General features: G+C 39.6%; 2 protein-coding genes and 1 pseudogene across 5 annotated transcripts in view; 1 reads left to right on the top strand and 2 right to left on the bottom strand.

The window, feature by feature from the left end:
- Positions 1-21870, top strand: part of LOC143882143 (ABC transporter E family member 2-like) — a 22348-nt pseudogene extending 478 nt beyond the window's left edge. The window contains exons 2-12 of the transcript XR_013252120.1: positions 792-900; positions 5536-5621; positions 5723-5820; positions 5901-6009; positions 6091-6180; positions 9984-10288; positions 10401-10582; positions 10656-10841; positions 11294-11563; positions 19549-19794; positions 21178-21870. The product of XR_013252120.1 is annotated as an ABC transporter E family member 2-like (transcript). The remainder of the gene's footprint in view (positions 1-791; positions 901-5535; positions 5622-5722; positions 5821-5900; positions 6010-6090; positions 6181-9983; positions 10289-10400; positions 10583-10655; positions 10842-11293; positions 11564-19548; positions 19795-21177) is intronic.
- Positions 21871-46205: 24335 nt separating this feature from the next.
- On the bottom strand, positions 46206-47598 carry LOC143881096 (protein FANTASTIC FOUR 3-like). Its single transcript, XM_077384092.1, has one exon. The coding sequence runs from the start codon at positions 47300-47302 to the stop codon at positions 46466-46468; it is 837 nt and encodes a 278-aa protein (XP_077240207.1). The 5' UTR covers positions 47303-47598; the 3' UTR covers positions 46206-46465.
- Positions 47599-59033: 11435 nt separating this feature from the next.
- Positions 59034-71658, bottom strand: LOC143881095 (mitogen-activated protein kinase kinase kinase NPK1-like). 3 transcript variants are annotated; one of them, XM_077384088.1, is made up of 18 exons: positions 71307-71658; positions 71164-71205; positions 70363-70428; positions 70148-70258; positions 69987-70067; positions 69819-69896; positions 69585-69667; positions 63002-63083; positions 62645-62745; positions 62252-62291; positions 62027-62086; positions 61888-61934; positions 61422-61521; positions 61099-61332; positions 59965-60257; positions 59770-59837; positions 59282-59378; positions 59034-59175 (listed from the first exon to the last, which is right to left on the bottom strand). In XM_077384088.1, exons 1-18 carry the CDS (start codon positions 71598-71600, stop codon positions 59109-59111), a joined length of 1944 nt encoding a protein of 647 aa, XP_077240203.1. In that variant the 5' UTR covers positions 71601-71658; the 3' UTR covers positions 59034-59108. The 3 variants fall into 3 exon arrangements, with proteins under 3 accessions (XP_077240203.1, XP_077240204.1, XP_077240206.1); XM_077384089.1 differs by having other exon boundaries at positions 61464-61521; XM_077384091.1 differs by having other exon boundaries at positions 59034-59378.
- Positions 71659-72089: the final 431 nt, after the last annotated feature.

Here is a 72089-nt window from a genome sequence, read left to right as displayed (position 1 = left end):
TTAACATCACCGTTAAAAGGGGTGGATGGGGAATTTCTGGACGGTTACAACTAAATAGTACCTGGTCTTTTGATAAACAATGGCAAACAATAGGTGCTTTTTTTTTAAAAATCTTAAAAGGAGTAAGTGCTTTTGAGAATGTGCTAAACTATAGTTGGTCGTTTGGTAAAAACCCCTTTGATATTAAACGACCAACATACCCCTTTAGAAGTCCATATGCACTTCTTAAAAACTCATTATATATAAGAGGGTCGTTATATCGAATGAAACCACCCCGATTAGGAAACCACCCCGATTAGGAAACCTCTCGCTCTCTCTGTTTAACATCTAGAAAATTCAGACGAGAAGAACAAAACCTCAAAACCTTCGAGGTACTTTCGTCTACGTTATCTGGGCTTTTTATCCCTTGCAAAAAGTTCTTGAATTGTTATAAAATTATTCTCTTCTTTCTTTTATGCCTACTATTATTCGAGGGTTCTTTCGTTTATTGATTATTGATTATTTGGCGTAAGTCGGATTTTTTTTCATTGGATTTCGGTGATATCTGTTGAAACGTTTTGTGGGTTGGATTTGCTTTTAGTTTTCGTTCCATTCGTTGCAGTTTTTGGGCTTTTGTGGGTGATTTTATAAGACAAATATTGCACCATTTAAAATCAGCATAACTACTCTCTCTCTCTCTCTCTCTCTCTCCCCCAATTTAGACATTCGATTTCTCACCATTCAAAAAAGAAAAAGAAAAAGATAATTGATTACTCAATCTGCTTTTGTCTAATAAATAATCTCTGACGCAGCACGGAATGGCTGATCGTTTGACTCGGATTGCCATTATCAACTCTGATCGATGCAAGCCGAAAAAGTGTCTCCATGAATGCAAGAAGAATTGCCCTGTCGTGAAAACAGGTGTTGTAAATTTCAAATTTCTGATTGTCTCTCTTTCAATCTGATTACCTGCTTCTTCATGTTTCTTGTTTGAAAAATTGATAGACACTGTTGATGAGTTTGGAAATTTATTGTCCATTTGAAATGATTTGATTTTGGAAGGAATTTACGGTCTTTTTATTGGGTTGCTGCCCATGACGTGAACTTTTCTGTATTTGATTCTTAAATAAGCGGTTTCTGCAGTTAAATAAGTATTTTTTAATGATTGGAAAATCAGTTTGACTGATTTAGGCCCAGTTCATTTAAGATTATGACAAGTTATTGTGAGTGCCAAACAGATTATTGGACTCAAAATACGTTTAAATTTGAGTCCAATCGTCGGTTTGGCTCTCATAATCGGTTGTCATAATCTTAAACGAACATGGCCTTAGAAGTAAGTTAGATGGAATAAATCGTCCCTGGTTGGAGCTGTATATCTCAAAAATCATTCACTTTCTTCTCACAACGACCAACTCATTAGAATCTACTTGAAATTGATTCTAGTGTTTCCATCGGAAATGGGTCGCTTCACTTCGTACGATTGAAGTTAACATACAGTGATATTAAAAACAAGCATATCTGCACGCTAGTTATCATCTATATTTCTTGTAAATTTTGCCTAACTTCGCTCAGCTAAGATGCTGACACTTTTGCTGGATTCTTTGATGCATATTGCCCACTAGTCGTAGAATTGATTTGTTTCCCACGTACCGATCTGCCTTGAATGTCTGAACTCTGAACAGGGTGATCTTTGCTACAAAGCATTATCAAAACTCCCAAACTCATAAAGAAATGTTTGTTACTTAGGACGTGATGGATACCATCCCTATAGTCTATTTTTAAGCATCCTTTAGGTGTCTTTTAAGTTTCTTAAGCGTCCTTTAGTTTCTTTCAATAGTAGTTGTTTTAAATGGGCCAACATGTTTATTAGGAAAATCGTAAGTGATTGGGCAATTTAAGTTAATTGTAATTAATCATTTAGGCCCTGTTCGTTTTAGACTGTGAGTATTGATTGAGAGCCCCAAACCGATTATTGGACTCCAAATTACGTTTAAATTCGTGTTCAATAATTGGTTTGGCACTCTCAATTGGTTATCATAATCTTAAACGAACAGTGTCTTAAGTTGTTAAATGACTACAAGGGTCCACATTGCAATATAAAGGGATGCTTTGTATATGTGAGACTTGAAGTTGATTAATTTCCATGACAAGTTACGAGTCCTGCCCTAAATGGGTTGGGGATACCCTATATCATAAAAAAAAAAGAGTTAGGAGTCCTAGTGGGTTTGAAGAGTCCTAGTGTACTTGTAGTAGGGAGAGTCCATGTAGTAGTGTTATAATTATGAAAAGCCTATTAGCCCTGAGAATAATTGAATATAAATCAAAATTGATGCATTCTTATGTTGTTTGGGTGTGATGCCTTTTCTGAAGTGTGATGCTTCATATCCTAATGTGTGATGCCTCATATCCTAATGTGTGATGCATAGGAGAATGCTAGTGTGACTTCATGTTAGCTTTCTATCATCATTTCCCCTTCTTTTCTTCCCTCTCTGATCCAATATAGGTGAGCGATAGAGAAAACAATTACTCTTCAGTAACGCAATTGGATGCCGATTAGAAGAAAACCCTTCCCAACTATTCAGAATGTCTAGTGATTGTAACCTCTCCTCCCCTTCCTACAAATTAGAGGTTGAGAGATTTTCTCACTCACCTCTCTTCCTATGAAATAGGGAGGGGAGAAATCTTCTCCACTAGTGAAACGATAGTACAAGAATGGTGTGGTGCTCACACAGCAATTTCATGGCTTCAAACCCTTGCCTACTTTTACTTATCTGTCTTTAGAGTTTGGAAATGAGAACAATAAAATAAAAGAGATGAGATCCTAATCAGAGTAGTGTCTTCTCCTCCTTGAAATGATGAGGTGGTGCCCTTGGATTTAATGCTATTTTCAAGGGTTTGCTCCAAAGTTTTCTTTGCATGGATTCCTCTCTCTCCCCTTCTACAAAATAGGTGCATGAGATCCCATCTCCTATAAATTAAGGGCTTAGAGATTTTCTTTAACTCTCCTCCAGGTCCAAGGTGCTCCTTCATGTGGTGCCCTACCATGTAAGGAAGGATCCTACAAAATAGGTTCCTCCCCCCCTCAATTCCTACAAAATTAGGGGTGGAGAGATTTTCTCACTCACCTCCCTTCCTACGAAATAGGGCGGGGATGCGTCTTCTCCACAAGTGAAATGAAAATGGGAGAGGTTCTCTCCCTTTCCACTTGAGATGTATGCTACATGGCCTCTTCATTTCAGTTCTAGAACACTTGCCATCTTGCATCTTTCCACAAGCAATCTCCACACAATTGCCACATCATTTTCCCAAGATGCCAAAACCTGCCACATCATTAATTGGCCAAAAAGACACATGGGACAAATGGGTTGTCTGCCACTTGTGGCACCTTTAATTAGGCCCACTCTTAGTCATTATCCACCTCTCTCTCTCTCTCTCTCTCTCTCTCTCTCTCTCTCTCTCTCTCTCTCTCTGTGTGTGTGTGTGTGTGTGTGTGTGTCTCCCTCTCTTGCCGTCACCTCTCCTCCCAATTCCTTTTGCCTATCGGCCCCTCTTCTCTCACTTCCGACTGTTATTGCAGCCACCCCTCACTTGCATAGCGTTCACAAGGTCAAATGACCAAATAACAGACATGCTTACAAAACCCCTAAGCAGAGCTAGATTGAGTGATTTATGTAACAAGCTGGGAATGTATGATATACATACTCCAGCTTGAGGGGAGTGTTGATATTGGTCATATTATACACCTCCTATATGGAGGGGTATTTCTGTCTTTCTATGTCTTTCACCACACACACACACACACACATATTGTCGTGCGTGAGAGTTGAAACTCTCTCTCTCTCTCTCTCTCTCACGCATCTCCCATATTCTCTCGTCTCTCTTTCTTCTCGCCTTCACATCTCCATTATCTAATGTAACACATATTAGTGCCTTGATCAAGGCTTGGGTCCACAATCAACAAGATTCTCTGGAATGTAGCTTTGACTTGTTCTTTTGTTGGTGTGAAAGGTGAGGAAGATAAGGGTCTTCATAGGGGCATCGAGGCAAGTGCATGCATTTCATCAGGTGATTTTCTCTACCATAGTGAGGTGGACGGGCCGCGGGGGCGGAGTAAGAGTTTATAGTGTTAAGGAGATTGACCTTCAATCCGCTTTTGATGTGATTCGTGCATCATGAGGGATCATCCCGCCCCTTGTCTCCACCTCCCCCCAGGTTCCCTTAAGCTTAAATTCCTCAATTCTAGCTTAGGGAATCTAGGGATTGGGGGAATCCTTAAAGGCCATGTCAACATGGTGAGGTGGGCATTCTCGGGGCCGATTGGTGTGACAGATTCCAATAAGGCAGAAGTCCTTGCGTTTAAGATGAGCATTCTCATTGAACGTGATGCTCTTGGTTTTCTGGTAGTTGAGGGTGATTCACTTAATGTGGGGTGAGAGAGGGAAAGGCTTTCCTTGGAGATTTGCTATTGTGATGGAGGATATTTTGTTGGATCATACATACGAAAGGTAACTAGCTTTCAGAACACCTATCGATCGAAAAATGGGGAAACAGATGTGTTAGCCCTTGGAGGGGCTAGAAAGATCCCTCATTGTTTACGACAACTTCCTGTTTGCGGATCATGCTTGAATTTGTTCGCTGTTGTTTTCCTTTTGTTTTCTCTTGGCCAGCTAGGTCGCATGTTGTCTTCTTTTCATTTCTCTCAATAAATCTTTTGATAACCATTCATAAAAGGGTTTAGATTTCCTAGTGTTTGTGCTGTAGTTTGGCGGTTGGCATGTCAAATTGTCAGACATTTGTGTTATAGTTTGGAGGTTGACAATGTATCATTTATCTGTGTTATATCATTTATCTTTGTTATATTTGATAACTGTACCTTCACTTGGGTGAAAGGATTTTTTATTTATGTTGAAAATTAGCACCGAGGCTGCTGCCACTGGCCTTGGTGTTTTTTGAGCCCTCATGACAGTTGAAGCGTTAGATATAACTTTATTTAGTGTAGCCATGCAGTCCACAAGTTCTGGGAGCAATTTCTACTGCAACACTGAGAAAATGTTTCTAGAATATGCTACTCGTATTTGGTACTTATGGTTGGTTACTTGGTTCAGCTGCACCAAAAGCTGTTAGAAGATAACGTATCACTTCTGATAGAACTCAAACCCATGAAGTTTTCTTCTTTAGGGTATCAACAAAGTGCTTCCCCCACTCAACAATTGAGGGAATTAAATTATTTCTTTTGGTTTTTACTCTAATGCCATTGGACTGGTTCTCTCTGCTTTGGCATCAATAAGTCTTTTGACAAGGTTTTTCCATATTTTGGATGAAGTGGAAGCCTTCATCTCTCATTTATCTGGAAAACCTAACTCAATTGCCTATGGATCTGCATGTTTTAGAGTTTAGGAGGGAATTTATTTGTTCTTGTTTAAAGTTCAGTTTCCTAACAACATGTCTTCTTTTCACTATCAAAATGGGAAGAAAAGTAGTTACTGATAGCTTATTTATGTGCTTCTAATGATGTGTTGTTCATTTTTGCTGCTCCTGTCTGGTGTGTTTCTGCAGGAAGACTGTGTATTGAGGTCGGTCCCACCTCTAAGATTGCTTACTTATCTGAAGAGTTATGCATTGGATGTGGTATATGTGTGAAGGTTTGTACAATATTCCTTCTGCCTTTTAATCTTGAGTTTCTAGATTCAGTGGCTGGGCATAATGAGCGACGTGAATTGTTTATTCCGTGTTTTTGACACAGAAATGCCTATTTGAGGCCATTCAGATCATCAATCTTCCAAAAGATTTGGATAAAGATACAACCCATCGTTGTGGCCCAAATACCTTCAAATTGCACAGGTTAGTACATTGCTTACACCTTTTTCAGAACATAGAAGAGGACTTGTTGCTTTTAGTGACAGCTGAAAGTTCAATTACAGGTTGCCAGTTCCTAGACCTGGGCAAGTTCTGGGAACAAATGGTATTGGGAAGTCGACTGCGCTCAAAGTGTTGTCTGGAAAATTGAAACCTAACTTGGGTCGGTTCAATGTAATGTCTTCTCCCGGAAACCATCTTGCTTAGCATTTCTCCTCATGCATTCATCAGATGCTATTTCTGTTGTATTTGCAGAATCCTCCGGATTGGCAGGAAATATTGACATATTTTCGAGGATCTGAGCTTCAGAACTATTTTACTCGTATCCTAGAAGATAATATAAAGGTCCTCTCCTTTTCAACACAGCTTTTACAAATTACAATGGATTTAATCTAACATTATTGTGTATGAAAATGATTAAGTTAGAAGTTTTTCCTGCATTGTTATATTCTGTAAATTCTTTTTTTTTTTTTTTGAAATGGAATGTCATAGTCTTATGATTAAGTTGATAGGAATCAAAGACCGTCAAATACCTATCAAATGAGGTCTAGGGGTCCCAGTCCACTATGGTCAGACTCTAAGCTCCCAGTCCTAATATGGCATGAGGATGACGGTGGAGGAGCTTCTTTGTGGGAACTTCTTTAAATTGGTGCCCCATATCAAATTAAACTGTTGTCATAATGTGCCTTGGGTGCCATTATCAATGTTGATTTATTAATTTTAGGCCCTATAACATATGTATGGCATGGGTGACATCATGTCACTTAAAGCACAACGGCACGCCCTTTTTTTGTGGGACTTTAATAGGGGTCCTAGTTAGAGTCATGTAAGAGTCTTAATAGTACTCTTATTACTGGGTGCAACTCGGGTCGGGCGGGTCGAGTTTTGAAGAACCCTACGCTACCCGAGAAATATCTCGGGTCGGGTCGGGTTTTTTTTCGGAAAACCCACGATTATCAAACCCGGCCTTACCCATGATAATTCTCGGGTCGAGTCGGGTCGGGTCAGGTTTTTTCACATTGACGCGTTGTAGAATAAAAAACAAATCTTCACACCAAAAATCTCTAAATTTATGTAATCAAGTGTATAAATTTAAGAAGGAAACTATATTTCCACATCACAAACATGATCACCTCAATGAAAACAATTATATCAATATATTGAAAAATAATTTGCTATGTTATTCAAGAGATAATTTAAAATGTCATAGTACACCTACATAAGTCAGGTCGGGTTTCGGGTTTTTTTTTCTTTAAACCTGACCCTACCCAAGATTGAGCCGGTTTTTAAACTAAAACCCGATCCTACCCAAGACCCATGATTTCTAAACCCGACCCATGCCATTTTCAGGTCGGGTCGATGCGGGTCGGGTAAAACCCAACCCAAGTTGCACCCCTACTTATTAGGAGTTAGTTTCCTTCAGGAGTCTTAGTTGCTATTAAGAGTTAATAGGAGTTAGTTTATTTTCAGCAACTGGTGTTAGGTATCCCAATTATAGTCTAGTTTCCTTTTATTGCATTAAATTTCCTATTATCTTTAAGTATGATTGAATATGCAAATTGAGTTTATGCTCATACCTGTGTGACATCCAAGTCAAAGGAGAAGATCCAACTTTGGATACTTTGCTTTCTTCTTGTCCCCTTCTTCTCCTATTCCCTTGCTAACCACCGATCTGCAACACTATTCCAATTCTCTGTATCTTAAACATTAAGCCCTACACCTATGTGCCTGCCTAGAACCCTTCAACCATAACCTTTTCTAACCAGCAGCCAAACTAGACATGTTTCCCCTCCTAAAACCCCATGATCAGATCATCTTGAACAAAAACCTTTTTAGTTTTAACCTTACTGCCTTCTCCCACCTAATCCCAGCTTGCAGCAACCTTAAAATCCTTTCCCTAAAAACTTACGGCAGCCTGAAGTTCACTTGTGTCTCATCGTGAACCTCTACAGGTTCAAGAGGCAACTTGGAACCACTTTTATTGCCTGCTGCTCACCTGAACACACCCGGCACTTCATCTTCTCATCACAACTCTCAACCAAGTAATTATTTACCCCTCCATCAACCCACCAATACCGCTACAATCCATCCCAGCCACATCAATCACCTCTGCAACCTCACAGCAGCTCTGCAAATTTATCTTTGTGAACTGTGAAGACTATAAAACCTGCAACCAGTTCTCCTGTAACCTGTTAATACTTTACAGACCTTCGATGATCCCTTAAAACTCTCTCCCTTTGAGCCACTAACCTTCCTATTAACCTACAAACCTTTGCAGTTCATATTCTTTGATTGTAAATCATTCTAGACACTATCCTTACCCTTAAACAGCCCCTCCACGTACCATTTTTCTCCTAGAAATCTCTTCATATAACAACCAATTATCCACTTATCGTAAATGAGTCTTGAAAAAAAAAAATTCAGTCTTGAAAACCCCTTTACAGAATTTTTCCAAAGACCAGTAGTGTCCCGGATCCCATCAGTCCCTTCGATACCTATATCCAGTCCCTGAAAATCATCTACTGTCCATTTAACCCTATTTCCTTGACTGTTCCCACCAAATATTTGATTTATATGTTAAATAGACTAGTTCTAGTTGGCTGTCCTACATCAGTAGTCCATGAGGACTATGTGCTAATCAGCATCTGAATGAATGTAAAAAATTCCATAGCAACTTCCATGAGACTCACAAGGCTGCCAGTTCCATTTGGATGGATGTTTTTTTTTCCTTCTTGAATGGAAAGTTTCTGTGTTTTGCCTACTTCATTGTTCTGTTTCAGAAAAGATGCGACTAAATTTGTAAGGAGGAAGTTAAAAGAAATTTTGTAGAGAAAAAATAGACCAAGACCGGAACACTAGAAATTGAAAGTACCAGGATGCTATTAATATTTTGTTACATGAATCTGAAATCAACAGATTGTAAGTGCCCTCCCCTCTCCCCACTCACAGATACACCATTTGATTGTGAAAGATTTTCAATCAAATAGTCAAATTAAGGCCATCTAATTTTTCAAGGGGAAGGGGTAAAATATAAAATAAGAAAAGAAAAAACAGAAGATTATGCCTTGATCAGATACATAAGGTGTATGCATCACATACAGTTCATCATGACATGACGTCTGACTTGCATTGAACATCAATCATTTCATTTGCTTTAAGGCCCATTTTTTTAGACCTCATGTTGAGGTGTATGCCTCCTGCCTCACCCCTTTTCCAACACCGTTTTTAATCACAATTTGAAAATGATACACATATAGGCCCAATTTGTTCATTTCAAGCCAAACCTTATATTTTTTCGTAAGCATCAGTGGGGCCATTCCTTTCACTACCTTTTTCTAGTTCAATTTTAACAATCATTATTTCTATTACTTTCAGAGCCAATGACCTTGTTATCTACTAATCTACCCTGATGCTATCATGATTAAGCTAGCCAGTGAAAAACAAAAGAGAACAATCAATTTGGTTATGCAGGATTCTGAGATGGTAAGACAAAGTGCTGGATATCCAAGGTGGTCTTTGATACAGGGCTCTAGTTATTCAGAGAGAAGTTATAGGCCTCTACAAATTTCTGACAGTAACAAATTAGTCTGTAAAATTTACAAACTTCCCTTTGGAGCGTGTCCCAAAATTTTCTTGAGAAAAACCCATCAGGCCTATGGTTTTATCACTGTTGATGTTGAAACAACAACCTTCACCTCTTAGAAAAGGACCCTCAGCAAGTGGTCCAATCCTATGTTAAACGGAGAAACTTTCCTGCAATTCAAGGATGGTGACCCTAATTAGAGCTTAGAAGTACAAAGATTCTTGAAATAATTAGTGACAAATTCATCCATTTTCTCCCTATTTGTGGACCCAATTCCATCCACAAGAATTTGCTGGATATGGCCAAATGGAAACGGCGTACACCACCTAAATTGCACCTCAAATAGGGTGCCGAGGCAAATCCAATTGCCTTGCCCTGACAAATGCTATACAAGTCGAAGCATATTCAAATTATGCCCACATATGATTTTTTGAGCACTCTTTCCTTATCCATTAATATTTATGCCTTCTATGATTTTGGTTACTAAACCAAGGATTTAGTTGTGGCAACGATCTTCGATTACATGCCTCTTTCATCACTAATGATTTAATTTAGTGTTAAACAGGCTATCATCAAGCCCCAATACATTGATCATATTCCAAAAGCAGTACAAGTGAATGTTGGGGAGGTGCTTGACCAAAAAAATGAGTGAGACATGAAGGCTGAACTCTGTCACGATCTTGAGTTGAATCAGGTTATTGATCGGAACGTGTGGGATTTATCAGGTGGGGAACTGCAGAGATTTGCCATCGCCGTGGTTGCAGTACAGAATGCGGAGATATATATGTTTGATGAGCCATCAAGTTTTCTTGATGTAAAACAGAGGCTTAAAGCTGCTCAAGTTATTCGATCATTGCTCAGGCCTGACAGGTCCGTGTGGCTTTCTTTGATTTTTTCTAAGCTTTTAATCCTTATTTGTTTCATACTTATATCTAGGATTATGATGTAGAACTTTTAACTTACTCTTATATTTCTTTTCCAGCTATGTGATTGTTGTGGAGCATGACCTCAGTGTCAGATTTCATTTGCTGCTTATATGGCAAACCAGGGGCATATGGAGTCGTAACTCTTCCTTTTTCTGTTAGAGAAGGAATAAATATCTTTTTGGCTGGATTTGTACCAACAGAGAATTTACGGTTCCGCGAAGAGTCACTTACATTTAAGGTAATAATTTCAATTTGTTATGTAATATGTACATGGAATCAATGGCTAGTGTTAAATGCTGTTTATTTTTCAGGTTTCAGAGACTCCTCAGGAAAACACTGACGAGATTCAGACGTATGCTCACTATAGATACCCAACGATGAGTAAAATTCAGGGTAATTTTAAGCTTTGTGTGGCTGGGGGTGAATTTACCTATTCTCAGATTATAGTAATGCTAGGTGAGAATGGGACAGGGAAGACAACATTCATCCGCATGCTGGTATGGTTACTTACTATTCAGCATTGTGACATACCTTGTATCCATGGTTTGATTTCGTTTTCAGTTTCCGTTTTGGCCACAGCCGAAAATGACTTTTCGGTGGAAATTTTGGTGGCTATTTTGCTTTCGGTACAAATTCCAGTGTAAATCATATAATTCAGTTTCGGTTTTAAATATCGGTCCTGACCGGCCAAAATTTTGGAAAAAAGTAAATTTCAGAAATTTTGGCCAAAATGGCAGAAATATCAGTTTTAGGTAGTTTCGGTTTCGGTCGAAATTTAAAACCATGCCTTGTATGAAATAGCTATTCTTGGTGTCATATCATTATATGGCCTCTGAAACATTTCTATGCCGTTCACAGTTTTAGCAGATTATCAAATCAGTCTGCTATTTGATCTAAGTTGCATCTTTGGATTATTATCTTCATCTTGATTTTCTTGCAACTTTTGCAGGCTGGAATATTGAAGCCTGATGCAGTGGAAGATTCAGATGCAGAAATTCCTGAATTTAATGCTTCTTATAAGCCCCAAAAAATAAGTCCAAAGTCTCAGCACTCTGTCAGACACCTATTCCATTAAAGAATTCCTGATTCCTACATGCATCCTCAGTTCATGTCTGACGTTATGAAGCCCCTAGATATTGAGGAGTTAATGGATCAAGAAGTTTTAAATCTCTCTGGTGGAGAGTTGCAGAGAGTTGCATTGTGCCTCTGTCTTGGAAAAGTATGTATTCTTACTGAGTGCAAGTTTTCTCATTTGATGTTTTACCAAATATTTTGACTTCTTATTAATTCCTACAGGGGTTACGAACTAATTAGAAAGAACAATGGCTCTGATCGACTGCTTTCTCTCTTTTATTGCCATCTTTCTCCACTTCTATACTTTACAACCTTGAGATTTCCTGTATTGCCATCTGATTGTGTTTAAAGCTAATTATCTTATTTATTTAAATTCACATCATTCCTTCTGTATGTTAATGCTTTTAACTAAATGTAGGAAAAATCTCTTATTAGTTTCTCATCAAATGGTTATATTTTGGAAAAAAAATAGATACTCCTGCTGTCTTATCTGTGGTGGTGTAAAGGCTATCCTCTTTGGCCCGCTCGTTGGACCTGGTTCTTTGCAATCTGTGGGCAAGTTCCAGACCGCCACCGTTTCCGATTTCACCAAGGAAAAGAAGGACATCCTCTTCGGTGTGCCAATTGTTCCTGGTTCTCTACAGCATTCTTGCCATTGACGAGGACTAGAATCACCAACCTCGCCTATTGCAGGATTTGGGTGGCAAATGATGAATGGATTTAAAATGCGAGAAAATAGTGAGGGGCGCGGGTAGAAGGTGTGACCAAGATGGTGGTGCCGAGTGGTGAGTCAGAGGCGGTTGATGGGGATGTAGAGAGCAACACTCTATCCGAGAGAGACTTGTGTTGTTCTACCTAAAACAGTGGAAACAGAACGTGATTCACTCATAAAACATTGATTGATCAGGTCTTCACTTATGATGCCTCACCTAGTTCTTGACATTTCTTGCAGCATGTCGGTATTTGTCTGAGAAGAGTTTTCTAGGGGCTTATTGTTTTTATGAGAAAGTTATTCTGTCTTTCCAACTCATCATGACTGAATTGCTCATAAGCTTTTGTTGTAGCTTTAGTAACGGCGTCAGGTGTTAGGTATTCCTCAATTTTATGTAAGTATCTATCACTGTTTAAAGCAGATTGCTCAATGCCTTATTAAGCTCATCAATGGACGTAGCTTTTCTATGATTTTGTTTCTTTATATGGCTTGGTTTCTGTTTCCCCACAGCTTATAATAGGAATCCAAATATGAATGAGCAGCTTAAGTGTCTAGCAAACGTATGGATGCTTTCTATTGTCCTTCTAGAGAGAGATTCGGATTTGACCTTTTAACTTTAGTTACGTTGATGGAAAGATTACTAGGGATGATAAGAAATGGGTGGATGATAGATCTTATCCCTACTCACTAGATAAGTGCTTGCATTCTTGTTGTCCACAAGGGGGTAACTTCCTTAAGAGAACGTCATTTGGGCTTTGATCTGCAGAACCTACCGCTTGGTTTCAACCTGCATCTTGGGTCCACCACTTTCAACACACAAAGATCACAAGCTTCAGAAATTTTGGGAAGGTGCTTTCCTTAGGAACATTTTGTGTGAATTGTAGCAGAGATAATGTTTGTAATTCGGGGTAACCTTCTTAAAAGAAACACTGTGTTAATCATAAAATAGAAAAGCAACAAGCTTGAATAGTCCTGGTTTAGCCTTCCATTTTGGAGCGATCTTACACGGCGAAAACCTGGAGATCGATCGCAAAAGGAGATAATCTTTAGCCTTACCAGTGCAAAATGAAAGAAAAGAGGAAAACTTCAAGGGTTTGGACATTTTCTCCTTTGTTTTATTAATTTTCATAAAAAGACAACAATGACCATTAGGGATGTTTTCAGAAGCTGGAGGAATATCCCTCCGAGAGTTCCGGGTTTTCAGCAACCTTTAGGCTTCTTATGCGAATGTGGAATCAACCTTGAGCGAATTTCGGAGCCTTATTTGTCTTGTCTGGATGGAGGCTACTCTGTTATGGAAGTTTTTGAATCACTTGAGATATTTAATCCTTGTGCAGAAGATTTTTATTTACTTTTGGGCAGGAAACTAGCTTGGAGAGACCCCATTGGCCCCAATGGCATCCACCAAGATCGCACATGGGTTCTTTGGGAAGAATGGAGGATTGGGATATTAGGGGCAGGAGGTTGGATTTTGGTGCTAGGGAAGTTCCTGGTAGGCGACCTGTGGAATCATCTTGTAGGTCTTCCTAGAACGGGAGCGACTGGTTATGCTCAAAATGTAATTACAGAAACTTTGGTACAGGCACCTTGTGCAGAAAATGCTTACATCCTCGTATAGAGAAAACCCAAATTTAGTGTGGAGACCCAAGCAGGCACAAGTTCCCTCCTGTGAAGAGGATCGAAGCCTGGAGGTTCCGGTGTCGGTAGTGGAAGAAAGAAAAAGACATCTTAAGAATTGTCTTATTGGAAACTTGAAATCTGGATCTTGGCTCTTAGAGGATATTTGGGACTGGGCCAAAAAATTCTGGGGCCTCCCAGATCTGGAAAAACCCTTCGCTATTAGCACAGTGGAGATCCTTTTCCATTTCGGTTCGGAAGCCCAAGCTATGACTATTCTTCGGCGTGGAGGGGAGGCTTTCAGGGGATTCCTCTCCTCCCACCAGCCATGGTTCTCGGCATATAATACTGGAGCTAGAACTGTTCGGTTACGGTTTTATAATATTCCACTTCATGCTTGGTACTCTGCCACGGTAGAGATTCTTGGATCGCATCTGAGTCAGGTCCTTGAGACCCAGCTCTTTGGTAATCACTCTCATTAGTTTACTTTTGCCTCTGCCCTGGTTATATCCCCTCTTTGGAAATCCATCCCTCATTCAATTAATTTAAGGGTAGATTCCACCATTTACTCAGTGGGAATTAAGGTTGTGTCCGAAGATAGTATAAATTCTTTGGCTTTGTCGGTTGTGGGAGAGTCCGGCAGTAAAGACAATTTTCCCCTTTTTGGGAATCCCAATGAGTCTCTCACCGATAAAAGTTCACCGGCGGTGGTCTGCCCACGGGAAAAGGTGGCAGAGGCCACTGGGCGCGAATCGGAGCCGGTGACCCCCCTTTCAAATTTTGAAATTCCCACCTACCCTCTTGGTCCCCCAGATCTTGCCACTGTCTCGTCAGGGAGTAGGAAGGCTAACTTGATGGGACTAGTGACTCTGCCAATTGCTATCAAGTCAGATAAGGTTGTGCCACGTGGCACAAAAGGCAAAGCGGGTAGAAAGGATATTGTGGATTTTTTCAGTTTAAAATCGACCGAGGAATGGAAGGCCCCTAAAATTCAAAAACATGTTTTTTAAAGCGAATTTGAGCCCTAATGTGAAGACTACACGTGCACGTAAATGCAATCTCAGAAGAGGCCCTGGACCGAACGCTCGCCTCGTGGCGGCCTTTCAACTTTGGGCAGGAAAATTAAATGTGTGTATCTTAAAAAGGGGATTAGGAAGAAAAAGTCTCATCCGGAAAGTCTCCATGAACTGAGAATCTTGCAAACCTCACCTGCTTCGAGTATGACTGGAAAAGCATTTTTTGAAGACACTAGTAGCGTAAGGAGGGGAGAAATTGCCATGGTGGACGGAGACTTGGATCTCCTAAAAACTCTTAAATATAATGAAAAAATAGCAAGGAAGGAATCTCCCACTCCTAGTGAGGTGTTAATTTTTCCCCTTAAGAAGCAATGGTTGAAAGAGCGGGCAGCAATTCAAAGCGTGGGTGTGTCCCATTCCCAGATCACCCTGAATAATGAGGAGCTTCATACGCCCCTCCGTAACTTGCCCATCTTCAACAAGATTCTAGAAAAAGAAAGGCGAACGCGAAGGTGTTTATTGGAGGAGGAAAAACATCTTGCGATTGAAAATTTGGAAGCTAAGCGTGCAACCCTGGATGAAGATGTGCAGGGATTAGGGCCAGGTAGCCCTGAGGTGGAACAGGGTCAGTTAGGGTAGCCTAGTGAATCAGGTAGGCTAGATAAAGGAAAGGGAGTTTTGGTATTGAATGCTGAGGAAGAACCTGGGCATCCAGAATTGGAAGGCTTTAATGATTTTCTAGCAATGGGCGATGTATTTGGGATCTCCTATCAGGAAAATCTAGGAAAGACTAGAGAAATGTTCCGAGCAATGGAAGCAAGAGCTGCAGACGATACAGTAGAAAGAGTTAAAGAGGTTAAACCAAAAGTTGGATTACAGGATTAAAGGACGCACTTTGAGAGGTGAAGAGATGTAGGTTTTAGGGAGTTTGGGTTGTCTTCCAAAGATTTCAATTAAGGAGAAATTGCAAGTTGTGGGGTAGTACATAGGTCTTCTGAATTCAGTCTTCTTAGACATAATGTTTCAGAATTATCTAATTATACAGAGACAGGTTGGGAAGACAATCGTTGTTTGAAAATCGGAAGTCGGAACCAAGAATGTAGAAATTTGTGCTGATAGTTTCAGTCCCATAGGTCGAAGGTATGGCAATTGTTAGGAAGAATCCTTGAAAGGGTCGTTCTCTGAGATGGTAATTCAAGATTCTAGTTGCGCTAATAGAAAGTGGTAGTCTCATAATAGAAAGTGGTACTCCCAATCAAGGAAATGAGGTTCGAAAAAGGTTGTGGGATGAATATCTTTAAATATGTAATGGATAATGTCAGAAAGATAGGATAGAGGAGGGAGGAAAGGGATAATCTTGACGTTTTGTTCGATGTGTATACTTTATTGGTTACAGGTATACCTGGGCCAATATTCATGTTTTTTCTCTTGTAATGCAGGCTGGGACCTCTGGTCCCGAATGGTTTCTATGTATTAATGAAATATGTCAACTTTCAAAAAAGAAATAATGTTTGTAATCTGGCCTACAACCGTGTCGGAAGTCGGAACTCGAACACTATTTCACATCTACAGTTTGTCGATGACACGGTGCTCTTTCTTAAAGATTGCGTGGATCAGGTGATTAACATGGAACGTGTTTTTTGGCGGATTGAAATCTCATCCGGTTTAAAGATCAATTTCCCCAAATGTGTGGTCGCTGGCATCAACCTGGAAGTATCATCTGTGAAGGAATACACTACAATCTTGGGTTGTCTAGAGGCCTACCCATGAAGTATCTAGGGCTTCCTTTAGGGCATGGCATTCCTAATGCTGAACTTTGGGATCTTGAGGTGGAGAGAATTGAAAGAAAACTGGCTACATGGAAGAAAAAATATTTATGTTTTGGTGGTAGAATGACACTCATCAAAGCGGCACTGTCGAACATGCCTGACTATTTCATGTCTCTATACAAAATCACTGTCAAGATAGCCAAACGTATTGAGAAAATCCAAAGAGACTTTTTGTGGGAGGGTAAGGAAACCGGAAAAAGGATCATACACCTACTGAAATGGAGCGAAGTGTGTAAAGCAAAGAATAATGGCGGTCTTGGAATCGGCAAGACAAGGTTACGGAACAAGGCTCTTTTGGGCAAGTGGCTATGGAGATTCTGCAATGAGAAGGAGGCTTTATTGCACAACATCATTGGTGACAAATACGGCAGGGGATGGGGGGGGATTGGGAATGCAAGAATCTGTCGACTGGTAAAGGTTCTGGTGTATGGAAATCCATATGGTCCACGCAGGAACAATCCGGTCATACGTCAGATTCAGGGCGGGAATGGGGGAAAACATTCGTTTTTGGGTGGATCTTTGGCTGGCTAATTCAACACTTGAAGAGGCATATCCGGACTTATTTCGTCTTGCACTTAACCTCGAAGCGAGAATTGCGGATTATATGCAGAGGGGTAACGGCTTTGGGAAGATTTTCTGGGACGTTCAACTCCGGCGGGAACTAAAAGATTCGGAAATAGATCACTTTGGCAACTTTCATTATCTGCTCATTATTTGTCACCAAATATCAAAGACGTATGGGTATGGACTCCAGACCCTCAAGGCGGTTTCTTGTTATGTCTTTTTTTTTGCTAAACTCAATGAAGGATATGGTGCTGTCTCTAGGCGTGCACGTGTTTGGCGCCGTATTGCTCCATCGCGCATTACCGCTTTTGCTTGGACCGTTGCTCATCGCTGCATCAATACTTGTGATCGCTTGCAAAAACACGGCGTTCGCCTTGCTAGCAGGTGTGTCTTATGTCGCAATGACCACGAGTCTTTGGATCATTTATGCCTGCATTGCCCTTTTTCTCATCAACTATGGATGGGCATCCTCAAATTCTTTGGAGTATCCTGGGTGTTACAAAAACAAATCTAGAAGAGGGTAATGCTTGACTGGGATGGCGCTTTACATGGACGCCTAGGACAACCAATGTGGATGTCAATCCCATATGCTATCATTTGGCACATCTGGACGGAGAGGAATAATTGGATTTTCAATGGCCAGGGAAGATCTCGGTATCATATACCTCTCGATATCAAACTTAAAATTATCTCTTGGTCTAAAGCAAAGTGTGGTATCCCCTATTCTGCTGGGGACATTTTGCGACATTGGCAAGGTGTAATTTTGAAGAAGAGAGCTCACCCACGCATCAATCCAAAGTGGTCTCCGCCACCGGACAGCTGTTTTAAATTGAATTTTGATGGGAGTTCTCTTGGTAACCCCGGAAGAGTGGGAATTGGTGGTGTGATTCGTGATGCAAGTTGTCAAATCATTATATCCTATTCGGGCCCCGCAGGGTTGTGCGACGCTAACGAAGCAGAAGTGTCGGCTTTACTGTTTGGACTGCGCTGGTATGAAAAACACAATTTGGGTCCACTAATTGTGGAAGGCGATTCTGCTAACACCATTTCATGGGCCAGGAGCAAGTGTTGTGGACCATGATGACTGCACAATACTCTCAACGAGATTCGTGATTTAGTTCCTATTCTTCGTTCTCAATTAACACATGAGGAGATCCACAAATGACGTGGCGAACAGATTGGCAAAGACGGGCGTCCATCGCCCTCATACACTCGTTTCCATTCCACACTCTATGGAGGAATCCTCATAAGGGTCTTTGTGGCATCTCTGTGGCTATTGTTGTCAATATTTGACTACTGTAAACTTTATCTGGGGACATCTTGTCCCTATTGTAATGTTTCCATGGTTATGAAATAAATTTATTCGTTATCTTTAAAAAAAATGTTTGTAATCCCTTCAGACTTGAGTTTTATCCCATCAGACTCGCGTACGCAAGACTTCCTTACAGATTGCATGAATGTAGGAAGAGGTTGGAAGCAGGAGCAAGAGTGGTGCTCTTCAAATTTACTTGGGTTGATAGGATTAAATGCTCCTTGAAAGATGTCTGATGTCTTTGATGGAATTTTTGATATTCTGGTTCTATGGTTTTCCATAGCACATTACACTCAAAGGAAGGCTAAAACTGTGGCTGGTCACTAAGCTGAAAATGGATGACTATATGCCATAAAGACTTGCAACTTGCTTGAAATTTGTTAGGTTCCAAGCGGAGGGGAGGTTGAAAGAATTGTTTGTTGGGTTGCGAGAACAAAAAGATAGGTCTGATCTGCCAAAGACCATTTAGTTCAACCTTTCTTTACCATAGGTTTTGTATGCTGATGCAGTGCCCGATAAAGGCTGATATGGTAGACAACCGTCTTTTATATTCACAATCAGCTGTTTTGATTTATTTTTTTCCATCTCAAGTATTTAACATTACATATGCACACATGGTCACGCGTATGGGCTCCTTCGTACCCAGCTTGAGTTCAATATGTATAGAATTGAATGTGTGCGATTTTCTGGCCAATAAATTATGTATAGAATTGAATGCAGTCACTTTATCTGTAGCATATATAGTTTACATTGCTTTGGCATTACTTCCTGTAAGGGGATGTGGCTTGATGTCAATAGGCTTGATGGTGGAAATACGTCAATTAAAATTATTTCACAAAGTGTAAAATGTAAGAGATGTCAGAAACTCTTTGCTAAATACTTATTTTGGCAGTTTTTTTAGATGCATTTTGCACACGCAGAAACTAATTTTTTGTGAATAATCACGCCTGGAAGCCTTTAACTGATTTCTGAATTTTGTTCGGAACACATTTCTTTTTCAATATGCTTTGTTTTTTCTTGTAGTTTGAGCATCATTGCAATTTTTCTGAGGATAATGTGCGTTTTTGGTGGTGCTTGCAGCCGGGTGACATTTATCTTATAGATGAACCAAGTGCTTATCTTGATTCAGAGCAGCGTATAGTTGCTGCAAAGGTGATAAAGAGGTTTATCCTTCATGCCAAGAAGACTGCCTTTGTTGTTGAACATGACTTTATAATGGCAACTTACCTGACAGACAGAGTGATTGTTTATGAGGGGAAACCATCCCTGGATTGCACAGCCAACGCTCCACAGTCCTTGTTGACTGGAATGAACTTGTTCCTATCTGTAAGTCTTCATCCATGTTTTGCATATTCTTTTTTTTTTTTAAGGACAATCATTTTCCATAGATCTCATTGGATATATTGGCAATTTTGTTCTTCTGTAACTTGCTTATAGAACAAGGGAAATAAAACATTAAATTTAAAAATTTGCTGTGACAGTGTGCCTGCCTCCTTCACAGTCTCTTCCTTATGTCTTCTGAACCCTTTAACTCTGATTCTCCGGTAACTTCATTCATCATGCAACCAAGTCAGTGGACTTCTGTTTACATTTCTCACTCTGATGTGACAACCGCATTAGTCTAATCTCCCCTTTCCTTCTTGGCCTTGTAAGCAAATGAAAATGATTTGATCACTCGAAAGTGTCGAATATAAAATCAAAGTGCTTCATTTGAAGTGTGCCAGCTCTATTTCTTTGTGGTTTTTGTTTTTGTTTTGCCAAGTGTGCAACTCCCTATTCGAAGAGTACTCCTTCCATTTTAGATATGCCATTGATGGCTTCCTCTTGTCATTTTAATCTGAAACTCTAATGTAGAGTTTATTAATTTGAATCATTCAAAAAAAAAAAAAACAGTTCGTTAATTTGATTTCCTTGATACTTTACTCATTTTACATGTCGGTGTTCGTATTCCAGATTAGGGTCATCCCTGTTATAATGAATTGAACTCGACGTATTGACTATAAAGAAAGAAAGTTAAAAACCAATTCTGATCTTATCCCCAATCCAATGAGCAGGAGCGAACCTGCTCATGAGCATACGAATGAGACAGCATTTGACCATTTTAGTTTGTTAATTGTATTCCCTTTATACTAGGGGTGCAACTCGGGTCGGGTTCAACCCAAAAAAAAAAGTCGGGTCTGGTTCGGATTCGGGTTGAGTTTTCCCAACCCGGGTTGAGTTTTCCCAACCCGGGTTGAGTTCGGGTTGTGGACTTGGGCAACCCGACCCAAGTGAAACCTAACATTTTTTTTTCTCATTTTTTATTTTAATAAGCTAAAAAATTCGGGTTAGGTAGGTTGGGTCGGGTTGAATTCGGGTCGGGTTGGGTTCGTGTTGGAAAAAAGGGCTCCTCGGATCGGGTCGGGTTGAACCAAGGAAGCAGGATTCTTCCTTGGGAGCCTTCGATTCCCGCTTTCAATTCCCGCTCTGGCAACCTTGGGTTGAACCTCATCGGGTTGGAACTCGGGTCGTGTTCGGGTTGAGTTAATGGTTCCTTGGGTCGGGTTCGGGTTGTCCCCAACCTGACCCAACCCTACCCGAGTTGCACGCCTACGTTATACTTACCAATTTACTCATTTTCTTCATAAAAAAAGATACTTTACTCATTTTTACCTTTCTGCCTTTGGATTGCTGATGGCTCCGAAAAAAAACGTCTCCCATTGTATGCAGCATCTGGATATCACATTTAGGCGTGATCCAACTAATTACAGGCCACGAATAAACAAATTGGACTCCACGAAAGACGGGGAACAGAAATCTGCCGTGTCCTATTACTACCTTGATGATTGATATTTTTTCCGCAGGCAGTTTTTCCTCACTGCCCCTTGTTTTTTTACAAGGCCAGTGTCCTTCCGGAAGGCATGCTTTTCTTATGTTGCTCTTTTGCTTTACGAATTTCCTTTTTGCACCTTGACGGTACTTGGTTTTCTTTATGTTTTTTTGTTTTGTAGTTTCTGGTGACATTGATTAAATGAGTTGAGTGTTCTGCCACAATGAAGGATGTCCGAGTTATCTGCTACAATCCTGGGAAAGAGCTGATTTATTTGTTAGGAGGTTGTTTATTTGCATGCCTAAGTTCTATTGCTAGAAAGTTATATAACAACTTTTGTTTTATTCTCCCTCGAAATTTACTTCCCATTCCGGTTTGAGCACCGCGCACATTTAGGTGCATCTAGAAGTAATCTGACTCACCATTCTTACTTTTCACAAAGATCTTTAAAAATCGATAGAGGAAAATGTATGAGAACTGCAGGATGGCTGAGTTTGGGACAGAAAAATAAAGTTATTTATCTAGTAATGCCAACATTTGTTAAATGAGAATTTCGACAGAGTGAAAAGCTAAATGATGCTTCTTATTTTTCTTTTCTTTTTTGCATTTTCCTTGCGTTCTTTTATTTATGCATTTGTTCAAGTAATCCTCAAATTATATGAAGTTCAGTTAATACTTAAAAATTTGTTATCGAATTCAGAGGAAAGTGTGTTCTATATAGAAACTTGGTCAGTGTTTAGAATTTAGTATATTGGTCTGGAGGAAAGAGTAAGAACTTTGAGAGCAAAATGATAAAGGTTAGAAGGAATTTGTTCCATGAAATGGCATACATACGCAAAACATCTCTATTTATAGTGGAGGCCAAGCTCCCTGCTAGCATTTGTTTCATTTTTTGATCAGATTAAAACCCATTAAAAATAAAAATATAACACGACCCCTGCTTCCCTGAGCTGGGAGAATAATAAGACAAAATAAAGAAACAAACAGAGATAAAAATTTACCACACTGTCATATGGTGACACAAGATAGCCTCTATGTTAAAAACTCCAAAATTCGCTAGCCTATCAGACATAGAGTTTCCTTCATGATGAATATGTGTGAAAGATCACTCACCAATTCCCTCAAGGTTACTTCTCTATTCTGTTGTTCGAAGGGATCTTTCTCAATGTTTTTGGTTCTGTTAAACTGAGATCTCTATTTTGTTTAACATTAATTTCTTGGTGGAGGTTTATGATCGTATGTCTAGAGAAAAGATCCTGAAATTTGTTATTATCTCTGGCAAGCCAACTAGTGAGTGGTCATTAGATGATTAATCAGATAACAGTGCTTTGAAAGAGTTGTTTTGTTACAATTTTATTTTTAATGTGCAAGCTGTTGCGAATGGAAAACATGCCCCTTATTTAATTGCATGCAAGGATCTGTTGCTATAGTGGTTCTTTAGAGACTCCTGCAATTTTACATGGTATCACAGAGTACCCTTTTGGTTAAGTACCACATCAAAGATTAGAAATTTGAGGGCTTCAGATTGGGCATGGCAAGGACAAAGGTTAATCATCTACATTGTGGTTGACACCCTCCTTTTTAGTAATGCTTCTGATGAAAAAATTATGAATCTTAATGGGGTTCTTCGCTGTTATAAAGCAGTATCGGGGCGAAGGATTAACTTTGCTAGGTCTGTGATATGGGTATACATTTCAGTGAAGAGTAAGGGTATTGGCTTGCAAGTGTGCTTTGCTTAGGGAGGGCTCAATCCCGAATTTGTATTTAGAGCTTTCATTGTGCTCATTGATCGACCTACCAAAAGAGTGTGGGATCTTGTCATTGAAAGGGTGGGGAGGAGGCTCTCTCCTTAGAAGAAAAGTCTTCCTTCTGTAGGTGGATGGATCACTTTGATCAAATTCATGTTGCTCTTTTGCATCAGTTGCTGTTTTTAGTAGGTTGCACCAACTTCAGCATTTCTTTTTGTTGGATTACAAAGAGTGGAAGTAGAAAGAACCCACCTGGTTGGGTGGAGGTTTGTCAACCCAAGAAGGTGGCCTTGGGAATAGAACCTTGTGAGTCATGATCAATGCGCTCATTTGTAAATAGCTCTGGAGGTTTCGATCATAAAGAACTCATCTTTGGAGATCGGTGAGCGAGGAGACATATGGTGCTAGCTTTGGTGGTTGGTATTCAATTGATGAGCTCAGAATTTCATGATGTTACAGTGTGGAAGGATATCTTCAGTTCCCTCTTCAATTCTAAAAGGGGATTTGATTCAGACTTGGCAGTGGGGATCAGATCTTTTTTTGGCATGACCTTTGGTGTGGGGCTTCTTCCCTAAGGGAGGACTCCTTGATATTTTTTGCATTGCCTTTGAGATTGGGATAATGCGGGGGACTATTTTAGTAGACATGAGCGTAAAATGGTCCGGATTGTGCATTTTCATAGGCGATTTTCGACCAAGAGATCTGTTACGTGCCTAATTGACCGTAACTCAAACAAACAAAACTACAGATAGAAAAAGAAGGGGAGAGAGGTTGATTCGAGGTAACCGGACCTCCTAATGGTTCAAATCGAGAGGAACCATGACTCTCCTAAACAAGGTTTCCCTTGTTTGCTGTAATTTTCTCTTCTTCCTCAATTTAATTGAAATACAACTAATTAAATACAAACACAAAGGTAGTACACATGAACTACCCATTTTCCCACTTAAAAAGACACATAAGCAACAACCAACACCCACTACCCTAAAACCCATAAACCATAACTAAATAAAAATTACAGCAATAACTAAATAAAAACTACATCATAATCCACCCCACATACATCATAAGAAATGCACATAACAAGATCATTCTTGACTCGGTCCTTCGTTAGAACAAGTGTGAAAGGATAGAAGGGTTGAGAGGGTTTGGATTTGGTTGATGGATGTGAAGTTTCAGTTCAGTCCTACCACCAACTGATGCCATCCACCTCTTTGGCTAGAAGGGCCTGGAGTGTAGCTGTTCCTAATTAAGTAAGCATTTTTTTTTCGCTAGACTGCTTGTCTCAATAAGATCCTGATAGCCAACCACCTTCGTGCTTGTAATTGAACTATCATTAGCCATTGTGCGTTGTGCAGCACCAACGAGGAAACTATGGATCATTTTTTCTTAAATTGCAGGTTTAGCAAAGAAATTTAGCTGGCGTTTGGAAATGCGGATTTTAGAATCTTGGATTTCCTAAAAATTGTAGATGGGAGAGGAGAGAATAAATAGACTAGCCGTCGTTTTCTGATTTCTCATCCTTTTTTTCCGACAGCAAGAGAGCACGAGATCATCCCATGTCTCCAAGTTTTAGAAATCTCAGGATGAGGGAGAGATTTTTAAGGATTTCTTATTTAAAATCCAAGAAACGCTGTGAGGATAGCATACAGCAGCCTCATCATGAACCCTCTTTTACAGTGTTTTCAAACTAGAACCTGGATTCTAAAATCGGCATATCCAAACAGGCCCTTAGTCTTTCATTTTGGGCCTGTTTTGTATGAGGTGGGCTATGCCAAATTATATTGCGGATCTCCTCGATGGATGAGCATTCACTCCATGTCCATCTAGTGGCCATATTCAGTGGGCCGCCCTTCCCAATTTCCGCTACTTTGTGGAGTCTTCTATTCGCTGCGCTTGGGGTAAACAAGTCTTCAACTAGATGGCATCCACATCTTCAGGGTCATGTCAAACTGAATTTCGATAGATAGCTTGGATAATCCAAGCCTTGCAAGTATTGGGGGCTTGCTATGTGATTGTAGAGTGAGACCAGGTGGGCCTTCTTTGGTCCGATTGGTGAGAAGGATTCCAATGAGGCAGAACTTCAAGCTCTGTTGAGTGGGGTTCAGGCAGTAGTGGATGAGCTTGGCCTTGAGTTTTGTCTTTTTTGTCTTGTTTCACTTTTGTTTAGCTTCTTTTGAGCTTTGCTCCCTTTAATAAAAAATTTCCATTAAAACAAAAGTCTTTCCCTACAGAAGTCTTTTCATTCTTTAGGTTTCTTTGTTTCTTTGGGAATATGAGCTAATTCCACTAGTTGACAGAAGTTGGATTGCCTAGTCAACCTAGTTTGACTAGGGCTTGGTACCCAGCCAAATTGGTCCTGTCTAGCAGTGAAATAAGAAAGGAGCAATTTACAAAAACTATTCATTGCAGGGGCAGCATTGAGGCTGCATAGTGAATGGAAACAAAAATGTTTTTTATGTGGTGGTTGAAACAGAACTTGCATCATATGACTTCTTGGTATGCTATTCTAGATGCTTGATTTAGTTTATGTATTCTCATTGTTGCTGGCATTGGCTGTGGCATCTGTTAAGTACCTGTTTGCATGAAAACAGGATCCCTTTCCAGTATGTACCTGTTTGAAGCACACCTTTATTATTATACAGGGTTGTTACGATCCCAAATCAGTTCGTAACGGATTTGGTCTTTTTAGCGGGAAGATCAGCCTCTTGACCCACTTCGAGGGAAGGGTTGGTCCTCCTTTATGCTAGTAACACAATTTGTAGGATAAAACTTTTCATTCTTCTAAGAAAGGATTTTTACATGTTATTGATAGAAAACCCCTAATCTAGATAACCCTTGTCTCTATAAGACTCCTACCCACACTAAATAACTAAAGTGAAAATCTAAAAATTGCAAGTAGCTAAACTATTTTATGCTACCCCATTTAGGTACATTACATTCCACCCGTCTTGAAATTAACCTTGTCCCCAAGGTTGGAGATTAAGCTGATCGGTTCGTGAAAGATGAGTTCGCCTTGCGCGGGAGGTACCGAAATTATTTTCTCCTCTTCTTCCTTTTCTTTCTCTCTCCCTTTTCTTCCTCTTTTCATCTTGCGATTAGTTACCATTTTGTTTGTCGTCGTCAAAGGTTGAGGTAGCTCTATTTTCAATTTGAGTTCACCGTGCCATTCATCAAAGCTCCTTCGCTTTTTCTTTTTTTTTTTTAAATGATTAGGATGTTGATGCACGGATGGTCATAGGTGAGGATATTTTCGATGGCGTTGGGCAAGTTGAGAGGAATGGCATGTTTTCCGGAAATGACCTTGCCAAACTCGACAACTCTGAGAATCATTGATGCTTTTGTTTTCTGTGTTTTTCTTTTCTTCTATTTGTGTTCTTTCTCTTTTCTTTTCTCTTTTCTTCTCTCTTTTTTTCGTCGTTTATTTATTATTGTGCCACCCCTTTGAACATCAACATTTTCAAGATTTTGTTTTTCTTCATATTGGTGCATTTACTCGGCTATACTGATTTTATTCAAGCCTTCTGCAAACCGTTGTTGCCCATCCATCACTTCCAAAACAAGTGCTTTGATCTTTCGAAAACCATGTACATAATCCAAAATCTCCCAAGATGCAGCCATCATGATACAAAACTGTTACAAACCCGTTCTTCGAACCAATTCAATCCAAACTTTTCCAAAAGAATAGGTGCATAATGATATACTTCGACGGAAGGGTTGGTCCTTTATGCTCGAAACACAATTTCTAGGATAAAATTGTTCATTCCTTTAAGAAAGGCTGTGTACATGTTATTATAGTAAACCCCTAATCTAATCTAGATTACCCTTATCTCTAAGACTCCTACCTATACTAAATAACTAAAGGGAGCAAATCTGGAAACTGCAAATATCTAAACTAATTTAAGCTACCCAGGCGGAACCCACTTAGGTACATAACAAGGGTTTTCTTAATCATTTTATTACTTGCTTATATATATCACCCGACTACCCACTAGCAGCCCTCTTTGTTTACCCGTTTGGATTTGAATAGGCAACGTGATCAGGCTCAATCATCTGCATGTCTAGAAGCTCATGTACTTAGTAGTTAGTACTACTAGCTGTTCATTTGGAAGGGGTTTTCTTCTGAGTCATTCTGTAACTTTTTTTCTTTTTTTTGTTTGAATGGTAAAAGTGATTTATTAAAAAAGGAATAGAGATAGGGGGGGAAAATCCCCACTGGGACTTGAATCTCATCCATTAGGTGCTCAAACCTCAATGGGTTGGGGATGAATACCGAGCAACCACCTAATGATGTCAAGGGAGTTCCCTTTCACTACCAAAGTAGATAGGGTACTCTCATCCACAAGCATGATACCCTGAAGGATTGCTCTGAGCTCAGCTTCATTAGAATTAGCTCTCCCAATTATGCCTTCTCATTTTTCTCCCAATTATCACTGTTTTTTTTCATTAGAATTAGCTCTACCAAAAAAAAGAGGAGACTTGCACCAAACATTTTCTATTCCTTTTGTCTTATACTTGTCATAAAAAAAATAAAAATTTAAAGATGTTTTTTTAATTCCCTTCTTCATTCCTTGTTGTATAAAAGTCATATTTTCTGCTTTATTTTTCCTTAGTTGTTGAATAAGTAAGAAAAATCCAACAAAGAAAAGGAGGTGTTGGGTCCACACCAAGAAACAAATAACAATGAAAAAGCCTTTGTTTGTTGTGTCTACTCGCCCAACTCATGAAACACCACCCATCAAAAATCTATTTTTGTCACCCTAGTGGCAACCCATTATTTCTCACCGACCCCACCACCCTGTCCACAACCTTGGAAACAAATCAAACCCAAGATAATTGACTTGCTGATTTACATTTATATGTGGATAATGGTTAGATGTTTACATCTCTCTCTCTCTCTCTCTCTCTCTCTCTCTCTCACACACACACACATCCAAAGCCAGGAGTCATCTGGTCTTACCAGAGGATTTGTGCACCAACTTATCTGTGGAGGGCATTCCCCCACCTCTAACATAAACGTTCCATGCTAATGAGAACCACACTTGTTGGTAGTACACACCCAGCCTCATCACCTCCAAAGCACTCCACATGTAAAGGAAACCTTTCAAACCCCTCACTCATTCTTCCTAATTATTACCCAATTCATCTCAGCCACCCGATTCCATGTCATTTTCACTTCTCCTGCCTATAGCTAAGTAGACCTGGCAAACGGGTGGGACGGGCCGGGTCAAAATTCACGGGTCACGAATCTTGAACCCACGCCCAGTACGGGCCGGGTCGACCCGCGGGTCACCCGTGTTTTTAGTAAATTTTTTTTTATTTTTTTTTATAGGTATTTGCTAGCCACCTTCTCCAAGGCTACTTATCGCCCATCCTTTGCAATTGTATGTGTTGAGAGATTTGCCTTATTAGACGTGGTGAAAACTGCACGGAAATACTATTTCTGAAAGGTGGCTAGCAATAATAAGTACTGAAAGAAGCTAGCAATAATAATCATAAGGTACTAAAGTTTTGGAGGAAAATTATGGTAAAGTAGAAAAATTACGGAAAAAAGTACCAGAAAAGATACCTGGGAAAAAACTACAAAAAAGAGGTCTAGAAATATGACAATTACAGAAAAACTACTTTGTTTCACTTCACCCGGACCACCCCCCCACCCCCCCCCCCCCCCCCCCCCCAGTTTTGACGGGCCGGGTTGACCCGCGGGTCAACTTAGAAACAGGTCACAAAATGTTGACCCGGACCCGGAAATTACGGGCGGCCAGGGTCGACCCGCGGGTCCGGGTCATTTCTTGCCAGGTCTATAGCTAGGGATCGATCTTTTTACTGCTGAAAGAGATCCACATGTGGGCCCCATCTTCTATGTATTTTATTAATTTGAGAAGAGAAGTGATGATTCTGCAATTGCATATGGAGTTGTTAGGCTATTTGGAGGTCTAGAAATAAATACATGTATTTGGTTTACGTGGTTTTTATCGTGAGGCTTTCTACTTTCTTTGCTACATCAGTCGTTATCTTGATTTTTTTTTTTATTCGATTTGGGTTTTTTTTTTTTTTTTTTTAAATGTTGCAAGGAAGATGTGCCAGACAGCCCTTCTTACTAGGGATGCAATTTGGATCGGTTTCAACCGCTACCTGACGGTTTTAGCCCTATTTTGACTCGGGTTGTGCTGGGTTGGGTTAGGGTTGGAAAAGGCCAGCCCAATTTAATTTGGGGGGAGGTTAGGTTTGACGCCTTGGGCAATTCCAACTGACTTAACCCGGTTTCGTACTCCTAAGTTTATCACAATTTTGTTCCTATCAGATCACATTCCCATAATTTTAGATTTTATTGTGACCAGAACCCAATGGCAGGAGTCACGGAAGGTTGCTCCATTGTGACCTAGTGGTCACGGGTTCGAGTCTACAAAGTAAGGGTAAGACTACGTAAATCTAGCCCTCCCTAACTTGGACCGTCCATCGGAGTGTCCTAGAAGGTCCTACTTACAAGACAACAAAAAATCTCAGGTTTCTTCATTTGAAATGAACTCCAAAACTTACTCAATTCAGAAAAGAATTAGTTACTATATTTAATAACAACCTATGATTTTGATGAAGAATAGGATTTTATTGTTGAGAATAACTCCAATGTTCGAGGGTGCGTGACGATGACTTTCTAGTAACTAATTCTTGTTGAGGGTGAGTCGCAAGTTTACAAGAAGAAAAACTGACTAACGAAGGAAGATAAAAAGAAGTTTGGAAAAGGGGGGAAGTGGAAAGTAATAAGCTAAGCAATATTTAGTTTATTTTTATGAAAATACCCCTCCTTTAAGACTTAATATAAGAAATATTTGTAGGGTATTTTAGTAAAAGGACTTCGGATCGTGACTATCCATCGGATTTTTTTGCCATGTCTTGATCACAATCCGAAATTTTTCAGATCTTACGAAGAGGATCCAAAATATGTCCATGGATCCTTCTAATGTGACTAATCCTGTCTATTAAGGTTCGGATTCGGACTATCCATCGAACCTTCTGGGTCCATTGACACCCCTACGTCAAACCCAATATCCAATTTTAAATTTATGAGGAATGCTACTCACAGGAGCCCTTGCAAAAAGAAACAGGGAAAGGGCGCCCTCGTTGGTCAAAACCTATTCAGGATGGCTCAGAAAGTCACGGTTATAACTGTCATAAAGGGGTTTTGACGAATGGGAGTGCCCTTTCCCTGTTTTTTTGCAAGGGCTCCTACAAGTCTAGCATTCCACTAAATTTTATTTATCAATATCTTAGTCTTGTGAATGGGATCTCCATTACCCGTTCTGTATCATACCAACCATTGGATCGCTTGTTATGCCACATCCGATCAACGATCCATATGCCAGGTCTCTCCAAATGCCATTGAGAACACCTTGATGAGAAAACAGAATGCTCTTGATCTATCAGTGATATGAACCGTTGATCTAATGGGGAATCATAGCGCAACCTAGTGGGCCCAATTTTGACCGAACAGACTTCTCATTAGTAAGATTAAGGCATGTAAAAATCAATGGTTTAGAGAATCTCAGAAGACATCTTTTTAATCATGGTTGATGAAGGATCTAGAATAATTGGATGAAAGTGAGCTCCATGGGACTAGGCCAATTTGTAATGGCCAACAGTATTTTTTTTTTTTTATAACCAATACCCGATATTCTCCGTCCTGCTTTTGTTGCGCTATCAGCTTTTCTAATTATAGCTCAAACATGTATTATTTGGAAAATAAGAGGAATGGTAAAATGAAGGGCGCCCTTGCAAAAACAAGCTACAAAAGTGCCCCATTGGTCCATCTCCACAAAGTGGGCACAGAAAATTTAAAAAATGGAGCCCCTTTGTGAAGATGGACCAATGAAGGCGCCCTTCTTTTTATCATTCCTCAGAAAATAACTAGGTATTTATAAGTTTTTTAAACCTATTTATAGCATTTTTTCTCAATATGGTCCTAGAAATTACAACTTAACCGTGCCCTTTTAGTTTCTTTTATTTTTAATTTTGAATATCATAAAAAAAAAGGAAAATTTGTTAGGAAATGCAAAGTTTTCATTATATTGTGAAGTAAGTGTAGAGTTGGAGAAATTGTAAAAGAGGGGTTGTCAGGTTTGAAATAGACGAAAATACTCCTCTTTAGTTTTTACTTTCTTTACTTTTAACTTTTAACCCATTATTTTTAACTTTTAACTTTCCTTACTTTCTCTCTTCCCAAACGAGGTTTTCATCTCGCCGGAGAAACTCGCCGTCGACCTCGTCTCGTACGTCGCTCCCGAAGCCCGTTCTACTCGCCGGAAGCACGAGACCCATTATTTTTCACCGTTTCTCACTTCTACACTTCTCTCTTCCCAAACGAGGATTTCATCTCGCCGGAGAAACTCGCCGTCGACCTCGTACGTCGCTCCCGAAGCCCGTTCTACTCGCCGGAAGCACGACATACTCGGCGGAAACCACCCCCTCTCGCCGGAAATCAATTTCCTCCCCTATACGAAGGTAATTTTCAAAGATTTCATCTAGGGTTTTGTTTATTTTGGGTTTTTTTCTTGAGGGGTTGGATCTCACACACTTCCAACAATGTCTGTTGCTCTCTGAACCTCTTTCAAGTGCCTCTTGACTAGTGTGTGAAACGGATTTGCATTAGTATGTATTTTTTAAGGCTTTGAAATGCTTTCGAAGGGGTTTCATTTGGATGGTTTTGGAATTTTTAGGGTTTCAATGGGCTGGAACCATTAATTATTAGGAACAAAATATTTTGATACATGGTTTCTAGGTTTTCAATGGTTGGGCTTTGATTTTTGGTTTGAAAGGGTTTCATTTAGGGCTTTAAATGGTTTCAATGATCTCATTTAGGGTTTCAATGGGTTTGAATGGTTTAGGGTTTGATGTAGGGTTTTTCAATGCTTTAATTTAGGGTTTCAGTGGTTTGAATGGGTTAATTTAGGGTTTGGTTTCAATGGTTTCAAAGGGTTTCATTTAGGGTTTCAATAGTTTTGTTTAGGGTTTGAAACAGCATTTTGGGATTGAAAGGGTTTCATGTAGGGTTTCATTATTTTCATTTAGGGTTTCAAAGTATTTCAATGGTTTAGGGTTTAATTTAGGGTTTATTTAGGATTTCAATAGTTGTCAATGGTTTGAGTTAGGGTTTTAGTTGGGGTTTCAATTCTTTCATTTAGGGTTTCAATGGTTGTAATGGTTTAAGGGGTTTCAGTTAGGATTTCAATGGGTTTCAATGGTTTCAAAAGGTTTCATTTAGGTTTTCAATGGTTTCGGCATATTTCATGTTGGATTTCACTCTAGTTCATAGGGTTTCATTTAAGGTTTGAAAAGGTTTCAATGGTTTATTGTTGCATTTATGATTTCATTTAGTGTTTCATATAGGGTTTTAATGGATTTAATGGTTTGAAGGATTCATTTAGGGTTTCAATGGTTGCATTGGGTTGTTAAGGTTTGAAAGGGTTTTATTTAGGGCTTAGGAAATTGGAACCAGTATTCCATGGAAGTTGGATCCATGGAACCAAATATTAGAAAGTTGGAAGCAGTATTCGATGGATCCTCTATCTAGTAATATTGGTTCCAACTGTCTAATTTAAGGTTCCCCTGATCCTCTAATCAGTAATCTGTTCCAACAGTCTAATATGTGGTTCCAACTGTCGAAATTGTTGTTCGAAAGGGTTTCATTTGACTTGGTATTTCAGCATTTTTCATTTTCGGTGTGAAAGGGTTTCATTCAATGCGTTGAAGGCTTTCACTTGGGGTTTCAATGGTTTTGAGTGGTTTCAATGGTATGAATGGATCCTCTCTGCGGTAAATACTAATTCCAATTTCGTAATATGTGATTCCAAATGTTGTTTTAGTGGTTCCGAGGATCCTGTGACGGTGGTTTGAAGTGGTTCGGAGTCTGTAAAGAGTGGTTTTGTTTGAAGTCTGTAAATGTTTTTAAATTCAAGTATCTATATAGTGTTCCATGTGTGTAATAGTAATTAAATGTGGTTTGAAGTGTGTTATACTGCATCGTACTTTTGTGAATGGAATAATAGTGTGTTTGAAGTTTCTTTTCGTTCAAGTATCTTATCCTGGTTTCTGCAGAGAAGAAGTGGAAGTGGTTCCCTTTTTCGTATTTACAACCCCCTAAAAACCTAAGCCAAAACCTCATGTAGAGATCATGCCGTGCACGAAGAACGCGAAGAAGACTGCCACTGTGCCCGAAGGCTCTTCCAGCCGCAAACGGAATGGGAAGGCTGTCCTTGAGCCCTCCCCTCCCACACCTCCCTCCGAGGAAGCCGAATATATGAGCGAAGGAGAGGAGGATGTTGAGGTCGGCTCCGTAAAGGCGGCATCCTCCGTCCGTCGTATAGAAAGGAAGGGCATATTGCGAGGTAGGAAAATCGTCTTTGAAGATCTTGCCGCATATGATGTTCGATCCCTTTTTGTGGCCTTTGGATGGGTCAATTTTCTCGGAGTACACTGCGATTCATACCCGACTCTTGTCAAACAATTCTATGCCAATTATAGTGTCGACGAAGATTATAAATTCTTCCACTCTACAGTCAATAATAAAACCTTTCGCATGACCATGGAGAAGTTTTGTGAAGTCGCCTCTCTTCCCACCACAGGCGACGAGATTTTCTTCTGGCCCGGTACCATGGATGACTTTGATCGTTATATGGTTGATCCTGTCACTGCTTATGGGGACCTTGGTTGTAGACCCCCACCTAATGACGGGTCAACCAACGTGTCCTACAATTCCCTTAGCCGTAGGTGCAAAGTCCTACACAAGATTCTGATCAGCAATATCACGCCTCGCGGAGGTAATAGTGACATGGTCCGGCCTTTTGAGGCGTTTATTATGTATCGACTTCTAAAGGGCTAGCCCCTTCACCTTGGCTATATCATACTTAGCTTCATGGAGGACACGAGGACAAAGGCCTTGGCTAGTCTACCATTTGGGATGCTTCTGACACGTATCTTCCAACATGAGAAGCTGATCCAAGGTAGCGAAGAACGGGTTCATCCTTCTAATCCAATGAATCGTACAACTATAAAGGCAATGCGACTTGATGAGCAGAGGCCCGCTCCACCACCTCGTCCGCAGGCTCAGCGTGTATCGGCAGAGGAGCTCGTTGCACATCGTCAGTAGTTTGACGAGAAGTTTACTGCGCTTTCTCAGCTCCTTGAATCTCATCATGAGGACCATGTCGCGACACAGCAGGCTGTGAGCGCCCTACGTACTGAGGTCTCCACCCTCCGGCAGGAGTATGGGACGTCATTCACCTCCCTCACTGAGCAGGTTTCTTCACTCAGCGAGTTGGTCCGCCGCCTGCTGCCCCCAGATCATTAGGTTGTTGCTGCCGATGAGAGCTGTACATGATCCCTATGCAGTTATTTACTTTTTGGTTTAGTGTTTTTGGCATGTATATGGATGGTATGTTATTATAGTTGTTATGAAGTGATATGTTACTATGGTTGATATTACGGATGGATGGATGGATGGTATGTTATATTTGGGATTGATATGTTATTATGGATGGATGATATGTTATTATGGTTGTTCTATTTCTCTATCTTGGATGGATGGTATGTTTTCATGGTTGTTATGAATAGCAATGGTCCTACTAATCCAATGAATGGTACAACTCTAAAGTGAGTTGGGGATATTTGTGAGGCCTTTATGGATAATTTTGATTCTCTTTACCTGTGCATGGGACTAACATTGTGTTTCAAGTAGTTGTCGCTGCTTTCTACAGATTGTGTTTAACTTAAGGATACAAAGGTTCCCATTTCCTTCGTTGCGGCTTCGTCATGGTGATTAACTTCTCCATTTCCATTTGCATCTCCTTAACTTTCTACATCAACTGTTTCCTAATAGCTTTTTTTGCAGGCCAAATATGTCTTATCTAGATGTTGTCCTTCCCGCTTCCAGGAGTCCTTCAAAACGTTTCGGTTACATGATGCGCATAAGAATTTGATAAATGAGACCCCATTCAGAGATTTGCTACTACACAAGAACCTCGAGGATGTCGAGTTGCGCAAGAGGATTTTGACGACATTGGTGAGAAAGTGGGATCCGAAGCGGAAAGCATTTAGATTGGGGAGCATTGTAGTTTCTTTTCTAGTTAGTGATGTAGCCAAAATATTAGGCTTAACTATGAGAGGGGAGAGGGTGCAACTAGATTGGGATAGCATCACAACGGTGGATGGTTGGAGGTTTGGGCTTCCAACAGCCACCTTCGAAGAGGTCGTAAATGTTATTCATGCAGAAATGGATTCAAATGAAGAAGAGTCGATAAAGTCGACAGTGAAACATATGATCTTGTTATTTTGTAGTACTGTCTTGTTCGCACAGAGGGATCACAAGGCATGTTCTTGCCTGTTCCCTTATATTGATTTGGGGACTATAGGAGATGTTGCGTGGGCTTATCTCATTCATGAATTCTTGGTCCTGTCCTTAAATTCACATGTTGCACTTGGTGGGAAGGGGCATATATTGGGTTGCTCTATCATTTTACAGGTAATTTTCCATTCATGCCTTATAGTTACTTGTTTCTAAATTATAGGAGTGCGTAAATAATGTAGCGTGATTTCAGGTATGGCTATTTGAGCATACCACATTCTGGGTACCTGATTACCCTGATGCTTATCCACGTCTATTTAAGTGGATCGGTGAGGATACGAAGAAGACAGAGCATAGAAAGTTGATTGACCGTGTTGGTGATGGGATGGTAAAACCAACAGAGGTGAGAGATTAATGTTAATTGGTCGTTGTATGTATGTCTTGCGTGTTGTTTTCTTACATTCGTATTTGTAATAAAAAAATATGACATTTATTTCAGGTGGTTCTGATGGTTCAAACTATGGCGAGAGAGGAAGCCCTACTGCTCGCCCAGGTTGAGGACGACGTTATTAGTGTTGTAGAGGATTCAGTGGGGGATTCGATTGGGGCAATTGTGCCTACAGTGGGGGATGCGATCGGGCCAATTGTGGCATGTAAGGGGAGAGAACGAAGAAGGAGAGGGATGAAAGTAAGAGAGGGAATTCTGAAAGAAGTAGAGGAATCCGCATCTCATAGTTCTTTGTTGGAGAGGATAGTGAAACTTGAACGTGAAGTGAGGGAGCTAAAAAGTCAGTTTAGTCAGTTGAAAGGGACAGATTCATTGAAGAAGAAAGGTGTACAGTTATCGGGTGAGGAGGAGAAGGTAGTGAAGGATAAAAAGAAAGATGCTCGAACAAAGAAGAAGCAAACAAATGAAGATGAACAAATGGATAAAACAGGACATATTGAAAAGAAAGATGGGGACGTTGGGATAGGGAGTGATAAGGGGCGTTGGGAGGGTGGATTAGTAGAAGATCTGAAGACGATGGATATTGTGGAGTTTGGGTATAATGTTGGGAAAGATGTGGTTGTTGATCCAATAGACGAGATCTATATTAATAGTCAAATTACAGAGGATGACCGGGAGGCTGCAGCTAATATAGTTGCTATCTTGCTTGACACTCCCAAAATGAAGAGTAAACAATGGAGCATTGAAAACAATGTAAAGCAACGTCGAAGGCGAACAAGACCTAGTAGAGCAATGAGATCACCATATTACATAGGCCAGCGGAAATTCAAGGATGCTCCTGCCAAAGTCACCGGGCCTGCAGCGACCAAGGTGAATGCATTGGCGGCACTACAACCTTGGTAAATTCCTTATAACTTAGATTGTGTTGGAAAGCCAGTTTAATTTTTTGGAACTCTATCTTGTCCGATTAAATTCATAGATAGGTTGTTTCAGTAGAATGATCTGAGCTAAGGTCCATAGAGGGAGATGACTTTTTACTGGATTTGCAGTGACAAAGTCATTCAAAGTGATGGGTACTACATGTGTAAAGAAGACTTGCTTCTACTAAGCGATCGTAGAGGGTGGTTATCATCTCCGGTAAGATTTTATGTTATTTGTTAGATATGGTTCATTGAGTAACGTAAAGAGTGAGCGCACATTTCTTATTAAGTTCCTTCTCGTTGACCAATGGTCTGTTTTGTAGATCGTTAATGTATATACCGACTACTTGAACTTGCGGGACGAATGTTTGCGAAAAGAACAAAAGGGAGCATGCATTTGCCTTACTACCCATCTAGTTGTGAGATTCAAGTGACTTACATTACAAGTAAGGATTTCTGTATTTGAAGCTGCCGGCAATTGTAACATTTGTTTTCGTGGTTGCAGCAACTTATAATAACCGATAGATGTGAAAATCCCGAAGTATGTTTCTGATTCGTAAAGCGTCTACAGAATATCTCGGTTAAAGAGCTAAGAAAAGTACTCATTCCAATCAACATAGATTTCGTTCATTGGGTTCTTCTACTCTTGGATATGGGTCAGTGTACCTTCGCTCTTTACGATTCTCTAGTCGCTCGCACGGATCCTACAAGAGTGCAACCCCTTGTGAGTACTACCCTAAACTTGTTTCGTAAGCCAAATATTAATTTGTGATGACTACTGGCATAACGTACTGAATTATTGATTTGTAGGTTGATTACCTTGTTCAATGGTTCAAAAGGGTGAAAGACATTGATATAAGTGCATTCCCCATTGATGAAGTCGTTGTTCGGCCCATACAAAATAACGGGTGATGTAACTTCCAATTACTTGAGTTAGGAAAACCTACGTAAACGATTAATTCTTATTGTTGCATATTCTTCATGTTTTGCAGCTACGATTATGGGCTGATCGTTTTGAAAGAGATGGAATACCTCAGCCGTGACGCTAGTTTGGATTTCACGCAGAAAGATATTACGGCTATGCGAACTTCTCTATTTTCTGAAATGTTAAATGGGGTGTATGGGAAAGTATCCACTTAACTTTTGGGAGGAAGTGATGTTGTAACTTTGTAATGTAGTTGTTGTTTTGTTTCGTGGGCATGATTTGTAATGTAATCGTCGTTTCAGTTATTTTGTGCTTATTTTGTGCTTGATACATAGCGATGCATATCGATGTCTGCAGGTTTAATTTGTGAGTTATGTAATGGAAATGGCTGGATAAATTATATATAACCAACATTATATAACACACTTTTTTTGGCTAAGGAATGATGCTTTTGGATTCTTCTTTTCTTGTTTTTGGTGTTTGAAGGAGATATGAAGTGTTATGGGGTGTGGGTTGGATTTGGTAGATCTCATTTTATATTTTTGCTAAGCAATAATCTATCTGAAAGGTGAGAATACTATGAGATCTAGGCATTTAATTTTGTTTTCTTGCTTGGTTTTGTAGTTAGGTTTGGATTTTCTTCTACTATTGTTAAGAAATTACATATTTGGAATCTTGTTTCTTTGCTTTGTCTATGGGTGGGGATTTAATTGTTTTTTCTTCTTCTTACAAATAGGTTTTCTTCTGGTGTTGTAAAATATGTTTCTTCAGCCTAGGGTTCTTTACTAGGATTGGGCCTGAAAAACTGCGCCTCTTGTTTGTTGAATTTTATTTAGGTGATAGAGGTTCTGGCCCTGGTTGGACCTGGTCGAACCGTGCCGGATTGCGTGATTGACTGATGCACTGGTTTCAAAACAAAGAGTGGACCTGTTGTTTCAACATAATTAATCAATATGATTGTTCTGGTTATGTAGTTTTTTTTTTCTTTCTTAAAAGCTAAATAAGTGACTAAAATCATGTAATTCTACCAAAGGGATGAGGCTCCATAAGTTTCTTCTATAAAATGTTTGAGGCTTCATACTTTTTTTTTTCAGAGCAAAAGTAGTAAGTTCCTTCTTCCATACATATCAGTTAGGCAAGTCCCAACCCCGTTGGGTGGACTGTTGCCACGGACTAAATTTCCATGGATAAAGGTCATTTACTGCTGGTGGGGGCCATTCAATTTTATAGTTACATATTGAGGATATGTATTAGCTTGAAAATAAGCCATTTAGTTGCAAAAGGATTTCAAAAAGGACCAAAGTAGAGTTCATATTGTGAGTGCCGAGAGTTTATCGCTCTTTGGTAATGAAGGTGCAGGTTTGGTGGCCGAGCTTGTAGAAATTCCAAGGATCAGAAAGTCAAAAGATTCGGAAGTCCGAAGATTCATTCGGACTCCCGAAGGATGGCCAGTTGGAACCAAAAACTACTTGACATCCTTCGAGAGTCCGATTGAACCTTCGGAATTCCGATTCGGAAGTCCGACGATTCATTCGGACTCCCGAAGGATGGCCAGTTGGAACTAAAAACTACTGGACATCCTTTGGGAGTCCGATTGAACCTTCGGAATTCCGAGTCGGAAGTCCGAAGATGCATTCGGACTCCCGAAGGATGGCCAGTTGGAAGCAAAGACTATTGGACATCCTTCGAGAGTCCGAAGGGTCATTCGGACTCCCGATGGATGGCTTGTAGGAACCCATAACTAATGGTGGTCCATCGGGAGTCCGAAGGAAGCTTCAGATTCCCGAGGCGGGCGTCCGAATATTCCTTCGAACTCCTGATGATCCCCATTATGAACTAAAAATTACTTTAATGCAATCAGGAGTCCGAATGAACCTTTGGAATTCCGAAGCGGGAGTCTGAATCGCCTTTCGGATTCCCGATGATGCCCAGATTGGATGCCAATTCTACTCGCATTAATTCGGGAGTCCGAATTAATCGTCGGACTTCCGGATAAGACTTCCAAAGGTTCTTTCGGACTCCCAAATAAATCCAGATTGGAGACCAACTCTATACACACAGAGAGAAAGAGAGAGAGAGGATAGAGATAGAGAGAGGTCAACATAAACATGGCAATAACGAAACAAAAGTGTTCAAACAGTTGTTCCAATATGAACAGGGTGTATCCAATAGCAATTAAAATTGTGGTTCCAAAACAAAATTGTTCAACCAGTTGTTCCAAAATTGTGGTTCCAAAAAATGTACAGTTCCGGGCAACTAGTAGGTACAACAACGTTTAATTTTTACAATTTTCGTGTGAGTAAGTATCATGTGTAGTAACAAGGTTCCCAAAAATCATTGCCACTTTGTACAGAAAAACCAACAACTCCATCCCTAAGTAAAGAAAGGAGGTGCGAAGGACACTCCGGACCTACAAGAGAAAGTTGGTACAATCAATAAAATGATGAGTTTAATATGAAAATCATATCGAGTGCGTAATAATGAAACATACATGTTCTGTGTAGGTGCGGATGGACCGATGGGAGTCCTATTTAACTGACGATTTACGAGGGGAGGATTTTTACACGTTCTTTTGTTATGTCCAGGTTCCCCACATGATTTGCAGTTGTGATGTTGTCCAAATTACAGCCCTCTCTCTATTCGTACTTTTTTGGGTCGTCCGGGCTGTCGTCTTACTCGCGGTGGCAATAGTACTAGTAAATCATAGGATGGCTCGGGCCATTGTGCTCGATCTAAAGTTGGATGAATCACCTCCTCATATGTACTCTGATATGTTGAAGCCAAAAACCAATCCTGGCAGTACTTATATCGGTCAAGCTTATTTAATCCCATAGCTGCTATGGCATGCCCACACGGCAATCCCATCGTTTGGAAAAGACCACACGTACATATTTTCTTCTCTAAATCCACACTATCCGTATGAGTGGATGAGAGCACTTCATATTCATTCCAACTACACGTGCGGGGTAGCAACTTACTGCCAAACGAACATGATCTGTCCAACCACTTTTCTGCTCTATGAGTTGAATACGTTTTCCATGTAGCCCCAGCTTTCCGGCGAAATTGGAAGAAGTCTTGTACTTTCCATCTAGTGTGATCGACTAGAGCAGCAATCGGCAACTCCCTTGCGCCCTTCAATACGTTGTTGAAGCACTCTGCTGCATTAGTGGTGAGCACATTCCACCTGGCCCCTTTAAAATGTACATTAGCCCAATTTTCTTTAAGAATCTCAGATATCCATTTCTCTGCTTTTTCATTCTTTGCTTTTATGAGTTCCATCGCCTCCTTATGGTCACTCTCCCTTAAGGCATATGCCGCTCTCGAAAATAGTTTACAAAGTTTTTGACTCTTAAAGGTCTTCAACAGATTGGCATTGAGGTGACGAATACAGTAGCTATGGTATGATCCCGGTAATGCTTCATCAACAGCTCTAACCAGACCCTTCATCCGATCGGAGGAAATCGTAAATTCATTGTTGTTTTTGTCTACTGGCATCACCCTCCGATGGAGTAAAAGAAGAAACCATAGCCAACTGTCAAAGTTCTCGTTCTCAACCACAGCAAAAGCTAATGGAAATAATCCACCATCACCATCTAGAGTTGTCGCAGCCAATATGATTCCTTTATATTTCCCTCGCAAATGTGTCCCATCAATTAGTATCAGGGGTCTAACTGTTCGACTGAACGCACGGATGCTGGGGCCGAATGACCAAAATAAACGACCAAATGTGTCATCTCCACTAGCCCATAGCTACCGGGTTCGGTATACACGCATAATGGTGCCAGGATTACATCTCTCCATGTCCTGAGCATATGCAGGAAGGATGCGGTAAGAAGCCTCCGCATGTCCACACATAATTTCGTGTATAATGACATTCGCATTGAAAGCCTTCGTATAGCTTAAGGTTATACTCCACTTATCCTTAACGTATGCTCTTATCAAACTAGGTGTCACGTCTCCTGGACGGGGAAATAACCCTAGGCAGGTTTCAGCTGCCCAAGATGATGTGGCAAGGGAATGATCATTACCACTCATCGTACTTGAGCATGTATGCTCTGGCACAAACATGTTCACCCTAACAGAATCCAGGTAATTTGTCCCACTGATTCTGAAAGGACAACTTCCATTCTTGCATCTAACAGCATACTTTGTAGGTTTTGAGTCTACTGGGACGAATACAAAATGCCTATCAATTGCATAGTCTCTAACTTTGTTCTTAAATACTTTAAAATTCGGGAAGATTCCCCCCACCTTCAACTCTTCAAGTCCTATTCTCCCCACATTTAATTCATCCACAACCATTTCATCTACTTCCATCGGCTCCCTTGTATACGTATTACCGAACGGGTCACCAATAATGTTATGTACATCATCCTGGTCTCCGATAATGTTATGTACACCATCCTGGTCTCCGATAATGTTATGTACACCATCCTGATCATCTACACCATCCTGCTCTACACCTTGGCTGTCATCGTCCTCATTAAAGTCCTCATTGTCCTCATCAAAGTCCTCATTACCATCATCGCAAATGGCATCATTAACATGCATATCACTATGAAAATCCCTACTGAACCATGCATCGTGCCTGTATGGTAAGGACTAGGTTAAAATGAAATTCAATGAGACAAAAATATAACCTCCCAACTAAATATAATTTTTATAATTTATTACATGGAATTCCTCTTATGTTCAGTTGTATCTTCCTGTCTCATTAAAAATTGGATCCTCATAATCTTCATCCAAGTGTACTGAATATCTGCCAACCCGATCAACATTAGAGTAACAATAATGGAATGATAAATTCATCAATGGAATCACAATTTCATACACGGATAGTACCTATTGTTGGTATGTCCTTCGTCATGTCGTATTCGTTTGCTGGGAGCTTCAGCTGGAATAGGTGTTGCTGACACTGCACGAACGGAATTATTTTTGGGACTCAAAGCAGGTTCGATTGGAGTAAAAGCTTCCTAATGTTCATTTATATCAACTACATTTCTGAGCAATGAAAATTTCCACATGAGATAATATTCTAATGGAATGAGAATTTAAAGAATGCGAAAGTCCAGCTGAGTTAATATTTTACCTCTTCATGGGGATGGGTGCAGATATAATTTCTCCAACTCTGTACTCTTTAGTTATGTACAGGCTGATAGAATTAAAGAGGCTATTCTCAAAAACCATCATCACCATACCTGGCTCATCATCATTTCGACTGTCGCATAACACGATTTGATATGGATCCATGACATATCGACATTTTATAGATAATGACACGCTGATTCCTGTGGTCTCAATCCTTTGGTGAATTAGAGACTGAAATTCCAGAAAATTTATATGGCGATTCACAGTTAAACACATTTTCGTCCCGCCAATATATTGGAATGATACTTCATCCTTCAAGTACCCATCAACGTGTAACATAAAAGAAGCCCTTTTTCCACCATTTTTGCACACCCTGTTTCGATAAGAACCATTATTAGTACACTTATGATCACTTTTGGACCAAAACATAACTATTACACTTTTGGAACCACATTTTATAAGTCGAAACCACTACGGAACCACATTTTCTACCGCGGAACCATTACGGAACCACATTTTATAGCTCGAAACAATTAGGGAACCACAATTTTCACCCCGGAAACACTACGGAACCACAATTTCCACCCCGAAACCACTACGGAACCACATTTTCAACACCAGAACCATTAGGGAACCACATTTTATACCTCGGAACCGCTACGGAACCACATTTTTTATCCCGGAACCACTAGAGAACCACATTTTATAAGTCAAAACCACTACGGAACCACATTTTCTACCAAGGAACCATTAGGGAACCACATTTTCTATGTCGAAACCATTAGGGAACCACAGTTGACATCAGAACCACTACGGAACCACATTTTATAAGTCGAAACCACTAGGGAAACACATTTTATACCCCGGAACCACTACGGAACCACATTTTATACCCCGGAACCACATTTTATACCTCGGAACCACTAAGGAACCACATTTAATAGCTCGGAACCACTAGGGAACCACAATTTCCACCCCGGAACCACTAGGGAACCACATTTTCAACCCCGGAACCATTAGGAACCACATTTCCTACCTCGGAACCACTAGAGAACCACATTTTATACCCCAGAACCACTAGGGAACCACATTTTATACCTCGGAACTACTAAAGAACCATATTTTCTAGCCCAGAACCACTAGGCAACCACATTTTATAAGCCGAAACCACTACGGAACCACATTTTCTACCGCGAAACCATTACGGAACCACATTTTATAGCTCGAAACCACTGCAGAACCACATTTTATACCTCGGAACCATTATGGAACCACATTTTATAGCTCGGAACCACCAGGGAACCACAATTTCCACCCCGGAACCACTAGGGAACCACATTTTCAACCCCGGGACCATTAGGAACCACATTTCATACCTCGGAACCACTAGGGAACCACATTTTATATCCCAGAACCACTAGGGAACCACATTTTATACATCGGAACCACTAAGGAACCATATTTTCTAGCCCGGAACCACTACGGAACCACATTTTCTACCGCGGAACCATTACGGAACCACATTTTATAGCTCGAAACCATTAGGGAACCACATTTTTCACCCCGGAACCACTAGGGAACCACATTTTCTGCCCTGGAACCACTAAGGAACCACATTTTATACCTCGGAACCACTAGGGAAGCATATTTTCTAGCCCGGAACCACTAGGGAACCACATTTTATAAGCCGAAACCACTACGAAACCACATTTTCTACCGCAGAACAATTACGGAACCACATTTTATAGCTCGAAATCATTAAGAAACCACATTTTTCACCCCGGAACCACTAGGGAACCACATTTTCTGTCATGGAACCACTAGGGAACCACATTTTATACCTCGGAACCACTAGGGAACCATATTTTCTACCCCGGAACCACTAGGGAACCACATTTTATAAGTCAAAACTACTAGGGAAACACATTTTATACCCCGGAACCACTACAGAAGCACATTTTATACCCCGGAACCACTGCGAAACCACATTTTATACCTCGGAACCACTAGGGAACTACATTTTATAGCTCGGAACCACTAGGGAACCACAATTTTCACCCCGGAACCACTAGGGAACCACATTTTCTGCCACGGCACTAGGGAACCACATTTTATACCTCGGAACCACTACGGAACCACATTTTCTACCCCGGAACCACTAGGGAACCACATTTTATACTCTGGAACCACTACGGAACAACATTTTATACCTCTGAATCAGTAAGGAACCACATTTTATACCCCAGAACCACTAGGGAACCACATTTTATACCTCAAAACCACTACGGAACCATATTTTATACCCCGGAACCACTAGGGAACCACATGTTCAGCGGTAAAAAATGTCTTCGAACCACTAAATTGTGTTTCCAAGGCCTAAGTAATGGTTCCAATAGGTTTTAAACACCAATGATACGTTTATGATGACTTTTAAAACCACTAAAATACTGTAATAATATACCGAACACTAGTTCGACTCTTGGAACTACAATTTTGAGTTTTGGAACCACTATGTAACCTCTCGAAACCACTAAATTGTGGTTCCAAGCCTACGTAATGGTTCCAATATGTTCCAAACACTAATGATACAGTCATGATCCTTTCACAACTAATAAAGTAGTATTACAATATACCAACCACTTGGGAACCATAATTTACAGTAATGAAACCACTATTTAACCTCCGAGGAACCACTAAATTGTGGTTCCGAAGCCTAACTATTGGTTCCAAGAGTCCAAGTATACATACAAATCCAATCAGGCCTCTCTCTATACAGAGATAGAGAGAGTTACAGAGAGAGAGGTCAAGATAAACATGGTAATATCCAAACAAATAAGCTGGTAGACCATGAAAACATGAAAACAACGCACAAATAACATGAAAAACATGAAAACCCAAGAAATCATGAAAACATGAAAAGAATATGTAAACCCTATTCAAGTAGAGGAGAATGGCCATACTTGGAGCTATGTTTATCAACCAAGAAGAAACAAATAATGGTGTTTTTTTTCCAAAAGACTATGTTATTCACGTTGGATGAGCTACCAAGGTATCCAACAATGGTGGTTTTTCACGTTGGAAGTTGGTTGGGGAAGAAGAAAGAAAAAGAGAAGGTGGTAGGTGAAATAGCATAGGGAAACGAGCCTCTAAAATTGGTGGGAAAAACCAAGGGGTATATTTGTCCTAAAGGCCTATTTTCGTAGCCCGACAGCCCCTTTTTATAATTTTGAAAAGACTACCCTTACTTCACAATATAATGAAAACTTTGCATTTTTGTAACAATTTTCCCTAAAAAAAAAAATTAAAAGGCTTTGTTGAGTTGAGTAGAATATCATAAAAAATATTAATTAGAAATAAAGTTCATCTCTCTCCCATCTCCATACAGTACAAAGGATAATCTGTGAGCAGGGCTACAGTTGCTCATGCGTGTGAGAAAATGAGTTCATCAGTTATTATCACATAACGTCAGAAAATGCAGGTAATGTCTTGGATTTCGGTACAAAACTTTTCACAAAAGTGTCCTTAGCATCCTTATAACTAATACACCTGATGTCCCAACTTGTTCTGGCAAGGCACTCATACTATAACATTAGAGAGAGAGAGAGAGAGAGAGAGAGAGAGATTACATTGTGGGAGAAAATCAACCAACTAAGTGCGCAGAAATGGATAACCAAAAACAGTCATAGAAAAGTTCTATCTAGAGGGAGAAATTGAAAAAGAAAAGTTCAAGAACTAGCCACACAAAAAGGCTTCCTCATCAGAATCCCCTTATTATAAGTGTTCCCACTTTCATTGCATCTCCTTGGCCTTTGAAACTTTTCAATCCCCATTTCACCCCCACAATTAATATCATTCCCATTCATATCATTCTCATCATTCTTCTCTCCTCCCTCCTCTTCTCTTTCTTCTTGTTCTTCTTCTTCCTCAGTCTCTTCTTCATACATATATTGGTTTGAAAACCGAAGCCTAAGGTGGCCTTCACTTCTTTCAGCTTTGAAGTAAGTTGGAGAAGAAGGAAGGGTCACTGCTTTTATAACCAATCTCCCACCTTCCCTATGAGGCCTCACATAGATACAACCTTCACCAGAAATAGACCTCAATGGGGGTGGAAATGATCCTTTATTATCCCTCTTATACATAGGAATTGGGTGATTTTTTTGTCTTATTCTTCTTTCTCCTCTCTCACCCCCAACCACAGAAGAAGAATAGGATGAAGAGAAAGGAAGAGGGGTATTTTGGGTAATGTCAGTTCCAGTCTCACACCCCAAATTCTCTGTGCACAATTCCAAGCTCTTTTTACTGAGGGTCAAGGAAGAGAGAGGAGGGAGGTAGAAACTCTGTTTTGGTTCATTGGGATTGGGACAAGTGTTCCCTAGTGATTGGATGGAGAAAAAGGTTTTCTCTGGATTTGATGGGTTGCATTTCTCTTGGTCTTTGATTGTTGGGTTTTCGGATTTTTTCACATGGGGTTTGGGAGCAAAGAGTTTGAGAAGGAGAGCTCTTTGTTCTAAGAGTCTTGGTTCGAGACATGATTGGAGGCCTTGGATAACTGTGGAAGACATGGTTCTAAGATTTTTTTTTGTTGTGTCTTTTTCTTTTCTCTCTTTTAAAGGTAACAGAGAGAGAGAGAGAGAGAGAGAGAGAGAGAGAGAGAGAGAGAGGGGGAGGGATTGGAGGTATGGAAAAAGAGGAAAAGAGAATAGGGAATTGGGTTTTTTTTACTGACAGAGAGAGAATGCAAGAGATTTTGGTTTGGAGTTTAACAGAAGAGGAAGTTGAACAAAACCCATGTTCTCTTATGTGGAAAAAATAGAGGAAAGCAGGGAAGAGTGGAGAAAGGATGTGAGAATGATGAAGGGCGAACGTGTTAATTTATAGTAGTGAAAAGTGTTTGAAAAAAAAAAGTGTTGGAAGAGAGAGAGAGAGAGAGAGAGAGAGAGAGAGAGAGCTACCAGGCAACAAAAACGATAGAAGTAGAAACTCTATCCTTCCCGCTCACCATTGGTTTTATAATGGCACCCCTCATTTACTAAACCCTTCTTTGATTGGCTCTTGATAAAATGTAGGCATTGCAACAATCTTTACTACCTAATAGCAAAAGTGAAGGAAGAAAGAATAAAAAGTGCCATGATTAAAAAGAGGGAGTGTCTATCATGGTTGCACAATAATTTATTCTCAGAATTTAATAGGAATTTAAGGAAATATTTGTCAACCTCGCATGTTATTATTTTAAAACCTGGTGAGAAATTCAAATCTTTTTTTAAAGGCAAGTGAAATCACACCCTAATCCGACAGGCATGCACTTGACAATTCTTTCATGGTTTTTTTTTTTTTTTGCTAGGTTTCTTTCATGGTTTTTGTTGTATCTTATTTAGGAACATAAGTTGTTATAAATAGAAAGGAGATGATTTTTTTTAAATTTTCTTGCCTCTAGCTATAATCAAAACAATTCATTTTTAGTCTCACAATAGATAGGCCGACCGGAAAATGTGAGCCATAGGATGATCTAACCCTTTTTTTTTTTTTTTGGAGATTTTCTATAAAGTGAGGTCCGGAAATGGGGCCCACTAATCAAAGGGCTGGGATCATCTTATCGCCCAATGAAGATTTTGATCATTCTTGCATGTGGATCTCCCTGCTATTTATGGGCTTAATGAGTGCTACATGCATGTGTATGTATGTGTGTGATTTGGATCCATTCCATAGAAGAAAGAAGGAAAAGCTTTACTATTCTTTCCTCCCTCCCTTCCAAGGGAGTACAGACAAAAGCAAGAGAGAACCAAGGAGGATTCTCTCGTTCAAGTATATTTTCTCGAAAGCGATTTCCTCTCTCCTTTTTTCTCCCTACTTGCGTAGGCCCTGTTCTTTTTGGATTTTGAGAATCAATTTTGGGTCCAAAACAGAATTTGGAATTCTATGTTTCAAGATCATCTATTTGCTTATGTGTGTAAACTTGTAATCTAATTGGGTTCTTTGGTCGTTGGATTGACATGTTGTAGGACCTCTTGCAACTTTGTGCCCCATTTCTTCCTTTCTTTGTTACTAGCCAAAAAAAGGCAAATAGAGATGGACACAGAGAAATAGTAAGTTAGCTGATGTAGTTTGCCAAAGCATCGCTATAAACAAGCAAGCCCTGTCCACAGGTATACCTTCACGTCATTTGCCAAAGCATTTCATGTATTGTTTCATGGCTTTAGGTGGCATAGGCATTGGCTTGTGGTGGCACCTTGCACCCTTGCCAATAGCCAAATGGGCCTAGGGAAACACGCCTAGAGGGTAACGAGGTGGGAGAAAGACCATGGCATATGGCCAATAGCATGAGAAGACCAAGTGTGGGTGGGCTTGGGCAAGTGGCATGACAAAGACCTTGGTGGCACAGCACAAGAGTGCAAGGCAGTTCACAAGCAAAGGACATGTATTGTTCCATGGCGTTAGGTGGCCAAGAGGATCACGATATAACCCTGAGATGACTATCAGATCATTCAATACCCCTAATCACATCTTATATTGTATGTCCTTCCTCCAATCCTCATCTACAGGGTTGGGTCCTACGGGCGGTGGACAATCACTCCCCCCCCCGGGCCCACCCAGTGGTATACCTTCCAATTATATAGCCTGAGCCCGCAATGCATTTGAAAAACCTTTCGAAAACCCACACAACTATTTTGGAAAATCTTTAATAAACTATTTATCAAATCGCCTATCCAAACCCTTTTAAAGGCCCTTGCTGTGACTGAAGCTGTAGATGACTTTCCTCTTCGTAAGAGGTGAAGGGTTCCCATGTCAGGCATCCCCATTGACCCCGGGGGTTACCTTGAGACTTAGTACTACCCGAATGTGACTTCGAACCCAGACACCGCTACAGGATAAACCAAAGCCATAGAGCTGTCCCACAGACCAATATGACCTCTCAAGTCTAAGGACATATAAAGAATACTGTCTGGGCAGAATAGTCTTATCATTATTTCTGTCCACGAGCTATTCTATAATGATCATGTTCAGTGCGTGAACCATTAACAACACCCATTCTACTTGCATAGGTTCCACTACTCCAGCGGCCAACATAAGCCACCCCAATTCGTGTCTGGAGGCAAGTATGATGCTGGTTGTGTACATTAAGAGACGCCCAGTCTCAACCCCATCGAGGAACTTTTAAGGTCTGCAAATAGCTGGAATATCATATCTCCCCTCCCTTAGGATCTGTGAATCATTTCTCATGATGGTTTTGATCAAATATCTCCCTTAAACCTTCGTTGGCCTAGAAATTGCTATTTCATGTATAAGTTGGCTTAAGATACATGGAAGAGGGCAAGTCCTAAAAATATTCTACTCGGGAAGCATGTAGCTATGTATATCTTTTTAGTGTATGGAATAGAACAACTGTTAAGTGTGTTAAGTTATTTTATGCAAATCTAAGAGTAGCTCTACCCTTACAGTTCATAGCTTCATATGTTAAAGGAACTCATATTAGCCTTCCATTAGATGACTTCTGTGAGATTATTGGAATCCTAAAGGTACGACGATATACTTTTGGACTCATGATATAAATCTCGAAACTGGTTTAGAGCGGTATGAATTATATCAAACAATCACTTCTAGCAAGGATGGTTAATTCTATAACTTGAATGTTAAATCCAAGGATCTAACACCTACTGCTCATGCCATTCACAACATTCTACTGGGTAATATCACCCCGAGAGGAGGTAACGAGTATATTGTCATACCATTGGAAGCATTTATTATTTACTGCCTATTGAAGCATAAGCATATTCACTTAGGATATATCATTTTCAACTTTAGGACTGAGGCTGATATCATATCAGGCCCACATCCGTAAGGAATGTTAGTCACAAATTTTTTTTAGCATTTTGGTATAGACATGCAAAATGAAGAAGCTCAGCTTGTATAAGTCATAGAATCTGGTTTTCCTTATTGAACAGAGTGAGCCAGATCTGATATGTGACTAGTAAAGGTCTGTGTACTCTATTTTTCTTTTATTTAAAGGAAAACAAACACATCCAACACAGATCCCAGAAGAAGAAAGGGAAGGAAAAAGTAATAAGTTTTTCTGCTGCTTTATCATTTTTTTTTCAACTAAGACCATGTGGGTTCCCTCATGATGTTCTACAAGGCCAATTGTCTAGTTTGCACATGATTGTCCCACTCCGGGACCCAAAAATTGATCATTAGCATTGATCTTGATGGTGACTGTGGGATCATTAGCATTGATCTTGATGGTGACTGTCCGCCTAAACATTCTCTATTTTCAAGTCATGTTTATATAGTTTTAGAAATGAGACAGAGCCTCTTTGTATGTCAGCAAAATTTATCCTTATTTGTAAACAATATTATTTTAAGGAATTTGCTAGGGAGCATCGCAGAAGGCATTTCGCGGAACTTCTGTTGCATGAGTGCAGCCAGTCAGATAAATTAAATGAATAAGACAAAATCTGTTGAAAAGTGAGCGTATGTGGCTACACTCATGCAACAGCCATTCTGTGAAATGCCTTCTGCGATGTTCCCTAGCAAATCCCTTAACATTTAATCTTATTTACAAATAAGACGTTTTGGCCACTTGTAGTCCACAACAAAAGGCTATTATAACCAATAGTTGTAAATAATCATATTTAACTTCAGTACCATTTGCATATTACATTATATGCAAAGAATTTTTAAAGGATAAACAGCTCAGTTTCCACTTAAATGGCATCGATAAACAGGTCAGTTTCCACTTAAATGGAAGAAGGTGAAGGTGGGCATCACTGCATGTTCTTTTTAGCTTGTGTGTGAGAGAGAGAGAGAGAGAGTATTATTTATTGGGTAATGATTCCCCCCCCCCCCAGGATAATGCGCGCCCCTTTTAACGTGATTTGACAATTCACGTTAATTAAAAGGGACGCATTATCCTAAAAGAGGGGGGGCGAAAAAATCATCTCACTATTAATTTATGAGAGATCTTCTTTAGAACTTACGTATGCATGCCTTGTCTTAAAAGCCTTAACAAGGTATATGGGAAAAGGTAATATAGGTGGTCCAATGGCATAAACCATGAAAAAAAAAGGAAGGGCATAAACCGGCAGTGGTTCTAACATAGAGAAATTATAGGGAAGTGATATATGCGCCCCTTTTGATCACCAGGAACACCTCCTGTCAGGGTTTGTGGCAATCAGGAGCATTGAATTCTTCAGACAAAAGTACAACAGCCCCTATTTAGTCATTGATACACTGACAGGGGGTGTTCCTCTTGATCAAAAGGGGCGGATATATCATTTCCCAAATTATACGGTGGCCGCCCTTTACATATAAAGGGCGTTTCTCAAGGTAAAAGTTAAAAAAGAGAGTTGACTTGGATCAAAAATCAAGGGGGAGGGTTTTTTTCTCTATGCCCTTGTTGTTTGCGGGTCGGCCACCATATAAAAACTCCTAAAACATACATGGTTTTGCCGTGCAATAGTCCCCACAAGTACAGCACGTTAGACCTAAAAATCAATAAATAAGGGGCCTCTTTCATAGTGGGCTGACGAGAATATGTGCCTTTGTCTCCTCAAATCGCTAACCACCAAATTTGATATCAAACTCCTTTTGCTTTGGTTGGAAAAGCCCAAAGAAAAGTTGAAGTGTCTTAACTAAGCAAAGAGAGATTTTTATGCCTTCAAGTCTCTCGCTATCTGTATGCCCCAAAAGCTCTTCACAATTTTCAGTTCTTATTCCTCACGACTTATTGAAAATAATGAGGAATCCACTTTGATGGCTTACATAACCGTGGAAAATTAAGTGCACCCTTCTCTTTTTTGACCATGTTAGTGCCAACTTTTATCTCACAAATTCCCTGCTTTGTTCTATATTAATCAACATTAAACAATTGAGTTCAGCTTTCATGCTTTATTCTGCTTCCATCACCTCTACATAAGTTATTCTAGTGGATGACGAGAAGTCACGAAAGAAATGCACTGCGAAATAATATAACATACTGTTTTTCAACGATGGTGGAAAAAATTATTAGTTGTAAGGAATGTGGAGAATTTGGATGTAGGTTTGTAAAGTCAGCGCTTGTTTTGTCAACATTCGTCAACTCCACTTGAATCTCCAACAACCGGTTTAGACTATTCTGTGCTGCCTCCTCATAATGGCCTTGAAGAAGCCTGACTCCCGCCGTACTCGATAAAGTAATATGTTAATCTTAAATATCGGTTGAAACCCAAAAGACACCGGTATGAATTCATTCTATCATTTTAATGTACTCAGATACTTCCGTTTGTAACTGTGACTGATGCTGCTTAGCCGAGTGTACGAAGGGCTAAGATGCGCTAGGTCCCCCCTCTGGTTCTAACGGCAAGGAGATTACCTTGGCCTGCGACCTGCACTCACAGACAAAGGTTTAAGTGGACCACTCGGATAACAAACTCCAGAGGAACTGTAGGCCCAATGGTTCCCACGCCTGGCATTCTTTCTTGTTTTGATGAGTCCAAATACAAATGATTTTGGTTCACTAATGTACTTAATTGTCTTTAATTGTAGATCTTATTTATGTGCAATCAAGGAAGCTTTGATCAAGCTCAAGGAGCTCAAATTGAACTATATTTGGAGTGCCAAAGTCAATGGAGATCCAAGGAGCATTGAAGACTTAAAGTTGTGAACTCAAGAGTAGATTTAGGATTTCTTTCAAGTCTTTATTAGATTGTAAAGATACAACCTTATCTAGGGTTTATTGATGCATAATCAAATCCCTAACAAGGTCCCTAAACATGATTAAGCAATTGGTAAAATCAATGGATTATTGTTTCAAAGGGTAAGCAAAAGGACAAGCACCAAATTGGAACATACTTAGTTGACCATTACACTTAATCCTAGAAAAATTAGTCCAAAATATTTTTAAATATTTTTGAAAATATTTTTAACAAATAGAAGTCATTCTTCTCATATCCTTAAAGCACAAAACTGTCGAAATCCGATAAAAAAAGAGAAAGTTACGAATTTTATAAGTTTCACATAAAAACTGTCTTTGGGCACCCGAGTCAGACAATCGAAGATTTGTTTGGGCATCTGAAATGAAGAAAAAAATTACCCGAGGAGCTAAAAATTTTAGAGGTGCCCGAAGCCTTGTTCGGGCACCCGAGTCAGACGTCCAAAGACCCCTTCGGGCATCCGAAGGCATATTTGCCAATTTTGTCTTTTCCCAACGGCTAGTTGGTCGAGCTTCCGAATGGCTTCCGGGAGACTTCCGAAGTATCCGTTGGAAAGTCTATAGCGGCTAGTTTTGAGGAGTTGCCTATATATATATATATATATATATATATATATATATATATATGAGAGAACATTTCCTACACACTTGTGTAGGTAAGTTACCTACACACTACCTTAAAATACAGTGGGGGCCCACATTTTTTGGGTGATCCAAACAATTCATTTGAATGGTCCTCACATAGATAGGGTGTCCACAAAAAATCAGATCCATAGGATCATCCTAACCATTCAAACTATGGAGGCAAAAAATGGACTAATTTGTGAAGGTTTATACACGTCCATTTTACCTCCACAAATCGTAGGGTTGGGATGATCCTATGGATCTGATTTTTTGTGAACACCCTATCTATGTGAGGACCATTAAAATGAATTGTTTGGATCACCCAAACAATGTGGGCCCCCACTGTATTTTAAGGTAGTGTGTAGGTAACTTACCTACACAAGTGTGTAGGAAATGTTCTCTCTCTCTCTCTCTCTCTCTCTCTCTCTCTCTCTCTCTCTCTCTCTCTCTCTATATATATATATATATATATATATATATATATATATATATATATATATATATATATATATATATATATATATATATATATATATATAAGACTCACAAGCTATATTTAAACATATTTAAGAGTGAAGAAATTTGTTTATGCCTCTCTAATCTTAGATTAAGGATTTGGATCATAGGCTTAACTTTGTACATCTTCATTACATTGTAACCCTTTGAGAAGGGATTTTGGTTTTCTTTTTCCATCATTAAAATTTGTATTTGGGCGAGTGTGAAGAGACGAGGAGCCATCTCAAGGGTTAGCGAGTCTTGGGAGGCGGAGCTTTCATTGTTGTAATTTTGATTTGGTCTCCACCATTAAGGAAATCCGGTTAGTGACCCCATTATGATTCTTGGTGGAATGAACTTAGGCACTCTTTCTATCTCTTATCTTTATTTCTTTTGTGCATTGCATTTTTTTCTTCATTGTAGATTGTTGTTTAAATTGCCATTCTGTTTTTAATTCCGCACTTCTTTGGCAAAGTTTTAAACCCAAATCACACACCTCTCTCTCTCTCTCTCTCTCTCTCTCTCTCTCTCTCTCTCTCTCTCTCTCTCTCAAGTTGTTATCCTTACCTGAGAGGCACCAGAATGAGAGTCCTTACCTGAGAGGCACCAGAATGAGAGTCGAACACGAGAGAGAGAGAGAGAGAGAGAGAGAGAGAGAGAGAGAGAGAGGGGGGGGGGGAGGGGGGGTGAGCGACCGCTAGGTTGGCCAATGGATACGCACACCTGAGAGCGGTGTTTGTGTGTTTTGCTCTTATCATAATGGCTTGGAATGGAGGGAGCTAGCCAAAAGGCACTGGACGTAGGGTGGAGGGTTCCCTTTTATAGACAGAGTTCCGTGCTTCTTTGCATTATGTGACAGTGACGTGATATTGTGATAATCGTTGGTGTGGCCCAGGGGCGACGGCACTTGTAAGGGAAGGGGGGCAATTGCCCCCCTTAATTTTTTGGGAAAGAACAAATATACCTTTATTGGTGAATGTCACCGAATGCAAAAAACAGATGAAAAGGCGCCCCATTGGTGAATGTCACCGAATCCATTTATTGTTCTTTGACTTATACAAGTTATAAATGCACATTGGTCCCGTTCCACCAGTGGAGTTTGCAAGAGAATTTAACATTCCACTTTTTGACGAATGATAGACTGAAGGGCGCCCTTGCAAAAACTAGCTCCAAGGGCGCCCCCATTGGTCCAATCTTAAGAAAGTGATCCATTTTCTCACTTTCTTAAGATTGGACCAATGGAGGCGCCCTTGTAGCTGGTTTTTGTATGCTGCACTTCATTCTATCATTTCTCACTTGAATATGTTTTGTTCTCCGGAACAAGATTGAAACATATAGCCAAGGGCATTTTAGCCGAAGTGATGTTTACGCCGCTGGTGATGGAATATATAGAGGGTTTTTTTTGGAAACTATAATATTACTTTCATTTGTTTGGAGAAAAAAATTACTATAATTTTTGCCCCCCTTGTGCAAAATTTCTGGCATCGCCCCTATGTGGCCACCAGTATTTTGGCAGGGTACGAGGAGTCAATGATGGTACTCCGATGGCATGACAAGGTATGGAGCGTAGGGCTGGCAATTTCACCCGAAAAAGCGGGGATCCGCCCCGCCCCACCCCGTTTGGGGCGGGGATTCCCCGATTTGAGAGGGGAAGGATAAGAGGGATTTTAAAAATTCTCCGGTGCGGGGAGGGGAAGGGGAAGGGGATGGAGTTGCCCCGTTAATCAATGCCATTTTTTGTATATTTTTAAGTGTTTTTTTTTTTATGAAAACTACTAGAAACTCTGTGGATCGGCTACAAGATTCCCCCAAACATAGACTTAGCTTGTCTTTTCCTTTTAATTAGCTTCTGAGAGCATTTTGGGAACTATAATAACCTTTTGACAGATGTTGAAATAATAAAGACAAGCTGAGTGAGTGAGTGTATGCAATTATCAAAAAATCATAGTGCCAACATCGGTAGCCAAAATAAATTGCATTTTATTATTAAAAGGATGGTATGGCCCGCACCATACGATGATCCAAACCATCCATTAGATGGGGCACACCCTAAATAGGTTGTGCCCCAAAAATCATTTCCATAGGTTGATCCTAACCCTCCGATCTATAGAGGAATAGGATCATTCAGTACCTCTACAGATCGGAGGGTTACGATCAACCTAAGGAAATGATTTTTTGGACGCAACCTATTTAGGGTGTGCACCATCTAATGAACGGTTTGGATCATCCTATGGTGCGGGCCATACCTTACTTTTAATAAAGTCAGGAGTGCGATCATCAGAATACAGTAGTGCTCATAACATTTCCCAAAATTAATGATCCAAAATGGGGTTTGGATGTTGGGTACTCTAAGTGGCAGGCTATAATACCACTTGATCTAAAATTGAAGTTGGATCGAATCCAATTAGCAATGTGCGGAAATCCCATCATCCAACAACAGCTACTATCGGTCCAATGGGTCCATCCATCCATCGTCCACACACAAATACCGAATATGGACCTGCCCTCTCTTATTAAATCTTCAAGTAAAAAAACACTGCAAACAAGTGAAATCTGGACGTTCGTTGCTGCCCAACATTTCAATCAATATATAAAGAAGAGAAGACAAACTCCTTATACCAATCTCTTGCTAATTTAATTAACAGCTAGCCTATCGATTGTTAGTTTATAACATTTTTATATATTGAAATTGCATCAAGTTGATTAGGGACACCCAGCATTAGTGTATCAATGACTATAGAGGGGGTGGTGTTGGGGCGGGGCGGGGATTTTGTCCCCAAAGGATGCGGGGAGGGGAAGGGGAGGGGAAAGGGATTAGATATTCCCCGCGGGAGGGGAGGGGGATTCCCCACCATCCCCGCAGAGGGGAGGGGAAGGGGAGGGGGGAAATTCCCCGCAGAGGGGAAGGGGTAGTGGACCCCAACATCCAGCCCCGACCCGCCCCGTTGCCAGCTCTAATGGAGCGTGCACAACTCCTGATGGTGATAATTTAGGGGTTGATGAGTTAATGGGACTTTGTACGGCACTAAGATAGAGCAAGGGCAGGGGATGAGTGAGGGGACATCATACAGCCCTAGGAGTTGACGAGTCGGTGAGTAGGTGGCGCCGCATGGCTACAGGGACGATTGGACTCGGTCGAGGCTTGACAGTGGATGCAGCTGTATCTGACACCGGCTTCTAATTCCCCTATGCGCCAGTTCTTTTTGGCACTTGTCACTTTTTAAGAGTTGCTCCGGCCCAGATTTCTCCAAATAGCTGGCGCTTAGTACCCACGAGGACCCTGTCTCAGCATGCCGCGTGGTAGTACTCGTAGAGTCACACGTCGCTGTTGATGCCCAATTTTAACCCCGACACTCTTCATTAAAATTGCAAAAATAGGATGGTGACCAAAAACCTTTGCCTTATTGAGGAGCTAAAGAACAAATCTTCAAAACGAATGGCAAAAGAATTCATAATAACTTAAAAGAGGTTATTGACTTAGGCTGAATTCTGAAATTGGTAAATGTGATTTCCTATTAAGATAGAGAGATTATTTCTACTGAAGAAACACTACCCATCCACCATCCAAGGTTTGCATTCAACATGTAAATTTGGATGATTAGGCTGTCTGATCAAATCCAATTTTTGGGTCCCAAAACATTTAGGGCCCGTTTGGATACCTCACATTTTGCATTTGAATTTGGAATTGAGTTTTGAATAAAAATTGAATAGATCCGGCACTCATGTATAGGGAAACAGAGAGGTAAGGGGTACTTCCTAGTGGAGGGGAGGGGTTGAGGAGCAAAGGGGGTGAAGGAAACTGCCAGATCTGTGGATTTCCAATTTCTTATTTCTACAACAAATTTAGAAATCTGATTTTTTTTCATTGTCAGCTGCTGAATTAGAAATCCAAGAATTTGATCCGATCCAAATTACAATGCAAAAAGGGCTGCAAATGTGAGAAATCCAAATCAAGATCTTCTCGACATCCAAACGGGCCCTTATTTTATGGATAAGCAAATGGAGTCCAGATTTCATACAAATGTGACATATTTACTAAATTACAGTGCTTGATACAGAAATGAATAAGAAAAATTGTCGAACATTATATATTAGCAGAATTCAATATGTTTTTATGTAGGCCATGTTTGGCAGCCATAAAAAAAAATTCCCCGAAATATTAACGTATCCAGTGGCTGGAGAGGAGAAGGGAGGGTGGGTGGAGAGAATTGAAAGGGCATGAATGAGGATAGGATAAGAAGTGGCTGGAAAACTGGGAAAAGAACAACTCTACATAAAATAGAGTTTCTTTTTTTTTTCCTATTTTTCAGCCGCTTAGCACCATCTCCTCACACCCCACTTTCTCAATTCTCTCCCTCTCTCCAACTCTTTCTATCTATTTCCCACCACAGGGCAAAATTAATATTCCCTGGAAAAAAATCATGGTTGCCAAACATGGGCTTAATGAAATTTTAGAACAATTCACGCCAATGGTTACATAAAAAAACCTGTAAGAAACATCTATGCATATCTTCAACTGACAAGCTTTATATGTTTTTGACTGCTCAATAATCTATACAAGGGCTTCAATGGCTTCCAAGCTCCATATGCACAAGAAACAGGAGATTCAAAAGGCTTGGGTTTGCTTGGCCACTACATTATTAGTTCAATCAACCAAAAATAGAAATACATACATTAATACACCTCAATCAGGAAACAAAATTTGTATGCAAGATACACATATTCTACATTTACTTACCCCCCCGGGGAAGCAAATCGCAATCGATCCCTCAGTCGATTCGACCCTCTTTCATTCGGAGATCTTTTCCCACCAGCAATGGCCTGCCGCATCATCTCTGCATAATGCAGTAACTATCATCCATGAGCTCATGCAAAGACAAAGTACTAAGTAGTAACTGTTCTTTAACTCGTACAAAGACCAAGGTTTAAAATTTTGGTTTCCGACCACCACTGAAATTGGAATATTTCGGTTTCAGTTGAAATTTCAGCCAAAATCATGTAAAGTTAAGTTAAAAATTTTGGCATTTTTAAAATTTCGGTGGAAATTAAATAAGGGTGAAAACGAAATTTGGGTTGAAATAGGTGAAATTTGGGGTGAATCTTATAAAAAACCGGTTCATGGTGAATTTTGTATCACACATGGCCGAAAGCGAAATATTTCGGCAGAAACATCCGTATGTTTTCGGCCAAAATTTTAAACTAAGGCAAAGACAACGTGCATCTCACCTCGTGTTCTCTGGAGCTCTTGGTCTAACTCTTCTTTCCATTTCCTGTGCCTTTCAGTAGAACTTGCACTGCACCCACCACATGTTTTGGTGTTTAGATTGAAAATGATGGTACAATGGATACTAGGGAGGTTGCAGAGCAAAAACAAACAGGGAGAGATTAGTTGAAACATATGCACTAGAACCTTTTACAGACCTTGGACTGCTTGGTTCATCATGGTGAGGTGAAGGAACTGCTCTCAAGTGTTGATTGTTGTGATTGTTGACAACTCCACTACTAGAGATGCGCATGCTACAACTCCCAGGACTAGCAGTATTTGCAGTATCAGCGGGTACCCTGCTGGGTGATCTGCTTTTGGGAGGTAACTTCAAATAATTCGCGGCAGGTTCATCGAATACATTTCCGGAGAGACTTGGAGGAGCAACCCCATTCATTGTGTTGTAGAACTCTTCATACAGTGGTGTCTGCATCTTCTTCAGATCTAAAGCCTGACATGAATAACGATGCAGAATGTTTAAGTGATGTTAGGAAACAATTCAGAAGCTGCAGACAGTTACAATTAGAGTACAAGTGTCATGAGAGGAGAGGCTTAAGTGATGCAATGCTAATAATAAATGTTAGAAGAGGAGAAGCACAAGTGATGCAAGGCTAATTAATAACATGTTCAGTTCATCTTTACCTACAAATATCGTCAACTTATTTTTCATATTACACAAACTTGAAATTGATAAATAAATACCCACTCATTGTCTTAACATTTTGGACTTAGATTTCTTTTTTAAAGTCCCACCCCTTCCATTTTAACTTTCCTACTTTTCCTGTCTTTCAACTTCAATAAAAACTCATGCTGTTTTAAAACACATGCTTTTGCATTTTATATATACTAACAAAGTTTTAAAACACTAACAAAGTGGGGCCCCATGTGATTGGGCAAGCTAGCTCACCAAACTATTTCCTCATATATATATATATATATATATATATATATATATATATGTAACACAACTAGATTGCATAACTCAGAGGCCAAGGCATTTTTACGTTAGATCTCTAGTCAAGGGAGTGACTCCCATCATTGTTGACATAATTTTTTTTATCATCCATCGGGTCATCAATAAGTTGATCCGTCTCAACCTTCTACCGAGTGAAGTGAACTAAGGTGAGATTTAAGTAAACTTAATTGATATTTTCAATTTTCAAAAAAAAAAGTAAACTTAATTGAAGTTTGGTACAACATATAGAATAGTACATCCATTTCAAAAAAAACGTATAGAAGAGTACACAACTCAATTCATACCTTCTCATCCAGGAATAAATTTTTATTCATACCTTCTCATCAAGGAAGGCTTTGATTTTTTTCTCAGTAACTTCATCCTCCTCTTCACATACCGGCGGCCGAAAAGGAAAAGTGAAATCATTCGGCACCTTTTCAGATGCTCCAGGGCTGCTAGTATCAACATTAACCAAGTCACCGGAAGAGTCCAATCTTATTCCTCTTTGTTCGGGGCTTATATCAAACTTGCACGGCCAATCATCACACGGCTCGGACATAGGATTAAAACTCTGTAATAAATAAACCCTTAAGTAAGCAACAGAAGTTGCAAACCTTGCTTAGGCAGTATGATATCAATGTAAATAGCATAAAACCGTACCCTATTAATGTCGCCAAACATCAATGCCGAATTTGGCCTTACCGATCCATTCATATCAAAAGCATCTTTGTTGCCACTGTCATGAACATCTTTCATGTCACTGCAAGTTGTTAAAGAATTCAAACATGGGGTAAGGAGAAGGGCCTCTCTAGTTGTGATCATGGATTTAAATTTTGGTTTCGGTTTCACCCTTGGCCGAAACCAAAATTTCGGCCAAAATCCGGTAAAAAAAGTATTAATTTATAATTTCAGTAATTTCAGCCGAAATTTTGGAAAAATAATATATTTTTGAAAAAAAAAATCAATTTGTCAAAATTTCGGCCGAAATTTGGGAAATTCGAAATTTCGGTTTCAGTCACAACTCATTACCAATTTCAGATTTCGGCCAAAATTTAAAAGCATGGTCATGATTGCACACAATGTACAAACTACTAAATGCCAAAGGCATCAAATGTTAAATACTTACAAGTTCTTACTATAAGACTCTGAAATTGGCAATGAGCTTGAATGATCCTGATGAGGTGCAAGACTACTGAGATCAGCACAAGAGAAGTTGGAGAGCACAACTGATTATAAGCATAATAGAATAAAGAAATGTGACTGACCATAGCAGAAGAGTGAAATATTGGATGAGGATCCCGATATTCCCCAGTGACAAATGGATGCTGCTCGAAATCATCAAAGCGGAAAATCAATAATCCAGAAAAGCCTAACTTATTATGTGAAATCCTATTCACCAGTTGCCAATAGTTCAATTGATAATTAATAAATTTCTCTTGGTTATGTTGCCAGAAACTGAAAAAGGACAAATAACTTTCAATCAAAATCACCTGTAACAAATCAGAAGCAGATGGCCTCAAGATTGGATCCCTGCAATCACTCTCATGTTAGTCTCAAAGGCATCCCAATTCCACCAAAGCCCAGAAGAAAATGAATCCACATACACAAATTTTGATGGTGGAAAAAAAAATTAAAGAATACTGAGTAACATAAATCCATATTTGAACAAGAGTGCACTTTGTAGGCGTTGTTGTTTAGGTGTTAGAAATAACTCATAATATAAACTATGACTTTCTAATTATATAAGGCACATGCTGAAATGCAGCCCTACCAAACTTTTACAGTAACAACCCTCTACATTGGGATGATATTATTCCCATTAGAATATTCACTTGATCAAAAATATCGTAACAAAATGAGAATGAACAGAATCATGTATATACTTCTGTAAACATTTCAACAGGAAATCATTTGCCTCCAGAGATAGATGCTCAGGGATGGGTGGATGTGACTTTGTTGTACCAACATGGAACAGAGCAGCAACCTGGAATAGATATTGAATGTAAGAAAGAAAATAAATCTTAGAATGTCCGATAAAGTTCAAAGAGATCGATTCAAATGCTAAAAATCTAAAATGCCAGTCAAAAGATTAATAGACAGACTGAATGTTAGAATGAAAATGAATCTTAGAATGTCCTACAAAGTTCGAAGAAAACGATTCAAATGCTAAAAATCTAAAATTTCAGTGAAAGGATTAAAATGGAAAAGAACTGATAACATTTAAGGCATACAATATGTACCTCTTGATACTGCTGGCTCCAAGGAGGTTTTCCTGTAGCCATCTCAATAACGGTACATCCGACACTCCATATATCAGCGGAACTAGAAAATTATTTGGAAGGTTATCAGTTAGCATCACATCAAACACAACTGATACTTGGATGCAGTCTGAAATAATATAGGACAAAATAAAATGCACTGCGAAGAAAAACTGTTTTTACTACAAATATAAAACACATTGAAGCGTGAAATCACAATACAGTCTACAGAAAAACAACTAAAATACAAAATAAAAGACTATAAAACACAATAGATCTTTGAAATCATAAAATAGTATAAAATTTCAAATCCATTCTCAATAAAAACTGTTTATACTACAAATATAAAACACATGTTACATCCTTGTAGGAGCAGAATTAGTCAAAATGTACACAGCCAGGAGGAAAATTCAGAAAGATAAGGATGCTGAACCTACTGAGTTTGAAGAGTCAGTTGTGCAGTCTTCATTTGATTTGGAGAACAACAAGTAAGACCTTAAAAGTGACTCAAAGGATCTATACATAAATTCAGCTCATCAAATGGATGTCTCTAGAGGACTTTATACTATCGAACAGCCAGGTAATAGCAAAACTTTCACATCAATGACAGAACTGATACACAGTAATAAATCCAGATCTGATATATGTAGAGGGCATTCCAGATCTCAGACACAGTATGATTTGATCATACAATCAACTAGTAAGTAAAAACACGAGCAGCAAATCACAGAAACACCACCCCCCCCCCCCCCGCTGAAACCAAAAAAAAAGAAAGAAAGATCTGATCCACACAAACAGGTCATGATTAGCACAAGACAACCAACGATATGGAGGTTGTCATTCAGAGAGGGAAAAAAAGGATATTTAATCCCACACGGCACAAGTACAACAGCAGACAATTACTGTCGTTGCACGGGGGGGGGGGGGCGCGGAATTCGGGTGGATCTGACCAGATCTGAGTATGGATGAGAGAAGAATAAAGAAGAAAAATAGAGAAAATAAATGGCAATCAGATCAAGATCTCAGACATTTTCAGATCTGAAAAGTTGTGGGGCTTGGGATCAGATATATTGCATGTTGTTTGGAAGAACTTTGTAAATAATCAGATCTGGAATGATGTACAGCACTAGGGATATTAGTTGATCGTAGAAAACAAGTATTATGTTCTGGATTGAGCTGTATGCAGTGTAGATAAGTATGTGCCTTTGTTACAGATCAGATCAATCTGATCTAATACCATGTCAGATCAGATCTAGAATAGAAACAAAGAAAGATGAAGGAGAGGAAGAGGGAGACACTGTGTTAGAGGAGAAAAACTAACTTGGTCAACGTGATTAGGGCGACAAATGTATATTTATTACTATAATTTGTAAAAAGAATAAACAATCCTCAAGCTGAATAAAATACATTGCATGATGCTTTGACAAGACTCCTTATCCATATTCATATCTGGGTATCATAGGGCACATATGTGTTTGACGTTCAATATTCATTGACTGATTAATATTTTCAAAATCATTTTGCCGCTGCCATACACTTTTCACGTACATTGGAGCTGCATTGTAGGTGCATATGCTACAACTCAGTGCATTTGAGTTTTTCCATATGTATACCTTTTTCTATGAGACATTTACAAAGATATTCAATTCTTGGTGTCTCATAGGTTCAATAGTAACCTTTCTAGCTTCTTTCAAAAAGAAAATCATATATCTAGGTTTAGAAAGAACTTTCACCAAACTGACACTCTACAGCTTTACAAAGATGTGCCTTACAAGAATCATCAGAGTGGATTAATAAATGCTCAAGGCCCAACATTTGGAAATTAATCATAAAAATTGTCAACGATGTATAATTTTCAGGGAAAGATCAAATCTTTGAGGGGGGAAATTCTCATCTTATGAATGTTGAAGTTACTATGTCTGCCAAATAGACAACCCATCAACTGTGCTGCATGGATTCGGATTCGCATGTCGGGATCCAACACAGATTCGAGGTGTCGGATTCGGCAAACCAAAAAAACTAGGATTCGTGGATTTGGTAATTTTTAAAATTTTAAAAAGATAACTAAATATATTCATGAAAAAATTGAGGGTGGAGTGTCGAAGTGTCGGGTTTTTTATTAAGAGAGTAGAAGGGGGAAAGGGGTCGAAGTTCAAGGGTGGACGCTTCAAAGCACTAGGGTTTTTATTAAGATAGGACGGGCTGTGCTTTTATTTTTTTTTTAAAAGGTTACGAAGAAAACGTGTTCAAAGAGAACATATTCAGAATTAGTATTTTAAAAGAGACGACGATGTATTGGATTTGCCCAAAAAAACAAGATTCATGAGGGACACAGCTACGACAAGAATCTAGGTGTGTCCCATGGGAATCCATGTCCGATTCGTGTGTCGAAACGTATCAACGCGGATTCGGCATAGGGGGGCTAAGAATCCATGCAACATAGCCCATCAATATCTCTAAGATGCATTCACCAAGGTTAAGTTTGCAACATATATGACATTTATAATGTAGCACTTACAAAAAGTACCAAAGACCATCAGCTATGAGTAGGACAAACATTTCTAACAACAAACGTGCAATCACTAAGGTCCTCGTTTTCTCAACCCATTATTAGTCATTATGAGATCTATCTTAGGACACAATTTTATCAGTAAAAATTGTACGAGATCCCCTGACAATTTGAAAAGGACCCAATAGTTTTTTTTTAATAGATGAAGTGAGAAATGATTATTGTTATACTGAAAGAAAAGAAGAATATTGATTGGGTACCGAGAAGGAAACAACATGAAAGAAGGAAGAAAGAGAACTCATACTCCAGACCCATACCCATATTATTTATATAGAAATCAAATCCCCTCAATTACACTAGACCCATCTTACTAATGTAAATAAACATAAAACATAATAGAAGGAAACTACACCGAAGACTATAGCAACTCTTAACAGTTATAAACTTAAAGTTATTACAAGTTTGCAACAACCATTGTTTACTCCAAACCTTTGCATAATGAAAACAATGATGAGCGCTACAAAAAACCTATTTGAAGTTTTATTTGTTTTTGGATATCATTTACATGTGGATCCTATTCTTTATTGAATTTAAATACTATGGTGTTATGGACCTCCATGAATAGGACGATCCAAACATTTTAAATAGCTTTCAGTTGAACTTGAATAAAACTGTACTCCAATGGCCTCTACTTGTACCAATGTTACACCAAAAAATTTCATTACCGTTACAATGCAACAACGTCAAGCTTCTTGGAGCTGACATAGAAGTTCAATTTTGCTCAATGAAAATAACCTCTATCATATGCCCATATAGAAGTGTAAAAGTACTCTAAACATGCCCTAAACAAACTGATACAGATAGTAGGCCAAATAAGTAGTGTATTTGCCCATTAGTATTTATTTACATACTTTTAGTTTTCCATGTAATTTAGTTTCTAGGATTTTATTTCCATGTTTTTAGTTTTAGGGCTTTTATTTTCCATGGAAATTTATTTCCATCCCATTGCCTATATATAGGCCTCATTGTATTAGGAATTGGAAGTTTTGATAAATAGAGATTGATTGGCTTCTCCCCTCCACAGGTTTCTCCTCTTCTCCCTAATTTTTCTTCTCTTCTACTCTATTCTTCTTCTATTCTTCTCCTTCTCTTCCTCCCCTATTCTTCTTCTATTCTTCTCATCTTCTCTTTTCTCCTATCCTATTTCTCTTCCCGGCCCTACATGAAACTTGGTATCAGAGCAAAAGATCCAAGCATCCTACTCCATTAAAGACACCGTCAAGAAGTTGTCGGATTCAAGTGCGCCATCAACAACCACCTTCACGCCATCGTTATTCAGTACTTGAAACCGAAACCCACATTTTTCTTTTTGTTTCAGTTTTTTGTTCATTGCAGACAACCCAAAACACTTTCAACACACACTTAATCTAACTGTTTCACCACATCCTTCCTAAAACCCCATCCAAAACAGCCCTCCTTTATCCTCCCTTAACATCCACCAAAACTGGATTGTTTTAACCTCCCGTCTCCACACAAAAAGCACCCGACCACACCCGAATCCAATCCCTTCTTCCCATTGCTTTGCAGCCACTTTACACCCTATTAAGACCCCCTCTCAGCCCACTAACAACCTGCTCAAAGCCACCCCCAACACCACCTCCAAAACCTCTTTAATACACCTTCCCGAGAGCCCCTTTGCAAGCGAGGGAGAATGATGCAGATAGTAGGCAAAATAAGTGGCGCATTTGCCATTACTATTTATTTACATGTTTTTAGTTTGAGAAAACGGTTTCTACACACAAGTGTAGATAAGTTATCTACACACTAGCTTAAAATACAGTGGAGGGCATATTGTTTGGGTGATCCAAACCATTCATTTGATTGGTCCTCACATAGATAGGGTGTCCACAAAAAATCAGCTCCATAGTATCATCCCAACCCTACAATTTGTGGAGGTAAAGTGAAAGTGTATAAACCTTCACAAATCTGTCCATTTTTTGCCTCCATGGTTCGAAGGGTTAGGATGATCCTATGGAGCTGATTTTTTGTGGACACCCTACCTATGTGAGGGCCAATCAAATGAATGGTTTGGATCACCCAAACAATGTGGGCCTCCACTGTATTTTAAGCTAGTGTGTAGATAACTTACCTACACTTGTGTGTAGAAACCGTTTTCTCTTTTAGTTTTCCATGTTATTTAGTTTCTAGGATTTTATTTCCATGTTTTTAGTTTTAGGGCTTTTATTTTCCATGGAATTTTATTTCCATCCCATTGCCTATATATGGGCCTCATTGTATTAGGAATTGGAAGTTTTGATGAATGAAGATTGATTGGCGTCTCCCCTCTACAGGTTTCTCTTCTCTTCTCCCTAATTTCTCTTCTCTTCTACTCTATTCTTCTTCTATTCTTCTCCTCTCCTTCTCTTCTTCCCCTATTCTTCTTCTATTCTTCTCATCTTCTTCTCTTTTCTCCTCTTCTATTTCTCTTCCCGGTCCTACATCACAAACTAGGCATAAAATCAAGTTGTTAATTGCCAAAAAAGTAGCATTTCAATATTTTTTACTTTTTATTGGAATGTTTGAATGCCTATTCTCGTATGCACCTCCACACTTTATTTCAAGTAATTGAACACTAGCCTCTTAGATACCTATATTCCAAAGTTACTAGAAGGGAAAGCCCTTGTTGACTCATAAAACTAACATTAATATATATACTCAACTAAGCCTTTGTCCCAAACTAGTTGGGGTAACATTAATATATATAAATGAATGAAAATGAATAACACATATTTGAATGAACGTTATGGTCTCTACGTCTTACATCGTTTCCATCAGTAGCAACTAGCAACTTCATTCTTGAATATATGTGCCGATCACTCTATAAATGGAAACAGTAACTTGTGTGACGGTACCAAACACAATGCCAAGAGCATATTAATTACAGACTTGTATCATGCAAATGAGCGTATTTATCCATGTCCTAAAGTACCGTTGTTCGAGCCAATTGCATTTAGGAATCATGTGGTAAATACAGACTCGTTCTTTGCGCATTTACATGATGAACCAGTTCAAATATACCAGATCAGAAAAAGAAAATAAACAGGAGCCAGTTCAAAAAACAACAAAAGACTCATGTCAAAGGGAATAATATTCTTTTTGATATGTTGAAAACCAGTGCTATTTCCATAAATCCTGCAATAACTTTGCTAAGAAGAGAAAAATACAGATACCAAATCTAGTTTCAGTCCATTGATTGATTTTGGCAAAAACTGTTGCTTGATATACAAAATGGTCTTGATTTGAGCCCGCTGGGAGTCTAGAATGAACAAAATATAAGTACTAAATGTACTAGAACGTAGCATGTCTACAGAGGGATGGGGTAATGTTAGATAGTTTTAGATGATTTCCCTAGCAATACAACTTCACTGGGGCATAGACCAATTTATTGGCTCTTTCTAGCAAGTTTTCGAGCAAGTTGCCCAAACGCACTGCATCTCAACAAAAATCTTTCCCTCTTTATCAAATCAATTCCTAGAGAACAGATTCATTCAGTAGAATAGCCCTATAAAACTTGACATGTAATTAGAGTTAACGTATAAAAGTTTAAATAACGCCTTCTCCAACAGCTTAAGCTTTGGAGTAACTGGTAGTTTCACATGGTATCAGAGCAAAGGTCATGTGTTCAAACCTCCTTGATGTCAAAAAAATCCACAGGTAATGGTCAACCAAAAAGAGGGGCCACATGTGCCACATGTAGGCCAACCCTGAAAAGAGTGGCCACACGTGAGGGGGAGTGTTAATGTATAAAAGATTAAATAGCGCCTTCTGCAACAGATTAAGCTCTTGGAGTAACTGGTAGTTTAACAAATAAGATTGAGATTTTAAAGCTGAATGAGCATTAGAGATTTCTTAGATGGAGATAAATAGCATATGAACAGTCAATTAAAACAGAAATCAGGCTTCACAATCCAGGATATTCCTTTCTTTAACAGGTTCAGAGCTAAAAAAATGTGTATTCATGCTGTGGAAGATATAGAAATGTATTGTGGTTCTTACAAGCCGTGACCAGTCTGAAGAATGACTTCAGGAGCCATCCAGTATGGGGTCCCTTTCATTGACTTGGCACCCGATCCGGTTGCCTATCATGGTCATGAACCATAGTAAAAATGTGAGACCATAGAGAGAGAGAGAGAGAGGGGGGGGGGGGGGGGGGGGGGGGGGTGGTGTTTCATGAAAGAACAAATAAATTGGAAATATGTACACAAAAAGAAAGGGTTATGGTGTTTATACCAGCTCAACAACTTGCTTGGATGCCCCAAAGTCAGCAAGCTTGATGCAACCTTTGTTATCGACAAGGATGTTTGCCCCCTTAATTTGGAAGGAGAATATGGACAGAAAATGAGATGAAGGCTGAAGCAGATATTACTTAACAATCAATAAGAAAAGAAAGAAAGATACCTTAATGTCCCTGTGCATAATTCCATTCCTATGGAGATACTCCAGTCCCAGTAACAATTGCTTCGTGTACATTATTATAACCTGTTCAACAACAAAGTGCACAAACAATCAGCCTTTATGAATTCCTATTCATAGCTATCTTAAGAACAGCAATGACTTACAGCCTCCGGAAAGGAACCAAACTTCCCGAGCAATGATGATATGGATCCGCCTGGAACGAATTCCAAGAGAATATTTAATGTGTTTTCCTCCCTGGCTGTCCCCAAATATCTCTGAGCAGAAAAAACGAAGGATGTGGTTTGAGAGAGATTCTTAAGAAGTGAACAAAAGGAGCATAAGCACAGTTAAAGACAGGAGAATGATAGAGATCACTCACAACAATGTTCGGATGGGAGAGATTCTTAAGAAGCTTGACTTCTTCCTCAAGCTCTTGAACATGAGCCTACACAAGAAATTCAACAAAACCAGTTTGACTCATAGGAATTCAACAGAATTAACAATTCATTCATTCAACAACACGGTTCAAATAATCTCCATGGTAACCATGAATTTTATTTTATTTTCATGATCAATCAGTGTCTCCAAGTGGTGAGAGAGGGGTAGGGCTGGTGGGAGAAGGCGAGAGAATTTAGAAGGCACTAATGAGATGAGGGTGAGAAGTGGCTAAAAAACAGGAAAAAGTCGATCAAATTTTGAGTAGAGTTTTTTGTTTCCTGATTTTTCAATCTGTTCTTGCCCTATCCTCACTCAGTCTCTCTATTATATATCCCTCTCCCACCGTTCCTCACCATTGGGTAAGCTAATTTTCCAGGAAAAAATTCATGGTAGCCACACATGCTCTTAGATGAGGGTGAAGTGGGAGATGAGGGGGAAGTGTCTAAAAATAGGGGGGAAAAACAGTAAACTAGTGTCTCCAAGTGATGAGAAGTGGCTATAAAAATCAGGAAACAACAAACATTACGCAAAAATAAGATCAATTTTTCCCTAATCTTTAACCACTTCTCACCCTCATCTCAATCATGCACTCTCAAATCTCTCCCCTTCTCCCACTTTCACCACTTGGAGACACTAATTTATCATGAAAACAAAAAATCCTGGTTTCCAAACATGCACTTAGGGTTTGATTTTAATCAACCAAAATTGGGTGAAAATCGAATTTTATCAATCAGAGTCTCACCTGGGATTTCTCTTTGGAAGCACTTTTAGCAGCAATCAAAACCTACAAAAGAAAATGAGAATCAAATGTAAGAACAAATTAGAAGTAGAATTCAGAAATCAAAAGTAAATAGGGAAAAAAAGAAAGAAAGAAAGAGAATCCACCTGTTTAACGGCGAGAAGCTCGCCGGAATCGAGATTCATGCCCATATAGACACTACCAAAGGCACCACATCCTATTAATTCTCCCTTTCTCCATCGGATCGGAGCCACGATCTCTTTTGAAAGAGGAGATGAAGAGATTGTTAAAAGGGGTTTTGAAAGAAGCCCTGCTAACCCTACCCTCGATTTACGAAGGCAAGAACCGATCTTATCTGCAAAATTAATTCCTCCTCCTCCTCCATTGTTTTCTTCTCGAAGAACCATGGATCGACGAACAGAATCGAAAATCTCTTGCATTTTGTTTTTCTTCCTTTCTTCTCGAGAGAAGGAAGAGGTAAAATGGAGAAAAAGAGATTTGAAAGAGTCGAGAGGGAAAAGAAATGGTTTGCAATTTTAAATAATAAATAGATGGGTACTGATATCTGCACTACCATTTTTTGATAAAGACGCTAACTTGGGTTGTCTTTTCAGTTTTAATGGAATAAAAAGGCAAGGGGAGTTTGTGTCATTATTTAAACGTGGTGGTGCAAATGTCAGTGGCCAATATAAATAATCCTGACCCCGTTGTTTGTTGATTAAAATGGCTAATCTGTTGGGTCCCATCCTAACCATTCATTTGCATGCAATCAAAGGTTTATGATCTTCTGATCTTGGAGAAGTCTTGTAGCATGGTCCACTTTTCTTCCCTGGGACAGCCCCTTCTAGTGTATTATGACAATTCTTTTTACACTACAAGGGGTTGGCCGGGAAAGAAAATGGAAGGAATATATCATTTCTCAAAATTGG

The sequence above is a fragment of the Tasmannia lanceolata genome, unplaced genomic scaffold (genome assembly GCF_043159265.1).
Source record: "Tasmannia lanceolata isolate RefF3 unplaced genomic scaffold, GAP_Taslan_0.1 ptg000007l, whole genome shotgun sequence".
Classification (NCBI taxonomy): domain Eukaryota; kingdom Viridiplantae; phylum Streptophyta; class Magnoliopsida; order Canellales; family Winteraceae; genus Tasmannia; species Tasmannia lanceolata.
This window is presented reverse-complemented; position numbering and strand designations above follow the sequence as displayed.

What these genes read in the sequence shown, in the direction of transcription:
- LOC143881096 (XM_077384092.1), bottom strand. Translation starts at nt 47,302, where the DNA reads ATGTCTTCCACAGTTATCCAAGGCCTCCAATCATGTCTCGAACCAAGA.
- LOC143881095 (XM_077384088.1), bottom strand. Translation starts at nt 71,600, where the DNA reads ATGCAAGAGATTTTCGATTCTGTTCGTCGATCCATGGTTCTTCGAGAA. An exon ending in TTGGTTCCTTTCCGGAGGCT is followed by an intron (nt 70,068 to 70,147) that starts GTAAGTCATTGC and finishes GTTGTTGAACAG; the next exon opens with GTTATAATAATGTACACGAA. An exon ending in AGAGCTCCAGAGAACACGAG is followed by an intron (nt 59,379 to 59,769) that starts GTGAGATGCACG and finishes TGCATTATGCAG; the next exon opens with AGATGATGCGGCAGGCCATT.